General features: G+C 51.4%; 1 long non-coding RNA gene across 8 annotated transcripts; it reads left to right on the forward strand.

The window, feature by feature from the left end:
* Positions 1–30,529: 30,529 nt before the first annotated feature.
* LOC112447852 (uncharacterized) lies at positions 30,530–41,991 on the forward strand. Of its 8 annotated transcripts, none has more exons than XR_009495715.1 (7): positions 30,530–32,644; positions 32,866–32,962; positions 33,329–33,657; positions 33,798–38,751; positions 38,952–39,665; positions 40,122–40,209; positions 40,663–41,991. It is a non-coding gene; the product is annotated as an uncharacterized lncRNA (long non-coding RNA). The 8 variants fall into 8 exon arrangements; XR_009495717.1 differs by having other exon boundaries at positions 33,798–38,327; XR_009495718.1 differs by having other exon boundaries at positions 33,798–35,323; positions 35,913–39,665.
* The last annotated feature ends 28,772 nt before the right edge of the window (positions 41,992–70,763 follow it).

Here is a 70,763-nt window from a genome sequence, read left to right on the forward strand (position 1 = left end):
AATATACCGAGACCACGTGTGAGTAGGCAGTTTCACCCCCTGCTGTACCGTCTTGGAAGGAGTGACGGACAAACCCCGGGGTGCACACGAGGAAAACGTGGAGGCGGCCGGCCCGGGAGGCCGTGGAGGCCCGCGCAGCTCTGAGAGCGGAGGCAGCAGGCCCCTCGGAGAGCTGCCGGCAGGAGCGCGCCGGGGCGGCGGGAGCCGGTCCCGCGCGGCGCAAGGCCCTGTGCCGAGGCGCTGGGCCCCCGGAGTTTCTGCCTTCTCCTCCACACCGTGTGCGGCTGACTTGGAAGTTCGCTAGGTACTTCACTCTATCATAATTTTATTTACATGTTTTATTTATTTGGCTGCCCCCGGCCTTCGCTGTCCTGTGGGATCTTCTGTTGCAGCGCACGGACTCTCTTGCCGTGGTGTGTGGGCTAGTTGCCCCGAGGCACGCGGGATCTTAGTCCCCCAGTCAGCGATCGAACCCTTGTCCCCCGCGTTTCAGAGTGGATTCTTAACCACTGGGCCACTAGGGATGTCCCATTTTATTATTATTTTTTAATGGAAGTACAGTTGAGGTACAATGTGTTAGTTTCAGGGACACAGCACATTTCATTTTATATATATATATTTCAGATTCTTTTCCCTTATAGGCGATTACAAAATATTGACTATAGCTCCTTGTGCTATAGAGTAGGTCCTTATTTTATATATATTAGCCTGGAGAATCCCAGGGATGGGGGAGCCTGGTTGGCTTCCATCTATGGGATCACACAGAGTTGGGCACGACTGAAGTGACTTAGCAGCAGCAGCACGTATCTTTTAATCCCAAACTCATATAATTTATCCCATCCCCTCCTCTTTCCCCTTTGGTAAACTGTAAATTTGTTTTCCACGCTCAGTACTTTATTTCCAACGTGTTATATTAAATTGTAGTGGAATAAATATGTCGATTGATTCTAATCTTCTGTATTTGGAACGTGTGACTGTCGCCCTCAATTTGCAGATTCATTGGAAAGTGAAGGTCAGTGTTTCAGGAGAGTGTCTCATTCCATGTATGCAGGGCTGACAGGTGGCCTGGCGAGAGTGAGGGTTACAGGGCTGTGCTGGCGGCCCCAGCGCGGGGGAGTAAGAAGTGTTGTTAGTTGCTGGGTCCTATCTGATTCTTTGTAACCCCTCGGACTGTAGCCCGCCAGGCTCCTCTGTCCATGGGATTCTCCAGGCAAGACTACTGGTGTGGGGTGGCCATTCCCTTCTCCAGGGGATTTTCCTGACCCAGGGCTCGAACCTGGGTCTCCTGCATTGCAGGCGGATTCTTACCACCTGAGCCCCCAGGGAAGCTGGGGAGAGAGAAACTCAGTTCTAACCCTGGCTACACCTCTTTGTCGTTTTATGAAATTGAAAGTTACTTAATCTCCCTGAGTTTCTTTCTCTGTAAACTGTGCCGTTTTATAGATGATAATAACAACTCACACTCTGTAGATTTATTGGGGAAAAACGAATGAGTTAAGACTTGCAAAGCGTTTAGAATGATGGTTGCTATGCTCCCTGTAACAACAGAAAACGGGGCACTGAGGCTGGGACGTGCGCACCCCGGGTCCCACTTGTGACGTCTGCCCTGGTCAGACCACGGCCGGGTGCAGGACTCACCGTGGGGCTCTGCTTTATCTTAAAGAGCGCCGCGGCATTTTGCCCCCATCTGTGACTCGCTTTCCTTTCAGTATGAACTGAGAGACGAAAAGCAAAGTATAACGAAGGTGAACTGCTGTCACTCGTTAAACACCCAGCACAGGAGCAGTCAGCGGTTGGACCCCGGGGGTGTCCCCAGCCTGAATGGGGGTATTGGTCTCAGCTTCTGTGTTTTTCTCGAGAGCTGCCCTAAGGAGGAGCCACAAACTTCGTGCCTTCAATGACAGAAGCGTGCTCCCCCCGGTTCTGGAGCCGGAAGTCCAGACCCGGTGTCTCAGGCTCCCGGTCCAGGCCTTTCCCCCAGCTCCTGGGCGCCCCTCGGCCTGGGCAGCCTCACTCCTGACGTCACAGGGCGTCTCCCCGTGTATGTCTGTCTCTGTGTCCACATCCCTCCCTTTTAGGATATGGAGTTTATTTAAAATCACGCTAACCTGTGACATGGGCATTTGGAATGAAAGACTGGGAAACGAGCTGAGTGCGTCCAAGGCAGCATTGAACCGGCGTCACTTTAGGCTCGAGGCAGCCAAGCCCCCGAGGGGAGGTCCTGGCTGGGCCAGACGGCGTCAGCGGCAAGTCTGTGTGAGAATTCGGATTCCCTTCTTCCCACCCCGGGGCTCCTCCTCACGACAGATGTGAGGCCGACTTGGTCTAGAACCCTCAACCCCTCGCCTCCAGCCTCTAGGAGACAGCGAGATGTGGGAGGAAGGAAGGGGAGCCGCCGTGCCTGGGTCCATGACACCCGAATCCAGCATTCTCTTTCCCTTTCCACCCCATGCCCTGGTGCCAACCCCGTGCCTGCCCAGAGATTCCCGCAGGAACTTCCAAGCTGGTCTCCACGTTCCCCCTGTAGTAAGGACAGCAGTCGTGCTGGATTGGGGTCACCCTACTGCTACGAAACCTCATTTTAATAGTTCCATCTCAAAGGCCGTTTCCACATGAGGTCACTTTCTGATAAGCTGGGGGTCAAGACTGTCTTGTACGAGTTTTGGGGTCCGGTGGAGGGCATGCAGTCTCTGAATGAAGGTGGCAGGAGCTGCAGTCTGCCCCACCCCATTCCCACCGCCTGCGAGTTCCCTCCTTAGGGGCACTAGTCCGTCCTCTCCAGCCTGGGGTGCAGTCGGATCGCTGGGGCGCTGGGGCTGTGCTGTTTCTGACCTGCTTGCTTTCAGCTGGCTCGAAAAGGGGACTGTGCATAATAACTCTGACCCCTGAAGTTCCAGGTCCCGTGTTCTGGCCTCTGGCCATTGTTTAAGGGGGCGGGACTGTCATCACTCCACCCTCCCCTTGTTGCCATGGAAACCTGAGGAGGAAGACAGGTTTGCCAGGGCATCGGGGTTCAGTGATGGAACCCTGAGTTGCCCAGTCCTGCCCCCAGCACCTGCCACCTCTCATTCTGGGAGACAACATGTTTCTACCTTTCAGTTGTTTTGGGTTCCTTGAACTTGATAGCCTGAAATATATTAATGAATACAGTGTAGATATAGTATTCATTCAGCACTCAGGTTTTTAGGTTTTAATTTTTTCTCAGGCAACTTCACAGCTGGTATTGCACACACCTCTGTGTATCTATGTGTCTAAATACAGGTGTACACGCACTCATTGTGTCTGTGTACAGGCGTCGTGTCCTGCTGGGGTTTCACTGGACGAAATGGCGGATCACAGGGCGGCCGCCATGCTAAGTGTGATGGATGCTTCAGGACGATGTCCCAAGAGCAAAGTCTAATCAGCAAGTCTGACTGTGTTCATTGCCTGCATCCTTACCAGGACTGGAATTATTCAGGTTTTAAAAGAACTCGGTTCATCTGCTGATAAGCGTGTATGTCTCCTTTCTTTTCTCCCAGGAAAGTGAGGTCATGGGATCACATGGGGTCGTCCCGTTTCTTCTTTCCTGAACCACCTACTGAGGTCCTGCCCAGTTCTCTCTTGGTTAGATTCCACTCTTAACCCTTGTTTTCCCACTTTCCCCACTGTCATAGCTACCTCTTAGAATACCTGTTTACGTAAAAGAGAAAGATTCCCATTCAAGTAGAAATTACCCTCGAGTAAAAGTTTGGAATTTTCTTGTCGTGTAAATTGAATTCATCTACCTCTAACCCACTTCGGATTTGAGCCAAGTTGCTATTTAATGCGGAGAAGGCAATGGCACCCCACTCCAGTACTTTTGCCTAGAAAATCCCATGGATGGAGGAGCCTGGTAGGCCACAGTCCATGGGGTCGCGAGAGTCGGACACGACTGAGCGACTTCCCTTTCACTTTTCACTTTCATGCACTGGAGTAGGAAATGGCAACCCACTCCAGTGTTCTTGCCTGGAGAATCCCAGGGACGGGGGAGCCTGGTGGGCTGCCATCTATGGGGTCGCACAGAGTCGGACACGACTGAAGCGACTTAGCAGCAGCAGCAGCTATTTAATGAAATCAAAATTAAAATATTGATGGGCTCATTTGACTTTATTTCTTTAGTAACTATGTAGATATTGGAAAGACATGAGAGATACTGGAAAATTGAAGGATATTTTTAAGGTAATTTGTTTGAAGCAATCTGTTTAGTTCAGTCGCTCAGCTGTGTCCGACTCTTTGCAACCCCATGGACTGCAACACACCAGGCTTCCCTGTCCATCACCAACTCCTAGAGCTTGCTCAAACTCATATCTATTGAGCCAGTGATGCCATCCAACCATCTCATTCTCTGTCGTCCCCTCCTCCTCCTGCCCTCAATCTTTCCCAGCATCAGAGTCTTTTCCAATTAGTCAGCTCTTCACATCAGGTGGCCAAAGTATTGGAGTTTCAGCTTCAACATCAGTCCTTCCAGTGAACACTCAGGACTGATCTCCTTTAGGATGGACTGGTTGGATCTCCTTGCAGTCCAAGGGACTCTCAAGAGTATTCTCCAATACTGCACGTCAAAAGCATCAATTCTTCGGTGCTCAGCTTTCTTTATGGTCCAAGTTTCACATCCATACATGACTAGTGGAGAAACCATAGCTTTGACTAGATGGACCTTTGTCGGCAAAGTAATGTCTCTGGTTTTTAATATGCTGTCAAGGTTTGTCATAGCTTTTCTTCCAAGGAGCAAGCATCTTTTAATTTCATGGCTGCAGTGATTTTGGAGCCCCAGAAAATGAAGTCTGACACTGTTTCCCCATCTATTTGGCATGAAGTGATGGGACGAGATGCCATGATCTTCATTTTTTGAATGTTGAGCTTTGAGCCAGCTTTTTCATTCTCCTTTTCCACTTTCATCAAGAGGCTCTTCAGTTCCTCTTCTCTTTCTGCCATAAGGGTGGTGTCATCTGTATATCTGAGGTTATTGATATTTCTTCCAGCAATCTTGATTTCAGCTTGTGCTTCATCCAGCCCAGCGTTTCTCATGATGTGCTCTGTGTGTAAGTTAAATAGGCAGGGTGACAACATACAGCCTTGGTGTACTCCTTTCCCGATTTGGAGCCAGTCTGTTGTTCTGTGTCCGGTTCTAACTGTTGCTTCTTGATCTGCATACAGGTTTCTCAGGAGACAGGTAAGGTGGTCTGGTATTCCCATCTCTTTAAGAATGTTCCACAGTTTATTGTTTGAAGCAATAGTATTTTTAATTATAGACACAACTGCAGGTTTTCTTTGCTATGAACCATTTTATGGAATGAAAACTTCATTTTGGTTTTCTGGTATGACGTAGAGGTCGTGCCTTTAATTAGATTTCTGATACTCCTTCCTGAGCCTTGGTGCTTTTAAAGGAAATACCTGCTCAAAGACATTTGAGCAACAATTGTGAAATGGTTCAATTTAATCCACTGTGGCCAGTTGAAAGGAACCGTCGACTCTGTGGCTGGCGCTTGTTTGTCTAACAAACCTGCTGGCCTTCTGGCCGGCGGGCCTGATCACTCGGAGGGGAGAGCCATCTGCTGTGCTGGGTCCTTGGCTGGCTTCTCGTATTTTGGAGGAAAATACAGCGGAGTGCTCTTCGTGGCAGGTGATGATTTCCCCACATTTCCTTCTCAATGTGCAGAAAGAAAAGGACTGTTCAGTTGAATCCCTGGGGAACTGAGCTCCTTTGCCACTCTTTTCTTCAAGAGCACACCTTGTCCTCTGACAGCGAATTGCTCATTAATCCCCACAGAATGGCCAATTTTCCAGTGCAGCCGCTCAAGTGCACTGGAGCCATAAAAATCTCCTGAAGACCCTGGCTGCCACTAATTGCTTGCTGTGGCTTTTATGAGGCCCCGTCTCCCCACTGGGGACACTGGGTCCCTGCCGATCCCTAATCCCTGGCTGCTTTCTTGCCACGCCGGGAATAATGCCTTCAAAGCCCCATGTGGCTGAGGGCGGATTTTCTGGGCACAAAATGCCCATGACCTGGTCACTCAGGGTGAGGCTGAAGGGTTGGGTTGGCATAGGTGGGGGAGGTGGTGAAAATGCAGGCAGTTTGGGGAACAGTGTGTGTATTAGCTGTGCTGACCCTTTGACTATCAGAGAGGCAAGTGGAGCCTGAGAAAGGGAGGTGGAGGCACAAACTTACGAAGGGGAGTGGAATTCACTGGAGAACCAGGAAAGGGCTCGGCTGATCCAAGGGACAAGGTCCCCTGGGGTGGACTAGGACGTCCGGGGACCCTCCTCCCTCCTGTTGGCTGTGACTTGAAGGTGGTTTTCTCGGGAAAGTGGGTACCTCTGGAGGGAAAAGGATGAAGCGCCCTATTTCTGGAATCTGGATTAAGGCCCAGTGGGCACTATGGCAACCTTGACAATCACGAGGCAGGAAATTCTCTTAGCACCTGCTTTTTAAAAAATAAATAAAATCAATTTATTCCAATGTGTGCTATGCTGTGCTAAGCTGCTTTAGTTGTGTCTGACTCTCTGTGACCGTATGGACCATAGCCCACCGGGTTCCTCTGTCCACGGGATTCTCCAGGAAAGAATACTGGAGTGGGTTGCCATGCCCTCCTCCAGGGGCTCTTCCCAACCCAGGGATGGAAGCCGCCCCTCTTACACGTCCTGCACTGGCAGGCAGCTTCTTCACCACTAGCGCCACCTGGGAAGCCCATCCAAACGTATATCCATATTTGAAAGTATATTTATTTTCTGCTATCACAAATTTAGCAGCTTGCAAGAACACACTTTCTAAACATTTTGTGTTATAGCTGATTTGCCATGCTGGGCTGGTTTCAGGCGTGCGGCACAGCGATCCCGTCACACATACACACGCATCCATTCGTTTTCAGGTTCTTCCCTACGTGGGTTACTACAGAGCTGCGAGCAGAGTTCTCTGCTGAACAGGAGGTCTGTGCTGGTTGTCTGTTTTATGCGCAGCAGTGCGTGTATGTCAATCCCAAGCTCCTAGTTTACCCCTCGCCCGGCACCTGCGTTTTGGAACGGCGGGTGTCCTCAACCCTCTCTGTGCCGTAGCTGGGGGACCTCAGGGTCCAGCCCGGGAAGCGACTCTGCTCCAGGCCCTGGACTCGTGACCCCCTGTTCTGGACGCGTTCCTCTTCTGCAGATAAGAAAGTTATAGCCACCTGGCAGGACTGTTGTGAATCTAAACAACGTACCACGGAGGAAAGCGTTTTATAAACTGAAAGGGCGTAAAGGAGCGGAAGGAACTCACGTGGCCGACCCGACCGTGACCCTAGAGTGCGAGGATCCCCACCTGCCCTGCCTCTTCTTGGATGGACTGCTTAGTGACGACAGCGCGCGCATGCGCACACGCTCGCACACGCGCGCGCGCACGCACACGCACGCGCACACGGTCTGAAAAAGCAAAGCGCAGCAGGAGAGCAAGGATGCCGGCCTCCAACCTCCTTCAGCTCTGTTCCCTGCAGCAGACGACTCCCAGCGAGCGGGGCCTTCCTGCTTTTCCTGAACCAAGTGCTTGTGTAGCTGTAGTTGGTTCATCAGTTTTACACCTTGTTTGTTCACCTCTTTCTCTTCACTGTCAAGACTTCGCTCGGGTTTACCTCCGCTTCCCAGCTTTCTCACTTCCAACATTATTATGACACTTCAGTTCAGTTCAGTCGCTCAGTCGTGTCCGACTCTTTGCGACCCCATGAATCGCAGCATGCCAGGCCTCCCTGTCCATCACCATCTCCCGGAGTTCACTCAGACTCACATCCATCGAGTCAGTGATGCCATCCAGCCATCTCATCCTCTGTCGTCCCCTTCTCCTCCTGCCCCCAATCCCTCCCAGCATCAGTCTTTTCCAATGAGTCAACTCTTCGCATGAGGTGGCCAAAGTACTGGAGTTTCAGCTTTAGCATCAGTCCTTCCAAAGAACACCCAGGACTGATCTCCTTTAGGATGGACTGGTTGGATCTCCTTGCAGTCCAAGGGACTCTCAAGAGTCTTCTCCAACACCACAGTTCAAAAGCATCAATTCTTCAGCGCTCAGCTTTTCTTCACAGTCCAACTCTCACATCCATACAGGACCACTGGAAAAACCATAGCCTTGACTAGACGGACCTTTGTTGGCAAAGTAACATCTCTGCTTTTGAATATACTGTCTAGGTTGGTCATAACTTTCCTTCCAAGGAATAAGCGTCTTTTAATTTCATGGCTGCAGTCACCATCTGCAGTGATTTTGGAGCCCAAAAAATAAAGTCTGACACTGTTTCCACTGTTTCACCATCTATTTCCCATAAAGTGATGGGACCGGATGCCATGATCTTCATTTTCTGAATGTTGAGCTTTAAGCCAACTTTTTCACTCTCCTCTTTCACTTTCATCAAGAGGCTTTTTAGTTCCTCTTCACTTTCTGCCATAAGGGTGGTGTCATCTGCATATCTGAGGTTCTTGATATTTCTCCCGGCAATCTTGATTCCAGCTTGTGCTTCTTCCAGCCCAGCGTTTCTCATGATGTACTCTGCATAGAAGTTAAATAAGCAGGGTGACAATACACAGCCTTGACATACTCCTTTTCCTATTTGGAACCAGTCTGTTGTTCTATGTCCAGTTCTAACTGTTGCTTCCTGACCTGCATACAGATTTCTCAAGAGGCAGGTCAGGTGGTCTGGTATTCCCATCTCTTTTAGAATTTTCCACAGTTTATTGTGATCCACATTTTTAGTTAAATCAGTAATCAGTGTTTATATCATTAAACCATGTAAATATTGCTCTTTGTAGAACCAAGACTGGCACTACGATTATACTGTTTTTTTTTTTTTCTCCAAATCTTGATTTAATGCGTCATTTTTCTACTTGTAATCTTTCAAATGAATATCTTTACTTTTCCAGATGGTTTATCCTATAATTTACTGTATTATTTGACTGTATAAGCGTTGTCTCTGCAGAGCCACATAGAGTACCACGATTGTATTCTGTCTTAGATTTTCCCCTTGATTTAACAGTTGCATCACGTCGCCCTTGCTTAGTTTCCCAAGTAAACACCCGTCTTCTCTCCAGACGAGCCAGTGTCGGCTTCCCCGGCCTTGGCCGTCCCCTTATCTTATCCCGGAGCTGCTGTCTGTGGCGCCACTTCCTGCTGCCCCAGGACTTCTGTCCCTGCCCTTCGGGACTGGCTCTGTCTCCCTGAGCGCTTCCTCGGTTTACTCCCTTGTCTTGGAGCATATCCTCGAGCAGCCCCCGGAGAAATGGTCCTTTGAAGGTCAACCTTCTCCCTTCTTCTCATCTCCAGATACTCTGACTAGTGTGCACCTTGGGCTGGTAGCTTGGGTAGGTAGAGAATTTCTTTAGGATTTTTAATTGAGAGCTTGCCTTTAACAAGTATGGAATCTTTTTGAGTTTTTAACCCAGAATTGTTAACCTCATTCTGATTCTTACTCTTTTGGATGTGATAAAAATGAGATGAGAAATAGGGTCTCCTGTTTTCTCTGAAATTCCTAAGGTTTTTATTCTTTAATTCTGATGTTCTGATAATTATCAACGAAGTAAGTTCACTATAGACTTTCCAGTCCTTGTGCTGGACACTCAGCTGGAGCATTCTATCTCAGGATTTATACTTTTTCAATATGTGAAATTTTCTTGAATTAATTTTTCCAGGATAGCTTCCGCTTGGTGTCTCAGCACCTTTTTGAGATACCTCTTGGTTCTGTATTAGATCTCTTCAACACACTGCTTACATCTCTAGTACATGCTCACACAATTCCATCATTTTGTCTTACTTCCTGAGAGACTTCCATTTTATCTTTCAATCATTTACTAAAGCTTCAAATTTTGCTATCGTTTTTTGATTTCTAAAATTTATTGCTATTCTCAAGTGTTCATTGCCTTGTTTCCTTATGAAATGTTGAATTATAACACTGCCTACACTAAGATCTTTTTGAGGTTTTCTTCTGTCTTTTGTGTTAGAGACTTTTCTTAACATCTGGTGGGCTGTGCGTTTGTCTGTCTCTCTCTGCTATGTCCCCCTGCAGGCGGGGCTGGGCCCTGGCCGGGGTCTCTGCAGACACTTCCTTGCGTGTCTTCTCCCCCGCTGCCCTTCCTCACGCTGCCTGCCTGTCAAACGTCAGCTGAAATTGCTTGTCTGCTAACATTCCCCTTCCCATTTCCCTCTGAGGATTTATACCTCTTTATTCCTTTAGCTTTTTGGAGGTGAGGTCACAGGAGGGGGAAGATAAAATTTATATTCTCAGCCCTTTGCATTTAACAGAAGCCCAAGAGCCATCTTCCTGCAGAGAGGCTGTTGAAGACGCGCTTCCTGGGAGAGAGCGTTGAGGAGAGGACACCCCCCGGCGTGGGGCTGGGGGCCTTAAGCTTGTACCCCCAACATAAAAGTCAATTTCATCCTTAATCAGATACAAATGCATTACCACTGGCCTGCAGATCCAGGCAAGGGGAAGCCAGCTCACTCCCACGGAAATAAAATCTGTATTAGAAGCTGAATGATTTCTCTGGGGTCGAGGTGAGCCCCATGACGGACGAAGGCTGATGGTCCAGGCAGTTCTCCTCTGGGTGGCTGGTGACGGGGTATGAAGGGCACTTGGGAGTCATGCCGGGCTTGGATGTCAAACGCTGGGTTTCTGGAGGACGAAGCGGAGCGAGTGCAGCTGCAGAGCGAGCTGGGCCATAGTGGTGGGCTGCTGGTCAGACTGGATGCGTGGGTGGCCACCAGGCAGCAGGCGGGGCTCAGGCGCTTTGTCTTTTAAAGTTAAATAAATTGGTTTTATTTTCATTACCAGTCCTAGGACCACAATACAGGCAGAGATAAAAGATAGACAAGACCAGTAAACCCTCCCCTTATGCGGCTTGTCCTCACCCTGTGAGCATCTCCCTGCAGTCGCCTGGATGGCCTGCAGCCCCTGTGAGCCCCATGGGCGGCCGGCACTCTGAGGGGGGGGTGCCCTGTCCTGCTCTGCCCTGCCCCCCACCCCCAGGACCGCCTGGGCAGGGGAGATGCCCGTGGAGCCACTTTCTTATTCTCCCACATAAGGTAGGTGGGGAGAATAAGGTCCATCTCCTTTGGTTTCTGTGAAAGGGGTGCCTTTGGAGTCAGGTGGGAGGGACGTTGCGACCCATCTGGTTTAGGGGAGGAGGCTGCAGTGGGGGTCAAGATCATCCCAGTGACCTCTGAGCACACTAGCCTGGGTGTGGGTGGTGGGCCGGCTCAGACTGCTGTCACCCTTACGGGACTTCTTGTTCAGCCGCCCGGTCTTGGCTCTTGGAGATATTCTGACGGGCAGGATATTCCAGTCTGGCTGTACGTTTAGTCTGCCCTGATGCCCAGGCACCCTCTGATGTCAGTGGCTGTTGTCCCAGCGGTGAGCTCTGGAAGGCTGTCCTTCAGGGCCGGGCCTTGGGGCTAATAGCCTTCGGGACAGGTCAATGCGGCCCCACCTTGCCTCCGGGGAGCACGCGCACCTTTGGGATGAGAGCAGCCTGCCCGCTCAGGGTGGTGCTGCAGTTCAGCCTCTGTGTTGAGTGCTTGGTCCGCAGAGCTCAGCCAGGGGCTCTGCGTGGAGACAGAGCTGAGGATGGGGCAGTTGAGAAGGAACGAGACAGATGAGACGGTTTCTCAGCACAACCAGGACGCTAGGACACGGGCATTTGGATGCCCACCTTCGTCCTGCCTGACGATCCAGCCCTGGAGGGACGGACAGACCCCTCCCCCACCACCGCCCGAGTTGGCTGTTTCCTCCTCCTGTCTGCTCTCCACTCTCCACTAGTCCAAAGTAGGAGAAGGGACGACAGAGGATGAGATGGTTGGATGACTCGATGGACGTGAGTTTGAGTAGGCTCTGGGAGTTGGTGATGGACAGGGAGGCCTGGCGTGCTGCAGTTCATGGGGTCACAGAGTCGGACATGACTGAGCGACTGAACTGAGTCCATAGTCAGGTGTGGCCAATGCCGGACACATACGCTTGGTGACACCTGTCTCTTTTTCTTCCTGAACTGTTGTTCCAAATACTAATGAAGTTCAGCGCGCTTCTTAGGAAAGGGCCTGGTTAGGAGGCCAAGTAAGGAGCTTGGCAGACTCCCTCCCTGCAAAGCAATGATCATGTGCTGAAAATGATCCAAACCAACTTAAGTCTCTGGGAGTTGCCCCAAGGGCCTGGAACCCATGGAGAAGCACTCATTCCAGGGAAGCTGGTGAATCTTGCTGAGAACCGTGAGGGTCCGGGGCATCTGAGCCTGGTCTCAGGTCCCCACACCCCCAGCCCAGCACCTCCCAGGCGGGCGGGGAGGGCCCACCGCTCCAGCTCCAGGTCTGTCTGGGAGGAGCAAACTGCGTCCTTACCCCCTCCCCACCAGCCCTGTGTCGAGCCTGGCTTAAGCATGGTGTCCTTTTTCTTTGGATTGTAAAGATGATGACTGTCCCCAAGCACGGTTCCATAGGATACAAATGAGTTGACCCCATTTCGGATGAACGCTGAGCTCCTCTCAGGGTGTCACAGAGGAGGTGGGGAGTCACCGGCAGGGGTTTTTGGTGAAAAGAACCAGAAAGGCCGGTGTATCTGTCGAGGCGCCTGACAGCCTGTATTTACCCACTGGATGCGTGCGCACACCCTCCTAAGCACCCATTTAGCTGACAGTCTGGGAAATGTCAGCGTTCTAATTAACTCCAGCCGGCGAGGCCGCGCTGCGATTCGCGATCCCTTTGATTGATGCCGCTGCAATTAGGGCCTGGCGCCCTCCCTGCAGAGTGACGGGAGCAGGAGGTGGCGGGCTGGGCCTCCGGAGAGGGCTCGGGGCTTTGTCGGACGCTCGCAAAGAAGCTGTGTGCCTGAGGTCTTTTCCCATCCTCCCCCAACCCGGACCAGGGGGTGTGTCCTTTTGTTGGAATGAGAAGGAATTGCACAGACTCCTGTTTCTGGAGATGCTGCTTTATTCAGGGGTTCTGAGGATTTGAAGGCTATTAACGCTGAATCCAATCGATTTTTCCCTCATCCTTATGAAATGCATTGACAGGATGTCCTTATTTATATTTACCTTACAGATAAACCGATAAATGCTATGTCTAAAATCTCCTGATTAAAAGGATAGGAGGGACTTCCCTGGTGATCCAGGGGTTAAGACTTGGCCTTCCATTGTGTGTGGGTTTGATAAACAGCAACAAAAACATAAAAACAGAAGCAATATTGTAGCAAATTCAGTGAAGACTAAATATAGTCCCCATCAAAAAGAAGTCTTTAACAAGGACAGGGTTAAGGCTACAACCCAGATATCTAGAGATGCCATGTAGATGCGATACACTAGATGAGAGTCTTCCTGCGAGAACTGAATTCAGCAGATCAGAGCTCTGTGGTGACCTGGTCTGAACCACAGCAATGCTGGGGAGCTGCCCAGACAAATACGTCATGGGTCATGGAGACGCGCAGGTAGAGACAGCATTGTCCCCAAGGCCTGAGGACATCTGGGTGAGAGCTTTGGTAGGTGTTGGAAGGGGGCCCGTTCTGACTGGCAGGCAGAGATTCCAAGAGGAGGGACCACTGGGTCAGCCTCTGGTGCATGGAAAGAATTTCTGTAAGGGAAGAGCCAAGGGGCAGAGCTTCCAGCAAAGTCACGGCTGAAAGAGCCTGCAGGCTGTGTTTGGGTGACAGCCGCGGGGTCCCGGTGCTGAAGGTGGGCCTGAGAAAGGGCGTGGTGGGGAGCAGGCTGCAGAGGTGGGAGGTCACGTTGCACCGAGCCTGGGATGCCGCGGCTTCGGAACTTGATTTAGTTACGGCGGGTGGTGGTGGGGGCCGTTGTAGGGCTTCGGTAGGACTGGTTTGTGTGACATGAACCAGTCTACAGACAAGCTCATCCCCGCCATACAGCAGGAAGGCTGGAGGCCGGAGAGCCAGCCGACAGAGAATGCGGCTTCCTCTCGAGCAGTTAGGAGGGGCCGTACTGGGTCAGTATCCATGTTTCTCCAGGTCAAGGTGAGTGTGGCTCCAGGGACTGACCGGCTGGGCTGAGATAAAGATGAGAGATGACGCTCGGACAATCCCGTCTCAGTATGGAGACTGGCGCCTCCTCTAAGCTCCGAAACTCAACTAAGGATAAAGACATAGCCCCGGTCCTTAGAAAGCAGAGTTCCAGTTCATACGAGGAAAAGACCCCGCTGATGGGGAAGACGATGGGAGTGAGTCTAGCTCTGAAGGCAGGTGAGAAGCTTGGCACCTCCCGCAGAGCTTGGAGATTCCTCGTCATGGTCCTCTCGGGGTCTGGACTGGGTCTTCTTGTAACTTGCTACAGTGCAGATCTGAGAGGGATGCTTTTGACATGATGATTAGCCTTGAGTCAACCCGACCGGGCCACAGGGTGCGGAGACTGTGAGTCAAGCAGCATCTGGGTGTGCCTGCGGGGGGTTTATGGAAGAGACCGACTCAGAGCAGGGGACAGAACAGAGCCAATGGCCCTTGCCAAGGTGGGGCCTGGTCCAGGCCACCGAGAGCCGGGAAAGAACGAACGGAGGAGGAGGAAGACTTTGTCCTCCCTGCCGGGCTACGCCAACTGCACAGAGGTCCTTTCCTTCCTCTGGGTTCAGGCTTAGAACAGAGCTTACGCCTCTGGCTTTCCTGGTTCTCAGGCCTTTGGTCTGCACTGAGCGTGTTCCACCGTGCCTCCTGGGTCAGCGGCAGAACCCAGACTCCTCACTCTCCGTGATCACTCAGACAGTTCCTTACAGTCTCTTGATATATTTACATTTCCTATTGGTTCTGTTTTTCTGGAGAACCCAGATTAATTCAGAAGTGTTAATTTCCTGTTTAAAATTTTTTAGTGACTTTACTATTTTTATATAAATAATAGTACACATTATAAAAACAATCAAGTAACAGAAATTAGAACAGAAATGAGAGCCAAAAACACTGCTTAATACCCTAAAATATTATTCTAGGGCTAAGAAAAATATTTTGAAACATTCAATAGGAGCATGGAATTATCATATTTTTAACTCTGTGTTTTAATTTTAGATATTATCAACTTGTGGCTGTGAGAGAGGAGAGAGCTAGCACTTTTACAAGTCTTGCCAAATTCCCTCCTCTCCCCTCTGATTGTTGTATTTATGATGTTATTGTTTTAACATTGTTAAGGTTTCTAACATTTGCAGAATTTCCACGGTGGTTTAATATTATATTAATAGATGTAATAAGATCAACAATGTAAATAAATAGCCTTTTATGGGCTTTCTAAAAACTGTGAAAAAGGAATTTCATCTTCATTTTCAGGGCAATTGTTTTTTGTTTGTATTTGCTTTTAATTTGAAAGAATTTACTCCTTATGATTGTATTGCAGGGGCAAGATATGCTTACGAGCTAATAAGCTTCATCTCACATTTGATTTATGAACATGTTGTTCTGTTGCTAAGCTGTGTCTGACACTTTTCAACTCCGAGGACTGCAGCATGCCAGGCTCCCCTGTCCTTCACTGTCTCCAGGATTTTGCTCAAATTCATGTCAACTGAGTCTGTGATGCCATCCAACCATCTCATTCTCTGTGCCCCTTCTCTTTTTGCCTTCAGTCTTTCCCAGCATCAGGGTCTTTTCCAATGAGCTGTCTCTTCTGCTTGCTGCTAAGTCACTTCAGTCGTGTCTGACTCTGTGCGATCCCATAGACGGCAGCCCACCAGGCTCCCCCATCCCTGGGATTCTCCAGGCAAGAACACTGGAGTGGGTTGCCATTTCCTTCTCCAATGCATGAAAGTGGAAAGTGAAAAGTGAAAGTGAAGTCGCTCAGTCGTGCCCGACTCCTAGCGACCCCATGGACTGCAGCCCACCAGGCTCCTCCGCCCATGGGATTTTCCAGGCAAGAGTACTGGAGTGGGGTGCCATTGCGTTCTCTGTCTCTTCTGCTTATTATAATATGTATTTATAGGTACATATACATATATATATTTCCTTTGAAGTTCTTTCCTATTTGTTACACATGATTTCCTCAGATAATTTTGTAAGATCGTTAATTTTTCCATTTTGCTCATTTCCTGGACTGCAGGTTGCCCTGGAATGCAGTTAGAACTGGACATGGAACAATAGACTGGTTCCAAATAGGGAAAGGAGTATGTCAAGGCTGTATATTATCACCCTGCTTATTTAACTTCTGTGCAGAGTACATCATGAGAAACCCTGGGCTGGTTGAAGCACAAGCTGGAGTGAAGATTGCCAGGGGAAATATCAATAACCTCAGATGTGCAGATGACACCACCCTGATGGCAGAAAGTGAAGAACTAAAGAGCCTCTTGATGAAAGTGAAAGAGGAGAGTGAGAAAGTTGGCTTAAAACTCAATATTCAGAAAACTGGTTCATGGCAAATAGATGGGGAAACAGTGGAAACAGTGACAAACTTTATTTTTGGGGGCTCCAAAAGTCACGGCAGATTGTGACTGCAGCCATGAAATTAAAAGATGCTTGCTCCTTGGAAGAAAAGTTATGACCAACCTAGAGAGCATATTAAAAAGCAGAGACATTATTTTGCCAAAAAGGTCTGTCTAGTCAAAGCTATGGTTTCTCCAGTGGTCATGTATGGATGTGAGACTTGCACTATAAAGAAAGCTGAGCACCGAAGAACTGATGCTTTTGAACTGCGGTGTTGGATAAGACTCTTGAGAGTCCCTTGGACTGCAAGGAGATCCAACCAGTCCATCCTAAAGGGGATCAGTCCTGGGTGTTCTTTGAAAGGACTGATGCTAAAGCTGAAACTCCAGTACTCTGGCCACCTCACGCGAAGAGTTGACTCATTGGAAAAGACTCTGACGCTGGGAGGGATTGGAGGCAGGAGGAGAAGGAGACGACAGAGGATGAGGTGGTTGGATGGCCTCACCGACTCAATGGACATGAGTCTGAGTAAACTCTGGGAGTTGGTGATGGACAGGGAAGCCTGGCATGCTGCAGTCCAAGGGGTTGCAAAGAGTTGGACACAACTGAACGACTGAACTGAACTGAGGTTGCCCATACTAAGTATTAATACATCCACTGAAATTTTGAAGACTTTCTAGCTACTGGGGGAGAAACGACATAAGCAAATGCTGACTTTGGGGATAACTGACTAGTGATGAAAGCGCCATTTTTACTGGAATCATCAAAGGTCACAAACAGAATCTTACTTATATCTTAACAAAAGCACTAAAGTCTATGATAAGATATTTGTTAAGGAGCTGTCCGTGGGCTGCAGACCCGGGACCGCTGAAGGAGTGCATCCTGACTGCAGGGCAGGGCAGGACCCGGGGCCCAGCTCGAGAACCTAGACAGAGAACCCAGCCTCCCCGGCTCCGTCCTCGGCAGGCGGCGCATCACCTCCACACTGCGGAGGGCGGAGCTCCGCTCAGTCTTCAGAATCAAACACTAGTGTTTTCCACACGCATCCTCACAGGACACCTCAAAATCATGTTAAACCAGACATGTGGGCTCTCTGCGGCCTAGTCAGGTTGGCAAAAAAAAAAATATAAATTAACCATCTCATGTGGATTGGGCCTCTGGTTACATCACTACTGGGTTATTTTTAACCCTGATTGGTTAACCACCACTCACATTATAGCATTTTACTGAAATTTCCTATTAAGAAATAGATGTAAATAATCTATAAAAGTCCACTAAAATCACTCTATTAAAAAACATTTTTTTGGGCCATGCTGTGTGGCATGTGGGATTTTAGTTCCCTGACCCAGACCCTCTGAATTGGAAGCACAGAGTCTTAACCACTGGACCACCAGGGAAGTCCCAGAAAATTCCATTATTTTTGAACATTTCCAGCACATAGTTTCTCAGAACAATAATTTTCTGCTGTAAATAACATCTACATGAGAAACACATAAGTTAGCAAGATGACAAGAAATGCAGAAGCTGGCGTGGGGTGGCGGGGGCCAGGCAGGTGCAGTTCCCTGGAGGAGGTGCTGGCGGTCCATGCGGGCGGCTCGGCTCCAGCCTATCGGCCCCGGAAGGAAAGGACACTGCCAGGGGCTCTAATTTCTCAAGACACAAGGAGCATCTTCTTTCTGTAGGATATTTTAAAAAATGTTGGGTCCCTTAAAAATGCCGTGTGGTTTTGCAGTGATAAGAGAATAGACTCTGAGTGATTTCAGTACCTCTGAGTGGGTGAGTGGGGGAGTGATAGTCACGCATTCGTCTGACTCCTTGCGACCCCATGGACTGTAGCCCACCAGGCTCATTTGTCCTTGGAATTCTCCAGGCAGGAACACTGGAGTGGGTTGCCATGCCCTTCTCCTTCTCAATACCTTTAGACCATGACATTTTTTGCACCTGGTCTTATGTCCTTGGATATTTTCCAGCATCTCCTAGTTTATAGTCTATGCGAACTTAAATAGAATTTGTATCCTACTGTTGTGTGAAAATTGTATAAGTCTTATTTATGTTGAAACGATTCACAGTGCTTTTCAGATTTACTATATCCTTCTACTTCTCTGTATGTTCATTCTATTAATTTTTGAGAGTTTGACATTGAAATTTCAACTAAAAATCTTGATTTATCTATTAAAAGTAATTGTAATATGTAGTGGAATTATATGTAACTTCATTTTATATTTTCTAAGTCTCCTGTAAATGTGCTCTCACATTCTTGTAATTTAAAGAATAAAAAAGAGAAAAAACAAACAGAATGTGTGTGGTTTTAGAAGCCGTGTCCGTGCCTGGGACGCAGCTGGAGGGCTCTGTCTGGACACTCTGTTCTAGGGAGGAAGAACGGGTAGAATCCAGGTCCCTAATTCTGAAGTGTGGGTCTTCACTATTTCATGCTTATTTTTGTGCCTTAGGCAAGTGATTCCACCTCTGTGATTTTTGGTTTTCTCCAGTATAAGATGAAGTTGCTTACTGCATTAGACGGAAGATCTTCACTGCTTCACCTGGCTCTGAGGCATCTACAAGTCAGCATATCCCGATGTGAACCCATCACTTCTCTCAAACCCACATGCCTTTCTCCTTCCTCCTTGAAAGTCGTGGCCACTCAGACGCCAGGCTGTCCTCCACACCAGCATCATCCCGAGTGCAGAATATTATCTTCCTTTGCTTCCAAAATCCAACCCCGAGTCTTGTTAATTCCAGATTCTCACCATCTCTCGGGCCTGCTCTTTTCTCTCTAAATCCACTGACTTTCCTTCAATTAAGAGCTTCGTTGTTGATTTCACGGGTTATTGATACTGCCTTTCAATTGGAATCCTTGCCCCTGACTTCCAGCTCATCCATCATCCTGTTGGCAGAGTGGTCTTTCCAATTTATACCTTGGGCCAAACCATCTCTAAATTCTGATCACAGAATTCTTCTCGAGCCAAACTTGTATTCTCAGCACTGAACATAGCTCTTCATGATGTTCAAGGACATATGATGGATGAGTGAATAAATGAATAAAATAATTCTTTGCTAAATCTCGTATTTTATATACAAAAATTGTACTTCACCTCTGGACATTGATTCAGTTGCTGGCTTAAGACACTGATGGCATTTAGGGTTGGATCAGAAAATATTTTGAATTTAATATTAAGTCTTTTTTTAAGCTAAGCATTCAGGCCTAATTTGTGTGGCTAAATGTTCAACTCTTGAAAAATAAAAGCTTTATCACTGGGCTTCCCTGGTGGCTCAGATGGTAAAGAATCTGCCTGCACAATTAAAAGAATGTGTGTGTGTGTGTGTGTGTGTGTGTGTTCATGACGTAATGCTTATTTTGAACACGTGCTTGTCTCATGAAAACCTAGGTTGCATCCTCCGTACAAAATCTGAATTTCTTAATAGATGGATACAAATCATAGTGGTTTTTCTTCTTTATAACTTTGGAAATAAGAAAATTGTTCCTGAACTATTTTTGTGGTGAAATGCCTTGTCACAGGAACAGTGTGTTCTTCATTTCTCTTTTTGGGGAAAAGAGATGCACCAGGTTTCTTGAAAGAGGCATGCAGGCTGTGTATTCCCCAAAGTCCAGATGCTCTCACATTGCGGAGGGACCTGCAGAGACTGCCCTGCCACAGAAAGTCTGTCCTATTCTTCTTGGGCCAAATTGTATGTAAAATGGGGACTGAAGCGTTTCATTGCTAATTCCAGCCTTCACTCACTGCGGAGCGCACTGGCTCGTAATGGCCAGCTTAGTGCTTCAAAATGTCACCGAGAGAGTGCAGTGAAGCCCTGGGAATTAACCACTCACACTAATTATAGGTTCCACTGATGGATTCATTTACCTTTGACCTGGGGAGGAAAGCCATAAATTCACATCCACGACTGCAGAGGGAAGTCGAGGGCTACGCAGCGTGAGTCCTTTATTTGTGTGTTTAGCAGCGCTTTCCGGTTCTGCAAACACAGTCTTGTCAGGATTATTCTCAGGTTATTTGTCTAGAATCCACAGGAAGGTGACTTTGTGTATTTGGGGGATTTACATGCCATTCTACAAAATAATCTCTCTTTAAAAATGGATAAAGTAGATTGCATTAAACCAGAAAGGAAATATTAGTTTTGATTCTCTTCGTAAGCCAAGTTGATTAAGGAAAGCGTTGTAGGAAAGGGCCGGACTCCGTTCTGAAAGCAGAGCTCTGGGAGTCGTGGTTCTCTGTGTCCCGGGCGTGGACACACCACAGAGCTGGGCGGACCCCCGTTCAGTGGAGGGACCCACTGAGGAGGGGGGTCTAGGGTGGAGGGGGCCACGTGTGAGTCCCAGGATTTAGGTCCTGCTCCGCTCAGCCAGAGAGTAGTCCGGTGACCCTGGGTGAGTGAGTTAACCTTTGGGCGTCTTCGTTTCTCAGCTGTGAATCGGGGATAATGATCCGCAAGTTTCTCAGGAGATAATGGAAGGATGTGGAGTGGATGTGAAACCTGAAGGTGTTGCCCAGATGTCAGGAACGACTACTGCTTTTCTGACTGCTGGGCTTTTAAAGCTAAATGCACATCCTGTGACCACATCTGCGCGTTCTCCCCTCCTGAGCCTGGTCTGCCTGGTCTGGTCACCAGGAGCACCTCGTGACTCTGGGCAAGCCTCGCGGGGTCTGGGGACATGGACACCGTTTATACTGATGTCGGAAGTGAGGGCGAGCCCACGGGTGATTCTCTACCAGCAGCCGCTGTGCTGTGTTTTTCCTTCTTTCAAGTTGTATCTTTGGAAGTTTTATGCTACAGTCTGTCTCTGGTGGCTCAGATGGTAAAGCGTCTGCCCACAGTATGGGAGACCCGGGTTCGATCCCCAGGTGGGGAAGATCCCCTGGAGAAGGAAATGGCAACCCACTCCAGTACTCTTGCCTAGAAAATTCCATGGATGGAGGAGCCTGGTGGGCTACAGTCCACGGGGTCGCAAAGAGTTGGACACGACTTCACTTTCACTTTCTGTTGGCTTGGACTCACAGGCTTCCATCGTGTTCGAGGCAGCAGGAAGCAGAGATGTCAACTGCTCGTTCCGTTACAGCCAGGGAACCTGAGGCCAGGTGACCGAGCGGAGGTGCAGGTGAGGCAGCAGCAGGCGATGGGTGGACTCCCAACCCGAGGCTTCTTCAGGCGTCTGCCTCACAAAGCTGCCTGGTTCCGAGGAATGAAAACCAATTTTGCATGACTTAAAGGGGAAATTGGCTGAAATGACAAAGGGACCTGCAGAACCACCAGGAGAGCTGTGAGCAGGCTCTGAGGGCCTCTGCAGACCTCACGGCTGAACAATCAGACTGGGGCGCTGTGTGCTGCCCTGAAAACACCCCAAGCATCCTTCTCTCCAGGCGTGTAGGCTCAGGAAGGAACATTCCGTTTGTGAGCCAAAGTCACTGGTTGAAACCTGGCCGCAAGGGGTGGGGCGCTGGGCCTCCCCCTCAGCCCTGCAGGTGGGCACCTCTATGTGGACTAACACCCAATCCTATTTTTACACAATTATTATGCAATTCTATAATGGTGCATGTTCTACACAACTATACAATCCATGTACATTAATCGGGCATTAGTAATATTTTCAACTCAGGGAAAAACTGCAACGTTAACCACAACCAGCACATCGCACACAAAATAAAAGCAAAAATACTGTGCACGGCTGTGGCCTTGTGAGTCACGACAAATCCACACCCTCCAAGTCTTTGAGTTCCTTTAATATCATTATTATTTTCAAATGTATTTATTTTTAGTTGAGGATAACTGCTTTACAGTTGAGTTTCTTATTTTTACGTATTCTCCTTACTCTAAGACATCTCTGGGACTGCAGCTTTCTGATGGGGACCATCCCTAAGCTCGTGTTTTGTGTAACTGCTGACCAAGGGGTTAGAACCACTGGACCCCTCGAGCACGTTCCCTGGACCCAGAGTCTCTGCCAGTCACGCCCAGAACCGTGTGTTCAGTGAGACACGCCGTGTGTGCTCCCCACCTTCCTGAGCATCGTCAGCCTGCAAGGGCACAGCCAGTGCTGAGCTTTTACTGATGTAAGTCGATGAGTTTTATTTACACTTAGGCTTTCATTTAATTTAATTTATTTAAAGATTTTTTTGGATGTGGACCATTTTTAAGTCTTAATTGAATTTGTTGCAATATTGCTTCTGTTTTATGCTTCGGTTTTTTGGCCTTTTTTTTCCTGACCAGGGTGGAACCCATACCCCCCTGCATTGGAAGGCAAGGTCTTAACCCCTGGACTGCCAGGGCGTTCCACCGTAAAGCCTCTCCTGGCTGTGGGCCTGCGTTGGCTATCCGGGGAGCAGTGGGAATACAGCCTTGTTACAGGTCTGAGGTCAGGGACACATATGTGCATGAGTCACGTGTGTGCAGGGCATGTCGGGGGGGCGGGTCTCTGAAGGCCCCCAAATCCTGCTGCCGAGATGTTCTGTAGCCACTTGGTTTTGTTAGTCTGTGCTACGTGCTCAGGGATACTCGAAACTGTCACAGAGTCAGAATGTTGCTTGTGTTGAGGGCAGAGCATGAAATGCTATTTCCCTGGTAAAGACAGAGTGACAGGCTGCCACTGAAATCAGCTTTCCCAGGGGGACTTGTCGAAGACGGAACCCATTGTCAAGGAGGTTGGAGAAGAATCTGAAGAATTGTCCCCTTGCAGTACCCTGGTGAGGGTCCCCCGTCTCAGTGCCCTGGTGAGGGTCCCCCCTTCAGTGCCCTGGTGATGGTTCCCCTTGCAGTGCCCTGGTGAGGGGCCCCGCCCTGAACTGCCGTGCGTGCGTCGGTCCCTCTCGATGGACTCTGAGCTTCTTGGAGCAGCAGGCCACGAGCTCTGGAAGCTTCTGTCGCCCACCCTGCAGGGCACAGTGAATGGCTGCTGTGTCAGTGACCGCCTGGAAAACTAGCTCAGAAGGTTCGTGCTCTCGCAGCACTTTCTAAGTCAAGGTGTCAGTCTATGCAATCAACAAAATGTCTCCCCAGAACAGGAGGGCGTATTTTTAAGAAAGCACCCGTAACAAATCACATTCCCGCTTCCGGCACTCGGGTCCAGTTTTGTGTTGAAAGGCCGGAGGCGGTCACGGGCTCCATCTCGTCACCTTGTGCCCGAAGGTGGGCCACCTCCTGCCACCTCTCCGGTCTGGAGGCAAAACAGAACAGTGAAGTGAGCTATTCAGAAACAAGGTCCTTGCTTCGGACTCTCTGCCGGGGCCTGGCAGCAGTGTGTGCGCATGCGTGTGCGTGTGCGCGCGTGCACGCGTGCGTGTGTGTGTGCTCCGTTGTTCAGTTGTCTCCCACTCTTTGCAACTCCATGAACTTCCGCCCACCAGGCTCCTCCGTCCATGGGATTCTCCAGGCAAGAATCCTGGAGTGGGTTGCCATGCCCTCCTCCAGGGCATCTTCCCCACCCAGGGACTGCACCGCGTCTCCTGCATTGGCAGGCGGGTTCTTCACTGCCGGGCCGTCTGGGAAGCCCTTGGCTGGGGCATGAGGTCCCGGTAGTGACCAGGAGGGACGCCGTCTGTCCGGGGCAATCCCCTGGGGCAGATGGAGCCCTCAGGGACCGACAGCGCCCTCAGCCGAGAAGCGCGAAAGCGGCCCTCCGCCAGCAGGACTGATTCCTGCCCCAAAGCAGCTCGGGAAAGTCGCCTTCTTTCCTGGGGATGAAGGGGCCTCACGGAGGGGGCCGGGGAGGGCGGGGAGCCTCCCTGCGGGGTCAGCCTGTGTCCACACGCCCAGCCCCTGCCCACAGGAGGCGGCGCGCACGGTGCAGAGGCGGGCGGCGGCCGTGAGGTCCCGTCTGGCTACTGGTGAACATCTTTCATGGTTCAGCTTTGGGCTACTCCTCCAGGGGCTGAAGCAGTGATGACGTTCCCCTAAGCTCGATGAAGGAGCAGACGCGGCTGTTCCCTCCTTCACCGTCCAGGCGTCGGAAATGCACGGGCAGGCGTGGGGTCCACAGAGCCCACCATGGTTCCGCCCCTGGCAGGGGTCCCTCAAGGCCCTGGGGAGCAGCCTGGAGCCCTGGGGCGCTGTGCTGATGGCCTGAAGTGCCGGCTGGACCGAGTCACTCTGCTGCTGAGTCTTTCTTGCCCTCAGGTCTAGCCATCCCTGCTGAGCCGTCTGCTGTGAGAGGACAGGGCCCTAAGTTCCCAGAAGTGCCCTCCAGATGGGCTGGGTCTGGGCTGGGAGAGCTCACCTGGCTCCCTCAGAGCATTGGAGGCTTTTTGTCTTTATCTTCCTCTGTGAGGTTTCAACAGAAGCTGTTAAAGGTTGATGTCTACAGATCCTTGTTCCTCAAGACTTTTTAAATATTAGGTATCGAGATTTTTTGCATTTTTACTTTTAAAGTCATTGAAACACTTAAAAAACAAAACTTTTGTTATGAAAAAATTTGACCATGCACAAAAGTAGAAAGATTAACAAATCAATAATCCTCATTCCCGAACTCAGCCTCCACCACTGTCCACCTTGTGCTGACCATAAAACGTCATCATTGCTTTAGGCCCTGGTCAGCAGAAGGGGGAGGTTTTGAAGGAGGCATCTGTTCTTCCCCAGTGAAAACTAGGTTTCCCTCTACTAAAATATTAGCATGTTAAAGATTAAAAAAATAAAATATCCTCCTTATCTCTTGCACCAGTGCTATGTTGGATTAACTATTGTACCTTTAGGTTAGGTCTCAAAACCGAGACTACTGTAGAGTCTCCAACTTGTTCCTGCTTCAAGTTTATGTTTGATATTCTTTGCCATTTGCATGTCCACATGGAGTACATTTGTCAATTTTCATACACACAGAAAATTCCAGTGAGACAGTTGATGGGGATAACGTTGAATATGTAGATGATTTGGGGAGCAGCAGTCACTTTATTCTTTTCTCTGTATTCTGCTTTGCAGCAGTGATTTCCACCATTCTGTCCTCCAGGTCACTTATCCATTCTTCTGCCTCAGTTATTCTGCTATTGATTCCTTCTACTGAATTGTTCATCTGTGTTTGTTCTTTAGTTCTTCTAGGTCTTTGGTAAACATTTCTTGTATCTTCTCCATTCCATTTCTGAGACCCTGGATCATCTTCACTATCATTGAGAATGAGTCACTTTAAAATCCTGTCTTCAATACAAAAACCTAATATACATTTTTAATTTATGTAGGTATTATTTTTTGAGGCAAACTTCATTTATTGTAAAATTTGCCATCCTAACCACTTTAAAGTATATAGTTTGATGTTTCTCGCGTATTTACAACACTGTGTAGTCAGTATCACTATCTAATTCCAGAACATGTCATCCCCTGAAAAGAAGCCTCATACCCGCCAAGCAAAAGCTCTGCCCCTGCCCCCGCAAGGACACACCCTTCTGTCGATCAGGAGTGTCCTGTTGTGGGCGTCTTGCATCAGTGGAGTCACACGGGCCGTGGCCTTAGCGTCCGTCTGCTTTCACTTGGAATGTTTTCAAAGGTCACCCATTTTGGAGCATTTATCAGTCCTTCGTCTCTTTCTGTGTCTGAGTAAGATTCTGTTGTCTGTTTTCACCACGATTTGTTTATCCACTTATCAATTGACGGACAATTGGGCTGTTCCCAGTGTTTCGGCTGTTGGACTGTGCTGATAGGATCGTTTGTGTACGTGTTTTTGTATGGACCCATTTTCATTTCTCTTGGGTAAATACCGAGGGGTGGAATTAGTGGTTACCTTTTTGGGAAAATGCAAAGCTGCCTTCTGCGTGGCTGCTCCATTACACACTCACGCGAGCAGTGTATTGTATCCTCGAGTCCTAGCTAACCGCTGTTACCTGGGTTTCGGTCGTAGCCATCCCAGTGAGTGTGAAGGGATCTGTTGTGCTTTCAATGTGCACTGACTAAGGATATTGAGCATCTTTTCACGCGCTTTCTGCATACTCTAAAGAGAAGTGCTTTTTCAAATCCTTTGCCCATTTTTCATTTAGGTTGACTCATCTGAGATGAGTCCTGTATACACTCTGAACACGAGAACCTTGGCAAGCGCATGACCTGCAAATATGTTCTCACATTCTGTGGCTTGTCTTTTCACTTTCTGATGGTGTCCTTTGATGTCCCAAAGTTTTTAATTTTGGTCAAGTCCAAACTATCAACTTTTTCTTTTGTTGTTTGTGGTATCACGTTTAAGAAATTGCTGCTTAACCCGAGGTCATGAAGACGACTTCACCTGTGTGACGTCTGAATTTTCACTCCTCATGGGGTGGTGCGTGTCTGATCTTTTTTCACTACGAGTATTAGTCTTACTAGGGATTCTTCAGTCTTACTTGCATTTTTAAACAATTAACTTTTGACTTTTTGGTTCTTTCTAATACTTTTTTCTATTCATTATTGATTTTCTTTTTCTACTACTTTTGATATGGTTTATAGTTTTTTAAAAAACAGCTTCATGCAGTGGATAGCTAACCCTTTATTTTCGACAATACTTCTTTTCTAACATGTGCATTTATACCTAAACGGTTTCTCCAGGCATTCTGTCAGCTGTGGTTTGTTATATTGTATCTTCATCACTAATTAGTTAGAAATATATTTTAATTTCCTTTGAACTTTTCTTATGATTTATTGAGAAATATATTACTTAATTTGTAAAAATTTGAAAATTTCTTAGTTATGCTTTTGTCATTAATTTCTTGCTTGACCGTCTTGGGTTCGAGACTGTATTAAATCACTTAAAATGCATTTAGACTCATAATACAAACAATTTTTGCAACTATCTCACCCAAATTTGAAAAGTTAGGTCCATTTTTTAAATTGTATTTTCCCATTTTTTATATTACTATTGATTTTTTGCTTGTTAATCTTAACTTTTATAAAGAGAACGGTTTTAAGATTTATCTATATGATTTTCTTCTTAATCAAATGTCAGTTTTGCTTGAAATTGTGTTATTGGGTGCACATAAATTTAGGATGTAATCTTCCTATTAAATTTTCTTTTTTCTTTAACTTTTGAAATATCTCTATCTAAAAATACACACGGCCTTAAAATCGACTTCATCTGATACGGGTTGTGCTCTGTCAGACAGTTCTCGGTTAGTGTTTTCAATGTGTATATTTTTCAATTCTTTTACTTCAAATTTTCTGTATTTTTATATTTAGAACAGGTTTCTTATAAGCAGCATATACTTGGATTTTAAAATACAGGTTAGAAAACTTTTGTATTTTATTTATATTGTTTATATTTTCATGTAGCAAAATTAATTACATTCTTGTGTTTAAATGTATCATCTTGCTGTTTTTCCTATTTGCACATCTGTGCTTTGATTTTACCCTTCCTAGCTTTGTTTTTAATTGACGGTATGTATTTTTAGTTTTACAGTTACTGTGTATTAATTCATTAGTTATGCAATGTTTTATTATTCTTTTAGTGATTACAGTAAAGATTGTAAGATGCATCCTTGATTCATTAGTGCATTAGTGAAAACATTGCTTTTATTTCATCATGAAGTAACGAGGACGTTGCAGTAGTTTGACTGCTTTGTGGTGCAATTGTTTTCATATGCTTCAGTTTTTCATGTAATTTAAATCTTACAAAATTTAAATCTTCGTATTACTGATATTCCATATTCAGTTAGGCTTAACAATGTATTTACCTTTCTAGCATTTCTCATGCTTTCCTGCATTTATGTGCTTCTTTCTGGGGTCATTTTCCTTCTGTTGAAAACTCTTTTTAGTTTATTTATTTATTTATTTTGTATTGTTCTATTCACACTGAATTTTCAATTGTTGTTTGTATAAAAATGCATTCATTTTACTTAATATTTAAAGGCTATTTTTGGCATGTATTCAGTTCCAGTTTGGAGATTTTTTCCCCCAGCATTTTAAAACTGTCATTTCATTGTCTTCTATCTTCTCTTGTTTATGTTGTAGAGACACCTGTCAGTCTGAACGCTGCTCCTTTGAAGGACAGGCTTCTTTTTTGATTGCTGTGCTGTGTCGTGTCTGACTCTTTGCAACTCCATGCACTGCAGCCCACCGGGCTCCTCTGTCCATGGGGATTCTCCAGGGAAGAATACTGGAGTGGGCTGCCATTTCCTCCTCCAGGGGATCTTCCCGACCCAAGGATCGAATTCAGGTCTTCTGTATTGCAGATGGGTGGATTCTTTACCATCTGAGCCACAAGGGAAGCCCAAGAATACTGGAGTGGGTAGCCTATCCCTTCTCCAGGGGATCTTACCAACTCAGGCATTCCTGTTTTCCTTTGTCTTAGCGGTTTTACTTTGCTGTGAATAGTCGCTGTAGTGGGCGGGTGGTTCTCATCCTGCTACAATCCCCTCTGCTCCGTGCATGTGGCGAGAAAACACTTCTGGGATTGTGGTACATGAAGGGGCTCTGCAGGTGTAATCAGGGCCCCAGATCAGCTCATCCCGAGTTACTCAGCAGGGAGACTGTCCTGCTTGGGTCTGACCTAATCAGGTGATCTCTTTAAAAGTTGAGTTTCCCCAGCTGACTTTGCAGGGAGAGCACACGGCCCGCTGAGGACTGTTTACAGACACACGTGCCTGTAGCTGAGAGGGGTCTCCAACCAACTGCTACAGAGAAAATGAGGCCTCCATCATATAACTGCGGGGGACTGAATTCCTACATGTCTGGATCACGACCCCATGTTCCAGGTGAGACCACAGCCTTGGCGGGCCCATTGTGAGAGCTGAACGGAGAACCCAGCAGAGCCGGCCCTGGTGCTGCGTCCTGCGGAGCTCTGGGGTGATAAGTGGCTTGGATTCTATGCGTCTGCTGTTGTGCAGTTGCTAAGTTGTGTCCGACTCTTTGTGACCCCACAGACTGCAGCACACCAGGCTTCCCTGTCCTCCACTATCTCCCAGAGTTTGCTCAAATTCATGTCCGTTGAGTCGATGATGCCGTCCAACCATCTCATTCTCTGTAGCCCCCTTTTCCTCCTGCCTTCGGTCTTCCCCAGCATTAGGGTCTTTGCTTCTAAGTTTGTGCTAATTTGTTACACAGCAGTGGAAAGCTATTATTTTTATTTTGTTCATTGGTTTTTAATTTAATATAGTTGACTCACAACATTATGTTAGTTTCAAGGGTCCTACAGAGTGAGATATGTTCACACACATCAGGAAATGACCACCACAGTCTAGTAGGCATCTAGTTGTCTGTCCCTGCAGAGTCATCACAGCAGTATTTGGCCGTACGCCTTACGCTGTGTATCACCTGCCCGCGGCTGATTTATCATGTGACTGGAGATGAGATCCTCTTTGTTGTTCTTACTGTTGTCCAGTTGCTGGGTCGTGTCCATCTCTTTGTGACCCTGTGGACTGCAGGTATGTTGAGGTATGTTTCCTTTATGCCCACTTTGTTGAGAGGTGTTTTGTTTTTTTTTAATCAAAAATATTGAATTGTGTCAAAAAAGCCTTTTCTGCATCTATTGAGATGATCATATGGCTTTCATTCTTTAATTTGTTGATGTGGTGTGTCACACTGGTTTATTTGCACATACCGAAATTTCTTGCATCCCTGGGATAAATCCCGTTTGATCATGGTATATGATCCTTTTAATATATTGTTGAATTTGGTTTGCTGATATGTTGTTGAGGATTTTTGCGTCTATGTTGTCAGTGATATTGGCCCCAATTTTCTTTTCTGTGATATTTTTGTCTGGTTTTGGTATCAGGGCGATGCTGACTTTGTAGAAAGGGTTCAAAAGGGTTCCTTTCTTTTCCATTTTTTTGGAAAAGTTTGAGAAGAATAGATGTTAACTCTTCCTTAAATGTCTTACAGAACTGGCCTGTTTGCATGTTTTTTAATCTTTCAGAGAGCTCTTCCATCCTTTTGAACCCATAGACCTGTGTCTTTCATCTAGTCTGGAAAATTTTTCACCAGTACTTCTTAAAATATTGCCTCCACTCTGTTTTTCCTCTGTCTGTCTGGGTGTCCAAGACCCACGCATAGTTATCTTCATGATGTCTCATGGATTTTATTTCAGGAGCAGATTTTTTGTGTCTTGACTGAAAGCTTGGAACATCCATCAGGTCCTGCCTCCACCTGTGTGGGGTCTATACTCTAAGTTTTGTCTTCTCAGCTCAGTGTGTTTTCTGAAATCGCTACATAACTTTTTAGCATCTTAGCAGATGCTTTCTGCTTTGCTTATTGGCTAGTTAATTCATGCTCAGTTTAAGGGTCAGTGAACTACTTCAAGGGGAAATTGTACTCACTTCCCCACGTTTCCCTTATTTCTGTGATCTTTGGTCTTCCAGTTCGGGCTGGCAGTCCTGAACTCCAGGTTTTATTTCTCCAACTCAGGAAACCTTCCATCAGTTCCAGGATATTGTTTTCTCTTTAGCCTCTATGTCTCCAAGTGCACATTCGGAAATGACTGTGGAGGAGACCTCTGAACTGAAAGTTCGGATCACCTTACTTTGCTTTTCTTCTCTCTGGAGCCTTGGCCCTTTACATTCTGGTTGCCTTTATTGATCTCTGGCTCTTCCAGTGCTTTTAAAGATAATTGCACAGCTTTTGAAGTTGTGCTCCGTGGGAGGAGTCTCCTAACACAGCTGCTAGATCTCAGCTGGTAGTGAGACTAGTCAGACAACCCAGACAGTGTAAATAGACAATCTCTAAGAGAATTTCCATGGTCAAATACTTCTTGAGAATTTATGAGAATAAACTAAAGAGACCAGGTACAACCGAAAGAAACAGGCTCATGGTTAATAGGAAGCACGTGCACGACAGGGTTGAAACATGTTTGTAGTTCAGTAAGTTTGCAAGTAGGTCGGAGATGCAAATACTTCAAAATAAATATAAGAAGATGCTGTTTAAGGTCAGTATCAGGAAAAACAGTGAAGAAAGAGTAGCTTCAGTTCAGAGATTGAGCCCTAAACCACTTAACCTTGGGTAATTCGTATAATATGACCTCGTGCATAACCTCCCTGCGTTTTTGGTGGCTTTGAGCCACACCCACGCCTTTGGGAAGTTAATCAGCTTCACCTCGATGACTCCTGTCCGTTTGCCCTTGGGACCAAGCCCAGCTTTGGCGAGGAGAAGCTCACAGAAGAGGTGTGAAGGCACATGGGCTTTGGAGGCAGGGTCTCATGAAATGAGGTTGGACTGGCACTTTATCCACCCACATTGTTTTTTTCTTAACTCTTTATTTTATAGTGAAAGTGAAAGTCGCTCGGTTGTGTCCGACTCTTTGCAACCCCATCGACTACACAGTCCATGGAATTCTCCAGGCCAGAACAGCGGAGTGGGCAGCCTTTCCCTTTTCCAGGGGATCTTTCCAACCCAGGTATCGAAGCCAGGTCTTCTGCGTTGCAGGTGGATTCTTTACCAGCTGAGCCACAAGGGAAGGGATTTCATATTGAAGTATAACCAATCAACAACACTGTGATGGTTTCAGGTGGACAGCAGAGGGACTCAGCCGTACACATGCATGTATCCCTTCTCCCCCAGACTCCCTTCCCATCTAGGCTCTGCATAACATTGAGCAGAGTTCTCTGTGCTCTACAGTAGGTCCCGTTGGTTATCCATTTTAAATACAGCAGTATCCACCCGCATTCTGCATTGACCATTTGCTCACGTTCTGCCTTGGTTCACCGATTTGTGAAATGAAGGTTGTTCCAACGGTGGAGGCAGAGCCTCCGTCTGCAGCCCGGCCTGCGGTGAGCAATTGGCAAGGCGTGAGCGACTTCAGTTTCACTTTTCACTTTCATGCATTGGAGGAGGAAATGGCCACCCACCCCAGTGTTCTTGCCTGGAGAATCCCAGGGACGGGGGAGCCTGGTGGGCTGCCATCTATGGGGTCACAGAGTTGGACACGACTGAAGTGACTTGGCAGCAGCAGTGCTTTGTTTCCGCTTCCTTTAGGCGTTGTTCTCCCACATCTGGTGTTCTTACAGATGGACATCTCTCTGGTCTTCATTTCATACATCGATTTGTCTTCAGTAACTTTTTCTCAGGCTCGAGGTGTGAGCTTCCGGGGAAAACTGGCTTAGACAGAGAAGGGCAGTGGGAATTTCGATTCTGATGACGTTCCCTGGCCGTGTCTCTTCCAAGCACAGCCTGAGCACCCACCAGCGGCCGCCAGGGTCAGCCTGGGCTGGGGGGAGTGGGAGGCGGCCGTTTCCAGCTCAGCAGGGGTGTTGGCAGAGTGACCACCTGCCTGTGGGGACCCTGTGATGACACAATGGGCCCAGTGCAGGCAGGTTTCAGCAGGACACAGGGCAGGGCTGCAGAGGCCGAGTCGTGGTGGGTGATCACAACTCATAGATGCAGGGCAGAGTCCGAGGCTCAGCCAGGCAGATGGCTGGGTGAGGGACCAAGGAAACGGGAAATTCCTCACTGGTGTCTTGATGCGGCACGAACACCTGTGGAGTAGGCGGTGGGGTCCCCAGGGCATGGGGGTCCCCAGTGTGTGGGGGTCCCCAGTGTGCGGGGGTCCCCAGTGTGCGGGGGAACCTAGGCTGGGGGGAGCAGCAGACTGGCAGTGAAGGGGGAGACGTGCCGATTAAGACAGTTTCCTCTGGGTCAGCTTTCCCCGAGCAGGAGGCGAGAAGGACTTCAGAACTTCCCTGAACGTGAAGCCAGTGTGTTTGGAAAGCCTCCAAACCGTCAGGTTTCTGCGATGTGTAAGCGCTCACTCTTCTTCTAGAATGGAGACTTGTGCTTCCTTTTTTAAAGTACGAGGTCATGGCACTGGCTGTTACCGAAAAGCAGCGTGACCCCAGCCTCTATGCTGCTGCCGGATTTAATCACAGAGCATTAGAGGAGAGTGAGGAACCCGCTGTGCCGGGGCTCACCCAGGAATGGGTGGAGGACACCCTGGGCCTGGGTCAGAGGTCCAGCCCCTTTCTTGGGAGCACTGAAGATGGGTACTGGGGGGCTCGGGAGACGGGTGGGTGGGGAGCTCGGGAGAAGGGTGGGTGGGGGGCTCAGGAGGTGCCATGCATGAGACTCTGAGCTGCCAGACGCTGTGTGCATTTTTACCCGGAAAGTTGGTGGAGTCTGGAGTGCGTCCACGTGGACTTCACATGGGCAGAGAGGCCAGCAGCCGCGGGGAGGACGGTGGACGGAAGGGCGGACATCTGGCCGCTATGACCACACGGAGCTGCGTCTGTTGCTGTCTCTGCTCCGTCTGTGCACCAGGTCCAGTGCATCCCTGGTGTGTCCCGCCCGAGGGACAGGCATGGGAGGGTGGGGGACATGGCCTTGCTTCTCGGGAAAGGAGGTGGGCCAACCATTTCCTGCCTTAGCACCCCTCCGTGACAGAGCTGTAATCTCTCTTCTCTCGGAGCCAAAAGCAGCAGGATCAGAGATTCCAGAAGTGAGAAATCTCCCCTCCTCCAGTCAACGGGGGTGAGGGAGGTGGGGGGAGGCTGACGCCGGAGGGCAGGGCCAGCGCAGGGCTCCTGTGCCCTCGTGCTGGGCTCCAGGCTGAGCGCCACCCTCTCTGTTCCATCGCAGACCTGACCACGCCCTGGCCCCGGGGATGGAGACCAGGTGTCATGAGCAGGTACAAAGGGGTGGTTGGTAGGCATCTTCAGTAAGTGGATGGATCAAAGCAACCCATCTCTTCTCCTGGAAAAGCAGGAGCCTCGTGTGGGGAAATCCTGTTGGCCTGGGAACCAGGCGGCCTTACTACCAGCCATGCAGCTTGAGATGGCCTCCTTGGCCATCCGGGGCCTCCGTTTCCTGCTCTGTGCAATAAGGGGACGCTAGATAGCTGGTAGGATTGGGGTGCAGGTTAAAGCGAACTGTGAAAACACACGCTGTGTTTCCGAGGGCCCTGGACCCTGGGGTGTCCCCAGCTCTGACCTGGTGACTATCGCTGAGCACCTTGGGGGTGCTTGTTGGGCGGAACCGTGCTGGGAGGGGCATTCATGCTCTGGTGGCCTGCACTGCCTTTGGAGGAGGAGGCGGTTAGAGCCTGAGCAGAGCTGTGCGCCGTGCCCTGGAGGTCTCGGAGGTGTGGGCGTCCCCCTGGGGGATGGAGTGGCGTGACCTGGCACACAAGCCCGCTGGAAGGTCACGGCACCTGGTGGCCGAGGGGCTTTGGAAGATGTGAGTCCTCCAAGATGCTCGTGGCTGGAAGAGCTGACGTGGCTGGCTGTGACCCAGGGCCCCGACCGCAGCGCCCTCCGCAGGGTCAGCTGCAGCCAGATCCCACGGCTGGCAGGGCGCCGCAGGGAGCGGGCGACGCTCAGGAATCCCATTTTGCAGGGGGACGTGTCCTATTTGCTTTAGAGACGAAAGCTGTCTTTGACGCTCGGATAGTGGATGAAAGTGATTTGGGCCTGGATTTCACACTCTCTCCTGTCTAGGTGGGAAGACTGTTTCAGAAATTACCCGTGGTGAGCGGCTCAGACACTCCAGATGCGGGGAACGGAGACGGCTGGGGCCACAGCAAACAGAGCCCGCCGCACGTCTGGAGAGCTCCTCTGTGGGCAGGAGCTTCCCACTCACTGTCCACTGGATTGTTTTTCCAACAGCACCACTCGTTGGCTGGTGTCCGTTTTACAGATGAGGACACTGAGGAAGTTTCTCACGACTTCACATCACCCTGACGGGACGTGGGGCTGACGGCGAAGGGTCTCTGAGCCGTGTTAGAACAGCGATGTCATCCCGTGCGCTCTTTGTCATCAGTTGGGCAGACACGCTCGTAAGATGGTTTGCAGGCACGTGGGGCCTGGGGTGTCCGTGGGCTGGGTGCAACCTGGCCATCCCCACTTCTCATTCATGGGTCGCACCAGCCCCTGTCTCCAATCAGCTTAGCAAGAATAGATCTTCTGCCTCAAAGAGAGAAGGAAGCCGCCGTGAAAGACAGAGGTCAATTGCACATTGCTTTCTTCGTTTGCCTGCTGATGATAAAAGAAGGTGTAGCCCCCTGATTTAAAGAGATACTAATTTGGGCTTCACAAAAGAATAGCTGATGAGAGCAAGCTTCTCAAACACACAGCTCTGGCCTTCCGGCCAGAATAATTTATCTCAAAGTAAGTGATTAATGACTGCATTATCTTTCTCCTAATATCTCTTGAATCCACCCGTTTTTCTCCACCGCACAGCCATCGCCCCATCTGGGGCCCCCCCTCCTCCTCCCTGGATGACCGAGATTGGTGTCTGATCCGCGCTCCCCGGAAGTGGGAGTGAGCGTTAAAAAGCGCAGGTTTTACCGCACCCCAGTGCTGCTGGATCTGCAGTAGCCGCCTCGCCTGGGGGGGACGTCACCCCCGGCCTAGCACTCAGGCACCTTGTGCGCGAGCTCAGCCCACCTCCCCAGCCCCGTGGAGCTGCTGACAGCTGTTTCCAAGGCCCTGTGGCCCCCAGCCTCCCCGCCACATGGGCTCCCTCCGGGTCCAGAAGAACTCAGCCCACGCATGTCTCCTTGACCTCCTGCCCCCCAAGCTGTGCACGCGGGGTATCATCCCCCCTTCTGCCGCCCCGGCCCCCACTGCTCACGCTGCGCTGTTAGTACCCGTTTTACCTGACGGTCTGGACGGGAGTTGCAGCTTCTCTGCTTTGAAAATTCACGTATCTACGTATTTACTTTTGGAGGTGCCGGGCTTTTGTCGCTGCCTGCAGGCTTTCTCCAGTTGTGGCGAGTGGGGCTGCTCTCTCCTGCGGTCACAGGCGTGTCGCTGTGGGGCGTCTCTTGGTGTGGAGAACGGGCTTCAGCAGTTGCGGCACCCAGGCTCAGCTGCCCCAAGATGCACAGGATCTTCCCCGACCAGCGATGGAACCCGTGTCCCCTGCACTGGCGGGTGGATGCTCAGCCACGGGGCCGCCAGGGGAGCCCTGCTGCATCTTAACTCCCCTGCTCAGTACACTGTGGCGCAAAGTAGCTTCGTTGTCAGCTTGTGGATCAAGCAGCCTGTTAAGCTGTTTGGTGGGCCTGTTTCATGCCATCTCTTGCCGTCCTGCATCAGACGCTCACGGGGCAGCTATGGCGTGTCAGGCAGCAGGTTGCTGGCGTTGCAGTGCCAGGTTACAACCACAGTGTGGATGAGACCGTGGGGGCTCCTGGTAGACAAGAGGGGAGCACCCCCACCCCAGCTTCATTCTTAAGATCTCTAACTCAGGTGCCTCTAAGGTGTGCAGAGTGGGGTGCCCAGAACTGGCCAAGTAGTGAACCGTTAACCTCGCAGCCTTGTAAGGGTCTTAGGACTGTCTGGTCCGTACTTTTAATTATTTTTTTAGCAGCAGTGTCCCACTTGGAACTTAGAGCTAAAATACTGAGCTAATCAGTTCGGTGTTGCCCTGGGGTCTTGCCGCCTCCCATCTCCAGGTACCCTGGCAGATGCTGTGGAAAATGCAAATCCAACCTGGCTCAGACAGTAGAGAATCTGCCTGCAATGCAGGACACCCAGGTTCGATCCCTGGGTTGGGGAGATCTGCTGGAGAAGAGCGTTGGGAACCCACTCCAGTGTTCTTGCCTGGAGATCCCATGGACAGAGGAGCCTGGCGGGCTGCAGTCCATGGGGTTGCAGAGTCTGACACGACTGAGCAACCATCACCTCACTCCACCTCTCAGATGCAGGGAGGAAGCCCAGCCTCTGGGAGGGAGACGACTCATCTGAGCCCACGCAGCGGGTGGGGCCGGGGCAGCCCCAGGATGTGAGGGTTTCCACTTTTACCTCCATGTCCATCTGTTTGGTTTTGCATCTCACAGATCCTGACCTGTTTATCTGTCTGTCCCCTGGTGGGGATGGGAAAGACCCTGGAGGCTGCATGAATCCTTCTTGGCTGTGGCTTCCCGGGTTCCACACCCAGACTGGCCCACGCTTGTCCTACAGCAGTTTGTTCAAAATTCAGCTGGATTCTTCTTAACGACTTTTGTGGCGTCTGCCTTAAAAAATAAAAGAGGTGTCCTTGAAGGCTGTCTCCTCAGGATCTGGGCTGGCCCTGCTCTGACCTCAGGTTCAATCCCTGGGTCAGGAAGATCCCCTGGAGAAAGGAATGGCCACCCACTCCAGTATTCCTGCCTGGAGAATCCCACGGACTGAGGAGCCTGGCAGGCTGCAGTCCAGGGGGTCGCAAGAGTCGGGTGGGGTCTGCATGCATGCACGATGCAGTCTCTTCTGCAGGTTCCTCCTGCCTACACGGCCCGTTTCCTGCAGATTGCTTTGCTCCTGCCTGATGGTTCTGGTCGCTGGCTTCCTCGTTAGAAGCATTGCTCAGCCGTCTGGTACTCCTTGACCGTCTGCTCGTGATGGAGGCTGGCAGGCTGACGGTTGCTGGGCAGCTGGGCGCGTGGGCAGAGCTGGTTGAGCGTGGGCCTCCCTGGAGAGTGGGGGTGTTGGCAGACCCCTGGCTGTCAGTTTCTGGTCTTCCCAGTTTTGTGATTGGGTTCTCCAGCCGAGGTTCTCCCACCGCCCGCGTGGACAAAAGAGGTCTGGTGCGTCTTGGCCACTGAGTGTCCCTGTTCCAGAGTGCTCGGTGCAAACACACGGGGACGCATGACTGCCTTTCCGGAATCCTCACCCTCCCTTTCCTTATTACTCCCTCCCAGTGCTGCAGGTCTCAGTGCTTGTCTCAGATGCCTCTGCAGACGTAGAAGGGTAACGACACTCCGCCCTGGGCCGGGCCCTTCTCTCCCCATCGCCTCCAGGAGCAGACGCGAGACTCTGGTGCTCAGGGTGCGGCTCTGCGCTGCTCCGTGGGGACCGTGGGTGGTGGCAGGCCTGCCCGACTCCATCTGATTGAGGAGCCACAGTGAAGGGGCCACCTCGCCTGCCCTGAGCGGGGAGGACCCTGCTTCGCCTTGCATGGGCCCAGGCTCTCCTGTGCAGGCGGGGGCTTCCATCCGGGGGGCCCCCACACAGCTGACTGCTCGTGGTCTAGGGGCCGGGCCCCAGTGCTGGGGAGATGCAGGCCTCGGCCTCGTGGAGTGTCCCCACATCCACCGTCTGCATTGGGGTCACATCCTGCCTGGCCCTTGCCCCTATGTCTCCGGAATCCTCTCGGTCTTGTGGGGATCTCAATGCCCACAGTGGACGGGTGAGTACTTGGAGGCCCGAGGGTTGACGGGCTGTGCTGGACAGCTGGGCTGCTGTGTGACCTGGCCTCTCCTGAGTCAACCCCTGGGAGTCAGGGCTCCAAGGGCTTGGTTGGGACGAAGCTGAGTGACCAGAACGCAGCCCCCCTAGCCCGCAGGTGTGAACTTGGGGCAGCTGAGCACTGTTAGCAAACGTTGCCCTTCCACCCTGCTTTCGACGTGGACAGGGGCCTGCCGGGTGCCTGCCGCTCCCCTGGAAGCCCCTGACCCTGCAGCACCTGCGGGCCGCGGGTGCCCGGTCTCCTGCTAGCTCGTCTGTACTGCAGGCGAACTTGCTCTCGCGCTCCGGTGGATGTAAACGCTGGCCCAGCGACGTGGATGACTGGATGGGGGTTGTGAATGTGCTGAGGGGCTTGACTGCAGCATGTACGGGCTGTGGGCGCCTCTGATGGGACCTCCCAGGCCGTCCTCTTGGGGTGGGGTGTGGGGAGCTGGGACCATGGGCTCCGGGAGCCTCTGGGCCTCCAGACCCGCGCTGCACTCATGGTCTGTGCAGACGCGTCCCGGCTCTGCCCTGCCTCGTCCATACCGCCTGCTTTTTAGTGAAGCCACGCATTTCTCTCCAGGCCGCACAAACTACAGTTTTGACTGCCACGATTAGACTGTTCACCGGAGCCTCTTAGCAGCATCTGGACGGAGCTCTTAGCATTCCGCAGGGCCATCCACGCTAATGTGTCAGAGGATGTGGGTGCCGCTCGTGTGCAGAGAGCTTGAAAAATGGCCAGACAGAGGCAAGCTCGCGGGGCGTGCTGTCAGCGGCGCCAGCAGGATAATAAATCAACCTGTCTCCTGCCAGGGGTCAGTCGGGTTGATGTGCAGCGCGTCTGGGCCAATCTAATCAGGCCGCCTATCCGTCTGTCTGGAGCCGCCAGCGCCCCCCTCCAGGACCGGGTGGTGCTGGGCTCCCCCAGGACCTGGGCCCCTGACCTGGGGGCTGGGGGGGCTGAGAACAGTGGTCTGGAGTCCAGAGTGGGGCCCTCCTGCCGGGCCCATGTGCGCAGCCATCGAGGGGAGGGGGTGCTGTTAGCTGAGGGTGGGGCGGTCATGTCAAAGGGCTCGCTGGCGTGGCGCTCCTGGGGCGGGGAGCCTGGGGCTGGCCTCAGTTTGCAGGTTTCTGTGCAAAATGAAATTGCGGCCATCATTCCAAAAGCTGGACAGAGTGCACTGAAGTTAGTAAGATGCAGATCTTCTCTTTTCTTCCATGGTTTCTCCCCTGACTTGCCATGTTGCCTTTATGGATACTTAATGCAGTAACGAGCTCACTCCTCGTTAGTATAGTGGTAAGTATCCCTACCTGTCACGCAGGAGATGGGGGTTTGATTCCCCAATGGGGATGAGTGCAAAACCTGTTGGACTTCCCTGGTGGCTCAGATGGTAAAGCATCTGCCTACCATGTGGGAGAGCCAGGTTCAATCCCTGGGTTGGGAAGATCTCTTGGAGAAGGAAATGGCAACCCACTCCAGTATTCTTGTCTGGAAAATCCCATGGACGGAGGAGCCTGGTGGGCTGCCGTCCATGGGGTCACAAAGAGTCAGACACGACTGAGAGACTTCACTTTCTTTTCTTTCTTTTAATGTAGTTTTAAGTAAAGAAAAAACCAAAATTTTGAATTATTGGCATGCCTTTTACCTTTCATCTCTGTGCTGTGCTATGCCAGTCTTCAGTGAAAATAAAGGGACGTGAACTCAGGTGTAGAATCACGCCATCCCTTGATTCATGTTTATGGCTTGCCCCAGGTGGGTGCTGCCAGCCAGCCAGATGAGACCCGAGCAGAGGGACTCAGGACGGTTGAAAGAGGACGACGATCCCCTGGGAATGGAGCTGGTGAGGGCACTGCCCCAGGCTCGGGGGTGTTTTCAGGCCCCAACAGGTGCCCGGGGTCCACCCTGACTCCTAGACCTGGGTGGGCCAGTACCTGGGGATGTTTGGCCAGGTGTTTCCTCTTCCGTGCCTACCTCTCCAAACCGCTGCAGACAGGGCACCCCAAGAATCATTAGACTTGGGGTGAGGAATGCTCTGGATGTTGCTGTGCGGGGACAGGCTGGGCACCCTCAGTAGGGGTGGGGGTGGCGCTGTACACCCGGGGGTGAGGCTGTGCCCCGCACGGTGCAGGCCCTGCAAGAGGTGGGGCAGCAGTGGTCGCCAGCGTGCTGGGATCAGGGGCAGTGAGGCCCAGGATGCCCGGCCGGGGAGCCAGGAGCTGTTTAGGGAGGCTGGGGGACAGTGCCAGGCGGGTCTGAGCCTCCTGGTCTCCTCGTCTCTCTATTTCACTCAAAGACACAAGTTCGGAAGCAAGGGCAAGCACGTAAGGCTGTGACTGCAGAGCAGCCTTCGGAGCAGGCGATGGGGTGAGGCCAACTCTGCTCAGCAGCCTCTGACCCCTAGGGAGCTGCCATTCAGAGCAACCGTGGCTTCACGTGTGTGTCAGGAGGATGGAGGGTCGCTCTGTGTAGTCAGGTCTGAAGATTCACCCATGAGTCCAGGGAAACCACATCGCCAATTCAAATCCACACGCATGAATTTGAGAAGAGCTCTCCCCAAGCTCAGGGAGCCTGTGCTGGGAGGTCAGCCCAGGTGGCACGTGGGCTTCTTGCCCTGAGGCGGTGAGCCCAACACCCCCACCCGGAGGCAGGGAAGACGCCTGGCCCGAGGCAGCCCTGGGCCAGTGCCGATTCATCCATACGTCGTGCAGTGGCGTGGAGGGTCCTTCCTAATGCCGAATGCAGCTCTTGGTCCTCCCTTCACTCCCAGACGGATTGAGGGGCGGTCTGCGGGATCCCGAGGGGGTCGCAAGAGGACAGAAAAGGGGGAGGCCCAGGTGAAGAGTCCAGCAGAGACAAGGAGAAGAGAGAAGCACTTCTGGAAGGGATGGAGGTCAGAACCCCAAGTGCAGCCCGCTTCCTGTTGGAGGGGTCGTTCAGGCCCTGGGACTCAGTTCTCCAAGCAGCCGGCCACCGACATGGACACTGGCCAGCTGGAAGCCTCTTGGGTGCGGATGCAGAGTCCAGGTGGAAAGAGAGAGTCTGGGGGGCAGTCTTCCTGCCGCCCTCCTGTGTGTCCAGCGGGACCGGTGGTGAGGGAAGGAGCTGACGGGACCCCCATCCTGGACACTCGCCGATGCCCCCAGCAGGCTTCAGAGTCTGTGCGCCCAGGACTGGGCCTCAGCGCGCGGTCAGTGGGACAGAACCATGTTCCCGGCCTGTTTGCCTCTTCAGGCACGAGGAACGGGAACTCGCTGCTGAAGGCGAGGCTGCTGGGAGGCCAGGGAGGGTGGGTCTCAGGCTCAGGTGCCACTTGGGGTGGCGAGCTGCAGATTGCAAGGCAGTGCCCTCCTTCAGGTAGAATTGCGGTCTGGCTGGAGGCCCCAGAGGAGCTTGGAGTCTCCTCCAGGTGTCATCCGCCCCTGCCGCCCTGGAGGGACGCAGCCAGGGGGAGGTCCCCTGGAGAGGGACTCAGCAGAGGCCGAGGACTGGTGCTTCCGGGCCCCGAGGGCTGGGTACATGCGGATCGGACCACACGTCCAATGCTGGAAATTTTGCTTTCTGTGAGTCAGATGGTGGTTTAATGTCAGGCTCTATTATACACGATTTTTGTGTTGTTTTAGTCGATGGTTTCCTTTCTTGAATGTTCTTGTTTCCAGTGGGCCAGTGTTCAGAAATGAGCTTTTAGGTTAAAGAAAATGTTTCAAAGGGTAATATTTCATATGCTCATCATAGTAGGGTGACGTCATCATTTTTGCAGAAGAAGGCAGGTCTGATGAAGCGCAGGGCTTAGGGCCAGAGTCAAGGCCAGCTCCGCGGTGGTGGGGGTGTGGCGGCCTTGGGGCCAGGGATCAGGTGCCGCTTCCGCGTGGGTGTGCGGGTGCTGGCCTGCCGGGATGCTCCCCCACCGGGATGCTGCTCCACCCGACGCTGCGCAGGTGTTTTCAGCGTCCTGACCACGTGACTGCTAGAGCTGCCGTAGGGATGAGTCAGAGACACGCAGACACATGGACACGCACCCCTGAGATCACCCCCGTGTGAGTGTGTGGAACGCCGGTGCTTTGATTAGGCTGCTTCTGATGTGAGTTTGTGTGAAGCCCTCCATGACTGGGTTTGGGAAGGTGACCTGGAGCATGTGGACGCAGGGAAGACGGTGATCCTGTTGGGGTGATGTGGGGAGGGACTTCTCTATGGCAAATGGAGCCCCCAGGGCACCAGCCCCGGCTTTGCCAGGACAGACATGAGAACCAGACCACACACCTTCCTCCGCGTCCCCTGCAGCAGCCACCTGCCTCTCGTTGGCACGTTGATGCCGTCCGACAACATCCACTGATTTTCAGGGGATTGTGGTCAACTGGGGGGCTCCTGGATCACTAGTGTGCACTCGGCGCGTCGCTCCGCGAGGGCCTGGCTGTGCAGTGCACCCTGGGAGCGGGGATGCTCCTCCTGGGCTGTCGACTGGCAGCCAAGGCTGAGAGCAATCGGGGCCCCTGTCCCTGGAGCCGGGAGCGGATTCCCTGCATTCCTGGCCTGATCACGCGTTGCTCATTTCTCTTTCGGTTTGTGCGATGTGAGCCGGTGGGGGGGGGGTTCGTACCCATGGAAAGGCTGGCAGCGACAGTCTCGCCAGGATCCTGCCTCACACGTGCGCAGGTCACTGTCACGGCGCTTCCGCACTTGCCCTGCGCTCCGAGAGCAGCTCTTCTCAGCCCCGACTTAAAGGTCTCCATAGAAACCTCGTGGCAACTCGGAGGCCACCATCTCATCACATCGGGGTTTCCTTCCAAGACAGCGGTCAGCTCTGCTTGCTCTCTTCTCGCGTGGCCCCTCCAGGTCCCTTGAAATGGAATCATAGGCGGGAGCTTGACTTCCCGGGATCCGGGACCTGCGTGAGATGCTCACTTATCAGTGCTCAGGCGGCAGGGCCTCCCCAACCAGGATACGGGGCTCCCCCAGTGCTGGGCCACGCCCTCCTGACACTTGTGGGGACAGAAACGTAGTGAGGGGAGCCCTAAGGGCTTCCCTGGCGGCTCAGCCATAAAGACTCTGCCTGCAATGCAGGAGAGGCAGGAGACAAAGGTTCGATCCCTGGGTCAGGAAGACCCCCCTGGAGAAGGAAATGGCACCCCACTCCAGTATTCTTGCCTGAAAAATCCCATGGACAGCAGTCTGGCAGGCTACAGTCCATGGGGTCACAAGAGTCAGACACAACTTAGCAACTGAGGACTTGTTATCCCAGGAGAGCTTCACACGTCAGGGAGATGCAGCTTCATGTTCATTTAAAACAAAAATTGTCCAAACTGTATTATGTGACTTCATGGGTACAAAGATGGATAGATTAACACTATATTTGAAAATATTTTCTCCAGTCTAAAGTGAATTTTTGTTTTCTGATTTGAAAAGTGCTGTGGCCCTGTGTCTTTCATTTTATTTAGTACTGGAGTATAGTTATTAACAATGTTGGGTTAGTCTCAGGAGTACAGCGGAGCAATTCAGGGACACATGTAGCTGTATCTTTTCTGCCCCATGTCCTGTGTCGCCTCTGTCTAGGAATGAGGCTCTGGCCAGCCAGGCCCCTGGGAAGACGTGGCCACTGAGAAAATGGGCAACGAGCAAATGACTTTTAATAACGTGTCCATTTCCCGTAATGTCAGAAGAGGAGTTCTGACACACTAAGAAATAAATCGCTCTGTCTGCCAATAGGATTGATGGTGTCTTTGCCAAGAAAATTTCCCCATGTTTAAAATAGAAATGGTTGGAGATGAGTTATATGGTGCCATCTGGGTATTTAACAACACGGAATGACTTCTCTTCTTTCCTGACCCAAAAAAATGCATCACAGTGGGAGAAACAGACTGCCCAATTATCTACTGGGTTCCCAAACTGGGTCATGTTGGAGGAAAAAAGTGTGCGGCTGAGGCCCACCTGGCATTCTAAGTAGTGCATTTCCTTGGATGGAGCCCAGAGTGAGCCAGATTCCTCTTGCACAGTGTTAGCAAGATTCACGTGGCAGTTTGTACAGTGGGAATTTAGACCCCAGAATCCTGACCTCTAGCCCCCTCGTTGCTGCTCAGTGACCTTGGGCAAACCTTCACCCTCAAGCCTCAGCTTCTTAGGAACCTGTAAGGTTATGACAATCCTGGTTCCTGTGCTGCAGTGCTGTGATGCTCACCTGAGATAAGGCATAAGCAATCCATTTGTGAGGAATAGAGTATGTTGTTGTTCAGTCACTCAGTCACGTCTGACGCCTTGTGACCCCATGGACTTCAGCATGCCAGGTTTATCTGGCCTTCAATATCTCCTGGAACTTGCTCAAACTCATGTCCATTGCGTCAGTGGTGCCATCCAACCATCTCATCCTCTGTCATCCCCTTCTCCTTCAATCTTCCCCAGCATCAGGGTCTTCTCCAATGAGTCAGTTCTTCACATCAGGTGGCCAAAGTATTGGAGCTTCAGCTTCAGCATCAGTCCTTCCAATGAATATTCAGGACTGATCTCCTTTAGGATGGACTGATTGGATCTCCTTGCAGTCCAAGGGACTCTCAAGAGTCTTCTCCAACACCACAGTGCAAAAGTATCCATTCTTCGGCGCTCAGCCTTCTTTATGGTCCAACTCTCACATCCACACATGACTACTAGAAAAACCATAGCTTTGACTGGATGGACCTTTGTTGGCAAAGTAACGTCTCTGTATTTTAATATCTCTCTAGGTTGGTCATAGCTTTTCTTCCAAGGAGCAAGCATCCTTTAATTTTGTCACTGCAGTCACCATCTGCAGTGATTTTAGAGCCCAAGAAAATAAAGTCTGTCACTGTTTCCATTGTTTCCCCATCTATTTGCCATGAAGTGATGGGACTGGATGCCATGATCTTAGTTTTTTGAATGCTTGAGTTTTAAGTGGGCATGTATAGAATATGTTCAGACCTTATTATGGGATTTCCATTTAGTAGCAACCTGATAGGTAGCTTCTCTGGACCTTGGCTACACCAGGCAGGTTCACTAGAGATACAGGGATGGAAGGCTGAGGACTGGGTTTGGGTCCCCCCACCCAATTTCATGATGTAACTTTTGTTGTGTAGAATGGAATTCTCCAGGCCAGAATACTAGAGTGGGTAGCTGTTCCCTTCTTCAGGGGATCTTCCCAACCCAGGGATCGAACCCAGGTCTCCTGCATTGCAGGCGGATTCTTTACCAACTGAGCTATCAGGGAAGCCCCCTGGTGGCTCAGTTGGTAAAGAATCCGCCTGCAATGCCAGAGACCCCAGTTTGATTCCTGGGTCGGGAAGATCTGCTGGAGAATGGATAGGTTACCCACTCCAGTATTCTTGGCCTTCCCTGGTGGTTCAGCTGGTAAAGAATCCGCCTGCAATGCAGGAGACCTGGGCTCGATCCCTGGGTTGGGAAGATCCCCTGGAGAAGGGAAAGGCTGCCTACTCCAGTATTCGGGCCTGGAGACTTCCATGGACTGTAGAGTCCATGGGGTCACAAAGAGTCGGACACGACTGAGCGACTTTCACGTTCACCCAGTTTCATACACTGAAGCCTAAACCCATGTGACGGTGTTGGGAAGTGTGGCCTTTCGTGTGGTTGGGTCATGAGGGTGGAGCCCTCATGGGTGGGATTAGGGCCCTTATAACAGAGGCTAGAGTGCTGTGCCCCCATAACCCCAGAGTGGGGCTGTCAGTAAACTCCATTTGGTGGCAGGCTGGTGTTCCTGCTGACCAGCTTCCCTGGCTCCTCTTGGAAACACACGACTTCCAAACAATGATTAGAATTTCACCAGACATCCCTTCAAAAGTTGTGCAAATGAAAGAGTGGAGTGAAATACTTAAGGAGCTAAAAAAAAAAAGCCCTCATCAACCTAGAGTTATGGTCCAATTAATTATTCAAGAATAAAAGAATTTCTCAAATAAACAAAAATTGAGGGAATTTGTCTCCAATAGATCAGCCTTATAAGAAAAACATTTTTTAAAAGTACTTTGGAGAAAAGGAAAATAGGTCATAAACCTGCATCTACAAAAATTACAAATGCAATCCCCCAAACTATTAGCAAATTGGACTCAACAGTGTTTAAAAGGAATTACATACCATGATCAACTTGGATTTATTCCAGGTATGCAGGGCTAGTTGAACATTCAGAAGTCAGCTAATGTAATTCATCACATGGATAAATTAAGGTAGAAAAATCACATGATCATATCAATAGATGTGAAAAAGCATTTTGACAAAAATGCTTTTGATAAAAAGCAGAAAAATCGTTTGACAAAATTCAACACCTGCTTGTGATAAAAACTGCCAGCAAACTAGGACCAGAGGTCAGCATAACACAGTGTCTCAAACTGGAGGACTGGATGACAGAACGTCTCGTAATTCCGGAGGCTGCACGTCTGGGAGCAGAGAGTTGGCAGGCCTTGTTTCTCCCCGAAACTCTCCTTGGCTGATAGGTGTCCACCCTTCCCTGCATCCTCCATGGTCTTTTCTCTGCATGTGTCTACATCGACATAACCTCTTCTTTCAAGGACACCAGCCATGTCAGACTAGGGCCCATCCTAATGACCTCATTTTAACTTAATTCCCTCTTTAAAGAGTCTGTCTTCAGACACGGTCACATCCTAAGATAGTAGGGGTTAGGACCTCAACGTATATTTTAGGGAGACGCAGTTGGTCAGTAGCAGAGGGAACCTCCTCAGCTTGATCAAGAGCATCTACAAAAACCTGACCACTAGCGTCATACTTCATAGCGAGAAGCTAGACGCTGTCTCCCTAAAACTGCGAACAAGGCAGGAGCGCCTCCTTCACCACTCCTATTAGATGCTGCACTCGAATTCCCAGCGACGCTGTAAGACAAGAAAGAATGAAAGTGTTCAGATTAGGAGGGAAGAAATCAAATTGTCTGTTATTTTTAGATCACATGACTGTCTCTATAGAAAATCTCAAAGAATCAGCAACAAAAAGCCCTGGAATTAGTAAGCGATTACAACAAGGTTGTGGGATGCAAAGTTAATACACATATGTTTATTGGTTTCAAATATATTCTCAGTGAATAATTAAAATTCAAAATAAAAGACATCATTTGCATTCATACCAAAAAAGAAAGAAATTCTTATGTATAAATATGTACAATGTCTAGACGAGAAAAACTATAAAACGCTGATGAAATAAATCAAAGAGCTTTTAATACATAAATGGAGAGAAAATCCATGGTGTTGTGTAGGAAGATGCAACATTATTGTGATGCCATTTCTTGATTTACAAGTTCAGTGGAGAAGTCTTGTCTCTGTGGCAGATAAGGCGTGCGGCCATGGGTGGAGGGGGTGGGGGACCCAGGGACGTCAGATGGGGGCAAGAGTGGATAAAAGACGTGCGGGCTCCAGATGAGGCGGGGAGGGACCACCCCTGAATCCATGGGATGTGGAATCACTAGATTTGGAGATTAATCAGGGGCTGGATTTTTCCAGTTGCTAAACAAATCTGTCTTAATTCACGTTGTTCACTTCATGTGAGGCAGGGGCTGGAGATAAGCAGTGAGCAGAGCAGAGCTTGTTTCTTTTCATTTGCTGAGTGCCTGCTATGCACTTTCATGCCTTGTAATCCGCGTTGTTCACAGGAAGTTATATGCCAGACGCAAATCTTAATATTTTTACAGAATGACTTTCAAGTGTTCACAGTGGCTTCCGTTGGAGTCTGCTCTTTTCCTTGGCGCTCCTGGAAGGTATTTTTGCTTGCTTTCTTCAAATCAGCCCCGATGCTGTTGGGGCAGGGTGACCTCTATCCAGTGAATCCACTTTGCTGGTCTTTAAAAATGATGAATTGATGATGACCTTTGAGTTAATATTTCTTGATTCTAACGTGCATATTTTCACCTGTGTTTCTGAAATTTGAATGTGGCTGATAATTGATAATTGTTTTTATTATGAGAGCCTCTTTGTTTCCTGAAAAGCTGTTCATGAGTAGATGGTGCATTTTATGACTGATGGCATCTTAGTACCCAGGAAATGTAATTCTCTGCCAGTGGTGTTATAGAATGGAGTGGTTCCGTCCTGACCAGCACCAGGAATTCCATCCCTCAGAGGGTTTGGCCCAGGAAAGCTGCAACAGGAAGCCTCACCAAATGCTGTACAACTTCCCTGTCTCACCCCTGTGTTTGGTGGTTTGAGATTACTTTCTGGTTTCTATTAAAAAGGTGTTTTCTCCTCCCATTCAGTCACAGAGCTGGAGGCATGTGGCCAAGGTCCCGATTCATGGCTCCTGTTGAGAGTAGGTTAGCTGCACCAGCTGCACTCCCTCACCCTTCAACACACCCCAACCTACCTTCCTAGTTGGGGGTTTCTACACGAGAAATTTTAGGCCCCAAGCCTACTACTGGACTATCCTCGGGGAAGGCGTCTATTTTACCCACAACTTAAAAGCCAACGCTTAAAATATGACGACATTTCACCTGGCAAGAAACACTCTCCTTGCAGATAATGGAAAGATAATTGATTAAGCTTGTTATTTATGAAAGAAATAAAAAGGACAATGCTTTCAAAGGGGGAAGGGGGAAGTTTTTAGACATCTTTTCCCCCCTGAAATGGATGCTCTTTTCTTCCTTAATGGACAGGTTGGCGATTATTAAAAAGCCCAGCAGATTTGGAGCCATAAGTCAGTATTGCCCTGGTCTGGCTGTCCCCACCGACCGCCTGTTGTGACAGGGACGGGGGTTGGCCGGCAGTCGCTGCCCTGGGCGGTGGTGCGGCGGTGCGGCGGTGGGGGCTGGGGGCTGGAGGAGGGGGGTGGGCAGACGCTGCCCTGGGCAGTGGTGGGGCTGGGGGTGCTGCGGGGGTCGGGTAGACGCTGTCCCGGGCTGCAGGGTGGTGGGGGGCGGCGGTGGCTGGGTGTGTGCGGGGGCGGGGGGGGGGTGCTGGGTCAGGGTGGGGGCTGGGGGGCGGGAGGAGCGGGGTGGGCAGACGCTGCCCTGGGCAGTGGTGGGGGCTGGGCGTGCTGCAGGGGTCGGGTAGACGCTGCCCTGGGCTGCAGGGAGGTGAGGGGGAGGCTGGGTCAGGGTGGGGGCTGAGGGGGCGAGAGGCAGGGGGCAGGCAAATGCTGCCCTGGGCTGTAGCCACTCCTTCTGGTTCAGGGGATGCTCAGGCCGTGCTGCAGGCGCTGAGCGCGGGGACTGGGGCTTGTGAAAAATAGATGCTCAGGGAGCCCATCTGGAAACAGAAGGCTGCCAAGAGGAAGAAGGGAGGCTGTGCTTCTCTCCTCCTTGCTCTCTTCCGCCCCATCATGGCCGGTTCTGTGGGTTTCTTATCTTTTTAGAGCACTTGAAAGCAGGATTTCTTGCGCTTTAAGGACAGAAAATCATGCCGTGTCAAATCCAGCGCCGTCAGAGGACACTGAGCGCAGGAACACGGGCGATGCGTCTGTGAGGCCCCCCGCCCGCCCGTCCGCCCGCCCAGGAGGAGGGGCGGCCTCAGCGCCTGGCAGCCGATGCAAGTGACACGCTCGGGCGTGCGCATCGCTCTCGCGCTTCCAGCAGCAGCCTGGAGCCTGTCCACCTTGCCCCAGAGCCCCGCGGTTCCTGCCGCCCTCCTCCGGGGCATCCCAGACCCTCCGCCACAGGCCCCCACGGAAACCGAGGCCCCTCTGTCACACCCCGGGTCCACCTCCTCTCGGGTCCTCGGTGCCCACCGCTGTCTGATCATGAACTGTTGTTTGTTGAGAGAAAAGAGGCTTTGCAAACAGGCGAGTGGGCGCCTCGTTCACTGGGGCGTTGCCCCGCCGGCCGTCGCTGTTACCACCTCTCCTTACAGTCCCGAGACCCCGGCTCCCTCGCGTCTGCGTCCGGGCTTCCCGAGCCCGTCTGGCGGGCTCAGTAAAGGGCGCGGCTTCTTGCTGTTTCCGGACCGTCTGCTCTCCTTCCCTCCTCCTGGCTTTGCTCCCGTGTTTGGTGTTCTCCCGCAGGGGCCACCTGAGCTGTAAGAGTCTGATTCTCCTTATAATATGCTCTTTATAATAATGCATCAGTGGGTGATGAGCGGGATATTTCTTGACTTCGCTTTTCCTGAGTCTCCGTTGGCATCTGTTCCAAGACACCGATTCAGGACTCCCACCATACCAGCAGAGCGAAAGCCATGCGGGCAGCCGGGGTGGCCCACCTCCCTCAGCTCATGGAAAGTGCTAGAAATAGCCATAGACACGTCCAGAAGATTGCCTTAATTTACAAGTGAGAGAATGGGATCCTTGGAGGAGAAGCTATTTGTCCAGCGTTCCCACAGCCCAGGGCCCTGGACGCCCAGTCCTGGGTCTGCCCTTAGAAAGGAGGGTAGTTTGCGCGTGGTGGTCGCTGATACTGCCCAGTAAGAGACAGTGCCCTTAAGCTTTCAGTATTTTCATTATCCCTGTAACCACGGAGTATGAAGAAAGACTGACGCAAGAACCAGGTTCCAGAACATCGAGGGAGAGTTCTGCCATCCAGTTACCCATCAGTGTGCTCTTGACTGAGTAATCTAATCCTCGTGGGACAGTATTTTAGAGTATGCCTGCTTTCTACGAAAAAGAAGAAAGCATTGCCTTTTATTTAAGTCGTGTAGGTCGTTAAGGTGAAGAAGCAAAGCCTCGTCTGTAAATGTCAATGAGCATGCTCCAAAGGTGCAGAAGGAAGACGTGGGAGACGATGCATCTCTGCTCAGCACCCCACGGGCAGATAAAGCACCAGCCCCACGCGCAGCTGTGCGTCGGGGTCTCGCATGGGGGTGCCCCCAGCCCTTCCCTGCTTTGCTGTGATCTGCAGCTGTGGGCGGCAAGGGAAAGTGCAAAGAAAAAAAAGATTAATATTTCTAGGCCAGACTTGGAGCAAGAACACAAGTAAATCTCTGGAGGAGAGGCTCCGGCGGCAGAATGTGAGGAGGCAGGCAGTGGGGGCTGACTTGGGGTCCCCGGGGTCCCCGGAGGCCTGAACAGGGCACCCTGAGCAGAATCTGCTGTGAGCAGAGCAGAGCTTCTGACCACAAAGATGAGCGAATGGGTGTCTCTGTGTTTTTCGCTTTTGTTTCCTCTTCTGGTTTCTCCTTTGTGATAACGGAACCGTCACAATAAAAATACCAGCTCGGTTGATCTCAGGGATAGAGAAGACGGATGTTTATGAGACAAAGGAGGCTTGTTCCCGGCGAGGTGGGGACAAAGTTTTCTCGGGTGTCACCTGCCGAGAGGCCCATGTGGCTGCTCTTCGCCCTGGTCCCCGAGCTCCAGCCCCCAGTCCATGGGGAGGGAGGCCCCTCGTGCCCAGGGCTCGTGTCTGCTGAGTGTGACTTGGGCGGAGGCACTCCAGGTGAGCAATAGTGTGGACGCCATCCAGTTGCCTCACTGCGTCATCAGATAAAATCCATGAGCGTCTATCGAGTAGCTTTCATGTGTGAATCACCACGGCAGGACCTATGAACTAAGACACACACACGTTCCCTGACCTCAAGAAGCTAAACTTTAGTAGGGGAGGTAAAATTAAACACGGGTAAAGATTACATGAAATTGGAACATGGCTGCATGTGACTTATCACATTAGTTACACAGACCCTCTCCATGACACACAGTCTTATCAATAATTGTTTATTGCCTTGTGTCCTCCCTATCGGCTTTCCCTGGTGGCTTAGTGGTAAAGAATCCGCCTGTTAACGCAGGAGACGTGGGCTCAGTCCCTGCAGGGGGAAGATGCCCTGGAGTAGAACATGGCAACCCACTCCAGTACTCTTGCCTGGAGAATCCCATGGACAGACGGAGCCTGGTGGGCTGTAACCCATGGGGTCTCAAAGAGCTGGACATGACTGAGCGACTGAACAACAACCTTCCTTTCACCACAACGTAAGCTCAGAGAGCAGAAGAGTGTCTGCTGTTAAGCTCACCTTCCAGGGTCAGAGAGCGGGAAGGGTTTAGGACACATTCTTTGAGAGAGGAAATAAATCAATGAACGGATGCAGCTATTGGTTCGGGGCAGGATGGTGCGGAAGCACCACCAGCGGAAGGATTTGCGAGCTGAGTCTTGAAGGCAGAGACCTGCCCCCCACCCCTCCATGGTGTTAGCTTGTGGGGCCTCAGCCAGGGGGACCCGCTGACGGACGGGACCCTGCAGCCTCCCTGGAGCCCAGGTCAGCGGGTGCTGTCGCTTCCCCTGCAGACGCCTCAGGCCAGGCTTCCAGGGTCAGTCTCAAAAGGGGAGTTACAGATGTAATGGGGGTTTTACACGGAGAGGTGCCCGGTTAAACCCCAGCTGTCACTGGAGGCTGTGTTTGCAGGGCTTCAGGGGGGAGGGTTACAGGTCGGCTTGGTGCCAGGCGGAAAGCAGGGTCTTTGTCTTGAGCCGCTGGCTGGATGATGCCCCTCTCTGGACGCTCAGAGTGAGGAGGGCTGATCCCTGTGCCCGTGTTAGGATGGTGCCTGGCGTGCTGCCCACAGGAGCCGGGTCAGCGCTCGTGGTGGCCAGGACACAGGCCTGCACACCCGGGAGTGGCCTGAAGTCTGTCCTGTGACGTCATAGGGACCACAGCCCCGCCCCTTTGGGGTCAGAGCGCCAGCTGCCTGGTAGACGGTTGTGCCCAGGGACTTGGCTCAAGCCAGGTGGGCCGAGTGTCAGCCCCTCCCTTCCTGCCGGGAGATGTAATTCTCAGAGGCTCACTTTCGTCCGTGTGTGACTGTCGGATAGTTACAAGGGTCAGAACCAGAGGAAGCGTGTTCCCTGGTGGTGCTCCAGGAGGGACGGCCTGGCCGCGGCATGTGGCTGGAACTCCCGGACGGACTCCCATGGCTCACCAGCGTTTATTCTGCACTTAGATGTTCCGTACGCCTGCCCGGGGCCGAGGCCACAAAATCAGCGGAGACGGCGTTTCCAACCTCAAAGTGCTTTCTCACGTTGAGTTTAAAAATGTATAGACACGCACCTTCCAGACCTCCAGTGTCCGATTTTGCATCATCTACCACAATACAAGACAGGGGTGTGTTTTCCCAAGGTAGTTTTCCCTTCCATCTAGTCCTTTAGGAGACTGCGATGAAAGCTTAGCAGAGAATCATTTTGCTCGAGTCCTCTGACTTCTGCGTTGATGGCTCGCTGTGGGGAGTGTCCTCTGCAGCAGCCGCCCTCGGAGGCTCTTCCCCTTCTCTGACCTGTGACATTCGAGCTGTGGCCTTTCTGCCTCCTCCGGGGAGTGGGCAGTGCTCGTAGGCAGGTGCCCAGGACCCTGGTGATCAGCTGGGACTCCAAGCTGTGTCCTTAACCTTGCCCAGGCTCCTGGACTTTACATTTTTGCCCCTGAAATCTCTTCTGAGGCTCCTGATGCTGCTTCAATCCATTCTGAGTCTTGCCGTGAGGACGGATCCTCCTAAATGGTCTTGTTCATTTCACACTCCTGCCAGGACCTTCAGGAGAGAATGGTGGGCCTGCCGTTCGAACAAACAGGCCCCCACCCTTTCCGGACGTGCTGCCCACTCACTCGCTCTTTCTTGGGGCCTCAGACACACAGAACCCACCCCAGCTTGCCTGTCTCAGCCTTGTCCGTGGCTTGGGGCTCTACTCACCCCTGCTTTCTGGACTTCTGTCCGGTGGGTGCCCTTCGAACCCCTCCTGTTCTCTAAAGCCTGATTTTCCTGATGGATGGTGTCTTGGTGTGTGTGTGTGTGTGTGTGTGAGTTATTTAGTCGTGTCCGACTCTTTGTGACCCCATGGACTGTAGCACTCCAGGCTCCTCTGTCCGTGGGATTCTCCGGGGAAGCATCCTGGAGTGGGTTGCCATTGCCTTCTTCAGGGGCGTCTTGGAGCACGTGGTAAATGTGAGCCCTGGAGGTTTGCCCGGGGAACCCCAGTAAGAGCTGCTTTCATGCTGTATCAGGAGTGGCCTTCCCGCCAGCATCTCTCAGAGGCTCTGGAGTCTCCTGTGAGGGTGCTGGGAGGATCCGGAAGGAAGGCCTGGGTCTCAGCTCGGCAGCCGCCAGAGGTGCTGACCGTGACCTTTGCGGAGGCGATGGGCCTGGACTTTCTCTTGGGGGCGGATGGGGCAATCAGGAGGCTGCGCATTCAGTTCCTGGAGTGGCCCTGGAGGTCATGGCTGGGGGTGCCTTGGATCTTCTCAGGCATGTTCCCAAGGCCATGGTCTCTGTTTCACGTGAGTCGAGGCTGCGGGTTTGAACCTGTGATTTCTCTACGTGCCCCGGTGATCGGATGAACCTGTCCTATAGACTTCTTTATGTTTGGCAAAACTACAAACTCAGGTGAGACCCACACACACGGTCACTTGGAGGGAGCTCGTCGGTGGGAAAGCACCTCTAAGCAGCCCAGGGGGTAGTAAGGGGGTTAGAGGAAGCCGCCAGGTGGCTGAGGGCTGAGTGGGGTGGGACCCGCAGGGTTTGCATGGATGAGCCCGGGGAGTGAGGCAGGTTCTAGACCAGGGGGTGCAGGCTGCAGCTGCCGGGAGGGGAGCTGAGGCTGGGACCATGTATCCACCCATGGACCTTCACGCGTGAGCAGGGAGTCACGCAAAACACACCTTGGGATACAGTTCTTGGAACAAATCCGTTATGAGAGTGAAGTTCCACCGTGTTATCCTGTATCTCGTATTTTTCTCACTCAGAACAGGGGTTCACACCTGCCCAGGACGCGCAGCGTTGAGGTCACGGTGTCCCCGAGGGAAGGCCTGCCTCGAAGCAGTGTGGTCTGTATGTGACGTTAGATCAGCCAGTGTAGTCTACATACATTAGATCAGACACTGTCTCATACCAGCTTGGAGCAAGGAAAACTGCTGGAGGCTTTCAAGAAAATTCACAGGGTAAAAGCCTAAAATTAGAAACTTTCCATTTATTATAACCTGCTGTGTTAATAGATAAAGACATCATTATAAAATTTAGGATAAAGCCATCATTCAGAAGTAAGATTATATTGTGAGTGTGTGTGTGTGCGCGTGCACTTAGTCATGTCCAACTCTTTGCAACCGCAGGGACTGAGGCTTCCCAGGCTCCTCTGTCCATGGGAGTCTCCAGGCAAGAATACTAGAGTGGGTTGCCATTTCCTCCTCCAGCGGACCATCCTGACCTAGGAATTGAACCCACATCTCCTGCACTGGCAGGCAGGTTCTTAACCACTGCGCCACTTAAAGTCCATTTATTAAGCATCGACTTTGTTCCAGGAAACTGATAAGTGTTTTACTTCATTATGACTGATTCTTTCCACAGCTCTGAGAGGTAATTTGTTCTCTTTCCAAAAGAGAGATCTGAGGCTTTGAGAGGCTGATTACCTTGCCCTGAAGTCAGAGGTGGAGCACGGACTCAAGCCCAGACTTTTCTGACTCCGCACCTGCGTTCTTTCCACTTTGCGGTGGCCCGGCCCAGCCCTGGTGCCAGGGGGCACAGGTTAAGAAAGCGCTCTGACGTCCAGGGGTGACAGCGCCTTCCCACACACGGGAGAAGCATCGAGTTTAGCTCAGAATTCATCTGTCTGGAGGCAGCTGGTGCTTCCCCACAAAGCCCCTCTTTCTAATCTCTTCGCCTCCAGACAAGCCTCCCACCCCACTGATGAGAACAGCCTTCACAGCTGCTAGAGTTGTCCTTCATCTGTGAACTCCAAGGTGGCTCCTCCTTCTCCTCCACTGGCCTCCAGTTGGGCATCCCCACGGCCCCTGGGAAGAGTGGGTACCAGCCCAGCGCCAGCTTCTGCAGTCTGGCCTCTGGTACCCAGACTCCATCTTCAGCCACGTGCCCTGGAGTCTTTCTTTGGGGCCTTCCCCCACACAGTGGTCTCTACATGGGCCGACCTGCCCTCATTCTGAAAAAACCCAAACTCATCCGTCAAGACTTGGCTCAGGGGCCATCACCTCCACCTGGAAGCCTGCCCTGACCACCACCCCTGCCCCCCGCCCCCCACCTCTGGCCTTGCAGGGTTTCTAGTGTTTTTTGTCCTGAGGTGTTGCCTTGCTTCCTGCTGACTTGTCCCCCGGCCCCCTCCCAGCCCACTGATGCTGCTGGTGTTGGAACAGGACAGCTTCAGGCTTCTTAGTTCCACGTTAGCAGATTCTTGACAGAGAGCAGGTGGGTACTCAGTATACATTGGACAGATAAAGTAAGTGATCTCCTTGTGACTTTAGATAAGGGAAAGGCTTTTGTTGAGAAGATAAATTCACTGTAAAGGAATTCGCTGCGAGCACGCGTTGATTTCTCAGCAAATATTTAATGAACACATTTTATGTGTTTATCATAAAGCGGCCTAGGATGCCGAGCAGGCTGTGCTTTTTGTGAAAGCTTGGAGGAAAGCGTGTTTGCGGGGCTTTGTGAAAATTACTGTATCTGCAGTTTCTCAGTCAGAACCTGCCACGTCCTGAGCACCCGATACACATTCAGAATGAATGTGAATGAAAGAATGAAGGGCTCTGGGGCTTATGATGACTTCTCACATGTGTGGTCTTTTTATAATTCAGGCAAACCTCCCCAGACAAAATGCACATTGATGATTATAACCCTAACCTGGGAAAACTGAGACTGTCTGCGCCCAGGGGCGTCTGGACCAACCTGGCCTGCTTTCTGACCTCTGCACCCTCTGACCCCTGGTCGGGGAGCTCGGAGCGCATGGACACGGTTCCTTGTTCGCTCATCAGACTCTCCTGGGTCCCTCCAGCGAGCAAGCACCGATCTGACGGCTGAATCACAGAGAAGGGAGTGGGCCAGGGAGGCTGCCCCGGGGTGTGTGTGTCCCTCACCCCGTGGGTCTGCACGCGCTGGCTGTGCAGGCAGCCCTGGGCGCTGAGGGTGGAAGGTGCTCCTGGGGGCTGGGGTGCCTTGGGTGGGGTGTCCCTGTGCAGGGGGCAGAAGAAGCCAGTGGGGATCAGCTTGGGCTGCAGCCCTGCATGGCTGAGGCGTGGGCTGTGGACCCTGAGAGCTGATCACGCACGGCAGGGGGCCTCGGACGAGGTCTGTTTGGGGACACAGATGGAAACTGCCCCTAGAGGAGTCCCAGCCGGTGGGGAAGAAGGGTGTAACCTGAGAGATGTGCAGTGTTAGGGTGGGCAGGGGGTGGGCATCTGGCCCCAGTGCGGGGGACCGGGGGCAAGTTCCGGGAGGAGGGGTGAGCCCAGCTGCATCCGGGGGTGGCGGGAGGGAGGACTGGGCTTTTCATGTGAGGCCTGGGAGCACAGCTCGGGGGGAGGATGGAGCATGCTGGTGGGCTGGTGGGAGACCAGCCGGAGGCCGGGCAGGGGGCCCGGGGCAGCACACGGCCGCGGCTCTGGGCCCGGGAGGCAGTGGGCAGGACTGGAGTGCGGGCGGACCCCCGGTGAGCCCGTGAGGGCCTGGACTCGTATGTGCACGAGCACATGGGGAGGTCGTGCAGGGCTGGATCGTGGGCGGACCCCCGGTGAGTCCATGAAGGCTGGGTGAGTACGTGCACGAGCACACGGGGAGGCGGTCGGGGGCGCTCACAGCTCCCCGCGGGCCTGAGGCACCTGCCCCAGCACGTCTCCTCCTGGAAGGGGGCCGGCTCTGACCTCCGAGACCTTGGCTGTCGCTCCTCCGGGGCCAGGCTGCGCTCGGCGGCCACCCTCGAGGCAGGGCAGGGAGGTGAGGGCCCCACAGGAGGAGCGCGTCTGTGGCTTTGCCTGGCCCTGGGCACGCCTGGCTCACCCCGGGAGGCAGAACCGGCCTCATCACACCTGCCTCTCTCCCCCGGCTTCTGGTGCCCCAAGTTCTCCGAGCCGTGGTCCTGCTCCCCCTCCCCACCTTCTCCTGTTTTATTTTAGTGACCTGTCGAGACAACTCAGCAGAAGTTTGGTTCCTGCATCTCTGTACGTGTTGAATAAACATTGAGCCCAGGGGACGCCTTTGATCTCCCATCTCTGACTCGGCCAGATGCTTCGACAGCCTTGATCTTCTGGGAACCTCCCACCCCTAGGGGAGGCCTGCTCCTCCCTCCTCACCTGGAGGACTCCCATGCTGTTGCTGAGTCACATCCTACTTCAGAGCCTGGCTCAGGCCTCGTCTCGGCGTCAGGAGGGTGAGAACCCTCAGGAGGATTTGCAGGGTCTCTGTCCCCTGTGTGGGTCTCTGGCACTTGGGGTTTCCCACCACCCACCCCGAGTGCAAGGGTGTGATGGCCGCCTCTCCAGTTCCAGAGCCGACCTTGGTCTCCATGGAGACACATCCTGACCGAGTGCCCACCAAGGCTGCTCTGGGAAGTCTGACTTTCGTTTTCCCTTTCAAGGATTCTCTTTTCATAATCTCTTTCAAAGCCCCTGAGGGGGAGACGTCAGCCAAAAGCTGTGAGTACAATTCCTCTTTAGCTGAGGGGACTTCCTGGAGCCACTTGACAGGTTCCCCGACTGCTGGCCCCACACTGGAAAGTAAATCATCCTTTGCAATCCAGTCAGATTTCAAAACAAGGTTGGGGTCGATGCTTCAGTACTGGCTCCTCCGGGGTTACGACAGAGAAGGGGCATCTCCCCCGCAATGCTGCCAGGACAGAACCCAGGTGCTGCTGGGGGAGGCAGACGCGTGTCCCCGCCTCCACCGCCCCTCTGTGGTGTCGGGATCAAGTTAGGGGTGACGTACAGACACTCCTGCCGTCGAGTCATGTTCAGCAATGAGCAGGGGGATAATGAGGGGTCTTCACATTAGTAAAAGCCGCACTTCGGAGGCTCCCTGCTCTCCTTTTCAGGGCAGAATTCATTTCCTGTAGAGCTGGGGTCTTTCAGGGCCCTGAGCTGAGTCTGGTGGTGTAGATGCTGACCCATATACTGTCCAGAACTCTGAGTGGGCCTCGCGAGTCCCTTGCCTTCTCTGAGACCCCCTTTCTTTTCAGTTAAAGGAGCGACTTGTCCTAACGCATGCTCAGTCCAGGTCCTGTCTTCGCTGTCTCTGAGAGGGACCCGCTCAGCTGGGTACAGAAGAGTGATGCCAAGCAGGTCAATGACCAACAGTCACCGCCTTCCCTCACGTTGTTCTGTTTTGGTCTAGTAACTTTAACCAGAAGGATGGCCAATTACTCACACTCATGACAGAAAATTAGGAAACAGAGGTCCAAACCCAAGCCTGAACCATCTCTCGCTTCTCCTCTGTAGCAGTCGGGATTGTGAGGATGTGAAGGCATGGTGTTTATCTGTGGGCATGTGTGTGAGGATGTGAAGGCGTGGTATTTGTCTGTGGGCACGTGTGTGAGGATGTGAAGGCGTGGTGTTTATCTGTGGGCACGTGTGTGAGGATGTGAAGGCGTGGTATTTGTCTGTGGGCACGTGTGTGAGGATGTGAAGGCGTGGTGTTTGTCTGTGGGCACGTGTGTGAGGATGTGAAGGCGTGGTGTTTGTCTGTGGGCACGTGTGTGAGGATGTGAAGGCGTGGTGTTTGTCTGTGGGCACGTGTGTGAGGATGTGAAGGGCGTGGTGTTTGTCTGTGGGCACGTGTGTGAGGATGTGAAGGCGTGGTGTTTGTCTGTGGGCACGTGTGTGAGGATGTGAAGGCGTGGTATTTGTCTGTGGGCACGTGTGTGAGGATGTGAAGGCGTGGTGTTTGTCTGTGGGCACGTGTGTGAGGATGTGAAGGCGTGGTGTTTGTCTGTGGGCACGTGTGTGAGGATGTGAAGGCGTGGTGTTTGTCTGTGGGCACGTGTGTGAGGATGTGAAGGCGTGGTGTTTGTCTGTGGGCACGTGTGTGAGGATGTGAAGGCGTGGTGTTTGTCTGTGGGCACGTGTGTGAGGATGTGAAGGCGTGGTGTTTGTCTGTGGGCACGTGTGTGATGGGCACGTGGTTGAGGTGTGAAGGCGTGGTATTTTGTCATGTGGCACGTGTGAGATTGAAGGCGGGTGTTTGTCTGTGGGCACGTGGTGAGGATGTGAAGGCGTGGTGTTTGTCTTGGGCACGTTTGAAAGATGGAAGTGCGTGGTATTTGTCTGTGGGCACGTGTGTAGTGATGTGAAGGGGTGGTGTTGATCTGTGGGCAACGTGTGTGAGGAGTGAAGGCGTGTGTTTGGTTCTGTGTGGGCACGTCTGTGAGTGATGTGAAGGCGGGGTGGTTTTGCTGTGGGCACGTGTGTGAGGAGTTTGAAGGCGTGGTATTGTTCTTGGGTCACGTGTGAAGGATGTGAAGGCGTGGTGTTTGTCTGTGGGCCACGTGTGTGAGGATGTGAAGGCGTGGTGTTTAGTCTGTGGGCACGTGTGTGAGGATGTGAAGGCGTGGTGTTTATCTGTGGGCACGTGTGTTTGTGAGCACTTTTGCTTGTGATGAACCTGGCCTCCGCTGCACCTCCCGCTCACCTGCACAGACAGACCCGTCCACCCTGTGAGCAGCGCCGGGCACTCGTCACTGCAGGGGTCTCCCTGGACGGACCCTGTCACTTGGCTCCTGCTGCGTTCCCAGAGCGTCTCCACAACAAAGGACGCTGGGAGGAAAGTGCTTGGAAGTAAACCTTTTTATACTTCTGTGATAGTTTATCTTAAGATAATTCTTAAGAGTGGAATTGCTGGGTCTCGAAGGGAACTTACCATCACAAGGCTTTGGCTGCTTACTGACAAATTTCTGAAAGGTTTCGCTCACGTCCATTTCCACTGGGATGAGGTGAGACTGAACATTTCTTTACAGTCTCCCTCTTTGTGTTGTTTAGTCTCGGTCGTGTCCGACTCTTTTGTGACCCCAGGACTATGGCCTGACGGTCTCCTCTGGCCATGGGAGTCCCCAGGGGAGAGTACTGGAGTGGGCTGCCATTTCATCCTCCAGGGGATCTTCCCGACCCAGGGATCCAACCTGGGTCTCCTGCATGGGCAGGTAGATTCTTTACCACTGAGGCCACCCGGGAAGCCTACAATCTCCCTAATTGTTATTAAAATAATTTTGGCGCATTTCAGGATGAAAGCATTGTGCTATTGTAGTTTTGAATTGCATTTCTTTAATTTCAGTTTTGAATAACAATGCAGATGATGAAGGATATGAATTTCTCCTGACTAGAGTCCATAAATTTTCATCTGTAGCCTTCAGTTCAGTTCAGTTCAGCCACTCAGTCGTGTCCGACTCTTTGTGACCCCATGGACTGCAGCACGCCAGGCCTCCCTGTCCATCACCAACTCCCAGAGTTTACTCAAACTCATGTCCATTGAGTCGGTGATGCCATCCAACCGTCTCAGCCTCTGTCGTCCCCTTCTCCTCCCACCTTCAATCTTTCCCAGCATCAGGGTCTTTTCAAATGAGTCAGTTCTTCATGTCAGGTGCCCAAGTATTGGAATTTCAGGTTCAGCATCAGTCCTTCCAATGAATATTCAGGACTGATTTCTTTTAGGAGACTGGTTGGATCTCCTTGCAGTCCAAGGGACTCCCAAGAGTCTTCTCCAACACCACAGTTCAAAAGCATCAATTCTTTGGTGCTCAGATTTCTTTATAGTCCAACTCTCACATCCATAAATGACCACCGGAAAAACCATAGCCTTGACTAGACAGACCTTTGTGGGCAAAGTAATGTCTCTGCTTTTTACTATGCTGTCTAGGTTGGTCATGGCTTTCCTTCCAAGGAGCAAGCATCTTTTAATTTCATGGCTGCAGTCACCATCTGCAGTGATTTTGAAGACCACCCCCCAAAAAAATCTCACTGTTTCTATTGTAGTTTTATCACCACTAATTACTAAGTTGTTTGTAGTAATAGTTTCACTTTATTTATTTAACTTAAAAATTATTTTGAATTTTTTCCAAATTCACCTTTTTTAAATTAAAAAACTTCTTTCAGTTTTGTCGCACGGAGGTAGAGATCACAGCCCGTATCACAGTTCTTCACTGTGCGTTTCATGTATGATGAAATCGTTATGATCTTCTGTGTTCCTTTTAATGCAATTTTCTCATATCCTTTATTGCTTACTACTCCTAGTCTTATTTCCCTGCATTGTTTATATTTACTTGATGTCTTTTTGTTGGGTTCTCGATTTTGAACCGTGCCCTGTCATTTGGCTTAGGTGGATCTCTTCGGCATTGCAGTTGTGTGTGGTTGCTTTTTAATTCTAAATGTCTTCGTCATACTTGTGATTTCTGTTTTTTTTTTAATGTTTTAATGATTGTTTTAGAGTTTTATTTTTGCAATTAGATATACGCAATGCACTTTCATCCTGGAGAGATAACATGTTTTTTCAGAGCACATCAACATCACGAATGTCTTTTTTTTTAATTTTTATTTTTTACAGCAACAACATTTTGTACTGGGGTATAGCAGATTAACAATGTTGTGACAGTTTCAGGTGAGCAGGGAAGGGACCCGCATACACGTGTATCCATTCCCCTCCAAGCCCTCCTCCCATTCCTAAGAACAGACACTCAGCGTTTTCGTTCTGATTAATCCTTCAGTCACTGACGCTGTCATTCCAGACCCTGACTATGGACAGTGCTGTTGGGTAACACGTCATTAATTTCTGTCCGTATTGTTTCTAGTTCTTTTTGAGAATTGGTCCAGTCTTATGCTTTACTTATCACATCGTTTACTCTCTTTTTAAATACTCTGTTCAACCATTCTTGTAGTTTTAAATTCTACTCTGATTTGATTGTTCTCAAAAGTTTCTTTCATAACTCCTATAATTAATTTGCTTTTCGGGCCAGGTCTTTTTGTTAGCCTTGAATTTGAATATAACCTTTTGTAAGTAATAATCTTTGAAAGTTTTAAAATTATTCTCACGTATCGTGTTTAACAGGGACCTGATTATTTTCATTTGTAGGGAATCTGTGACCTCATTGCTAACATGGTCATTGCTAATGACATTGCTAATATCTTTAAGACTGTTTATATGAGATCGACGTTTCGCTAAGATGTTTAATAATTCTTCCATGATATTCAGTGACCCTTCCTGAGGTTAATATTTGAGTCTCTCGGTTCGCCTGGGATGTCTTCAGCCTTGCCCTGGTGCTTCCTGCTTACTCAGAATTCTAGACTGGGGCTCTGGGGCTCGTCTGCTCTTAGGTTCTGTCTCACAGTTCACATCTGCTCATCTCATCCTCCTTGCGGTTCTAGTTCACTGGCTTGGTTTTCTGAAGGTTTCTGTCGCCGCTTTTGCCTACATTTCAGTCTTTAGTTCAAGATGCTTGTTCTGTACATTCACACATTCTTTCCTGATTCCAGTTCACGTGTCCAGGTCCGAGGGGACCAAACCAGAGAGCTTGAGCTCTGAGACCGCAGTTTGGAGACAGTTGAGCGTCGTGTGCTTCCGGGCAGGAGGCTCACTCTCTGTAAAGGCAGCAGGTGCATCAGGCTGCAGCCTGGGAAGTGGGGCTTCCAGGTGAGTCAGGGCCGAAGACACAGCGGGTGGGCGTAACGCTCAGGTTTTGATGGAGGTATATCTGCAAGGGGTGCCCAGCCTCGTGGTGGGGGGTGGATCTTGGCAGGCCTCTCAGGACTGATCTGCAGGTGGGTCTGCAAGGATGGGGAGGGGTTGGCCGTACAGTGGATGGCGCTGCGGGCATCGGGGAGTGTGGGGGGGAGCACAGGCCACCGCGTCGTGTTCAGGAAAGAGAACGGTCTCCGGAGGCTCAGCATAGGGTTGGCAGGGGGACGGGAGGTCAAGCTGGCGGGGAGAGAGCTGCAGCCAGGGAGGGTGGGACACGCACTCCAGGAGTCGGGGCTCTGGCTCGTAGGTCACAGGAAGAGGCTGAAGAAAGTGAGAGATGAAGAGGACTGCCACGCTCGCATTTTCCAAAGACGCACGTGGTGCCGCATTGGGCAGGGTGAAAGTGGAGAGCGAGAGGCTGGGGTCCGCAGACGTCAAGGCGACGCTGTGTCCCGGCGAGAACTAGCTGGTGGGGCTGGGATTCCAAGAGGAGAGAAAGGCAGCAGCGACGTGCAAGGCGGGGCTGGCTCTTCTGTCTGCTGAGAGGCTGAGGTGTGCTTTTAGGGACCTGGGCGTCCCTACCCACACTGCTGGCTTCCAGCCCTTCTCGCGTGTACACAGAAGCGGGTAGAATGCCTGACCCTTGGTAGAAACGAATAATTTGCATTTCTAGATTCTACTGCGAAAAGAGAGCGTGATTGACAAACACGGAGCCTCCCGCACGCAGGGTTCGTCTTCCTGGTGTTCCATGGCAGTCTCCATCGGAATGTGTTCACCACGTACACTAAGGGTCATTTTTCAGCCAAAAGGCATTTCTTCATCGTTTCTGTCGGATGGGAATGCGGACCTTTGGAAGGTTTTTGTGCATAATGGTGATGAGTCTGGGGTGAGTCCTCTGGACGTGCACAGAGGGGGCGTCGGGGCGATGAAGCTACAATCGTCTGCAGAGGAGGCAGTCTGCTCAGCGCTCCCTTGTCTTCCCGGTCACTCCACGCTTCCTGTGGCGGAGGTCGAACCCTGGGGTGACCCTTGGCTGTCCCCTCACTCCCCACCTGGTCCATCAGCAAATCCTGCAGGCTCTGCCCTCACACTTGTCCGGAGCGCCCTTCTCCCCCTGTTCTGGCTCTTGGCAGCTCTCCCCTGGTTTAATGCCACTGCCTCCTTAGAGACCCCCTGCTGCCCTTGAACCTGTAGTGCCCAGACAGGCCTGCTGTGAGCTCAGCCAGGAGCGGGGACCTCCACTCAACCCCTTTCCGTGGCTCCCACTCCACTTAGGGAGAAGCCTGCTGCTCTCCCATGGTCCCCTGCGCTCAAAGTGGGACCCCCCCCCACCATGGAGCCCTCCCTTGCACAGCCCAACCCTGGCCCTCGCCGGGCGTGTTCACAGCTCAGGGGCTGTGCAGACTCATCTCTTGTTCCAGTGGCCCCTCTAGGCATCTTCGTGGGTCCCATGTTGTGGGGGAGCCTTCACTAGGCCCCATGTCCTGAGAGTGGTCCCCCCAGAACTCTGTGACACGCCCATGTCACCGCTGTCTCTTCGCCCACCAGTGTGTCTTAGCTATTATTGTTGTATCTGCTGCTTCTACTCTTAGAATATTCTGAGTTACTCAAGAGCAGAGACCTTGCTCATCTTCTGATGCTTTTGTATCTTTAGTGCTTGTAAGTGTGCCTGGGACACATGCAGGGTTGGGGCCTGTTTCAGGCAGTGCAGAGCTCCCTGAGGTTCAGGAAGGGCTTGTCAGGTGGAGGGCCGCTCCTTCTGTTTCCCTCCCCCAGAGCGGGAGGGCTTGAAGGCACCGCTGGGGGGGCCAGACCCTGAGCCTGTGGGCCACGCAACTGCGCAGGTCCCTTCTTTCTGATTCTGGATTTGTTCAGATGTGAAATGGGGATGAGACAGCAGTTCTGCCTGAACGAGTGTGGGTTGCAGCTGACGTTCCCGAGCAAGCAGGGCCGTCCTGGGCAGAGTAGAGGCACCGGGTAGAGCCGTGGTTCCACCTGTGTCCCCTCCACCCAGCCTCTTCCAGGAGCTGACGTCCTCACAAGCTAACTCTGGCAAGGCGGGGGTCTGTTGTGGAGTCGCCCTCCATTTCTTCCTGGGGCGTCTGCAGTTTTTCCTCCTGTGGCTGTTTGTGGCTGTGGCTGTGTTTGTGGCTGTGGCTGTGGGTGTGGCTGTGGCTGTGGCTGTGGCTGTGGCTGTTTGTGGCTGTGCCTGTGGCTGGTTTGTGGCCGTGGTTGTGAGCAGATGCCTTGCCTCCTGGATCACCCTGGTGTTTCCGCGAAGGGCAGGCTGCACCTGGCTTCGTCTGTGGGGGCTCTGAACTGTGGCAAATGCTCTGATTAAATCACATTTTTCTTATCCACAATCAGGAAACGGGAAGTGATTTGACACAGAACATCGCATCAATTATGATCAGCTTGGGGAGATTCTCTTTGATAAGCATTTTCTGTCAGCCTGTGCATCTAGCACTGCAGGCAATCAGCAGCAGAGGGACCTCTCCCCACAGGCCACCCCCACCCCAGGCCTCCTGCACAGTGCACTGCCCCCCAGGCCTCACCCCTCACCCCAGGCTCACCCCCTAGGTCCCACTGCTCAGCCCCAGGCCTCCCCATCCCCGGTCTCACCCCGCAGGCCCACTTCCCCCTCCTTTGTCTGTTGAATGCTGTCCTTTCTGAGCTCTGCCCTGGGCTCTCTGCAGGGTCATAAACCCCAGCTTTGGCTTCGGGAGGAGACTCGACAGAAGCTGGTGGTTTGGCTGCAGGCAGGCCGCATACTCCCAATTTTAAAACTGAGTTCTCTCTTTTGGATTGCATTTATTTTTTCGCTCTTTAAAATGTCTCCTGGTCAGATGGTTTGTGAGTGAAGACCAGACCCTTGGAGACAGATGGTGACAGATGTTCAAACAGGAGAGCCTGGGAGGGGGTCAGGACACTAAGCTGAAGCCGGGGTCAGGGGGGTCCCTGAGCGAATGCCTGAGACTGGCTTTGAACCCTGGCTTGTCTGTAACCCTGGTTCCCAGGGTTGTCGCAGGGGTGGCCGACGGTGCTGGGCGAGTGACCGAAGTGCCACTAGCCAATGCAGGGCCAAGGGCAGGCTCGGGGGGAGGGGTGAGTTTGCTGTGATGAGCTTCAATTCCTCGCTCCTCTACTCCTTCCAAACCACAGACCCCGGGATGGTGACATCTGGCTTTTTGTTTCCCATGGGGTCCATTTGATGAGCGAAGTTTGCATGGCAAGCTTTCATTTCTTCTTAGATTCTATGCAATGAAAAAACCCCACATGACCCAGCTGTCTGTCAGTTAATAGAGCGGGTTACTGAAATAAAACGAAAGGCAGGTATGTTTACAGCTTCCACACTGGATTCCAACGCTGTCTGCCTCCAGGCTTGGCAGTGACACGTCTCAGGTGCCCGAGTTGGAGCACGTCGTCTGCATCACAGGACACACAGCTCCCAACGGCATCTCCGGCATCTTCCAGCTGTTTATGCTGTGAATGGACTGTCATGACTTTTACTCTGTCTGAATTCTGACTTGCAGAACTGATTTCTATCATGACCGGCCTAAACTATGAAATCAGCATAAGTTTTCCTGAAAGTTCTGTTTGGGGTGCTTTCCCTTTCGCTTCTCTTACAGACGCCTTCTCACAAAGATGTCCCACGTCCCTGGGTTGCCAGGACAGGAGGACAAAGGGGACTTTCTAGAATCTGTGGTTGGGGCATATTGCAAAGGTAGGGGTGGGTAGATCTTTTTAAACAAAAAGAGGAACTGACATCAGCTGGTTTTTCTTTCCCTGTTCTCATGCAGGAAATGGAGCACCTCCTGGTGTTAGACGCAAAGTCGGCCAATATTTTGAGTCCTTGCGTGAAGAACACAAGGGAGTTGCTGGCCTCGGCGGCTCGTCCGGTCAACATGTAAGCTTTCAGGGCATAAACGTTGCCTCCGTGGTGAAGTTTGTTGGGGTTGGGGCGGTGCTGACAAGGGCGGTCACGTCTTCCTGCTCACCTGTGAGCTCTGTTCACCCTGACCCACAGCGACATACGGGCTGTAGCTGTTGGATCGAGTGGCTCCACGGCTCTTGGGGGTCAGATGGGGGCTCTCACAGCCCCCACCTCACGTCTGAGGCCAAGATGGTGACCACAGCAGGTGGCGTTTAAGTTCTCGTCTCTTCAACAACGACCAAAGGATTGTAATGATTTGTGCCCCGGTGGGCACCGCCCATGTTGCCTGTGGCTCTGTCAGAAAGTGATTGTGTGTGTGTGTGCCTGTGTGTGTGTGTGTGCATGTGTGCATGGGCGGGGGGTTGGTGCCCATGCAACTGGGGAGGCCAGGCTGGTACTGGAGGCCAGCATTTGCGGACTGACTAATGCACGGTGAGAATTCCTGTCTGGTTCCACAACTCAGAGCTGGGAGGAAGGACACAGAGGCATGAGGATTTCAGGACCTGGGACAGGGCAGCCTTGATATCAGGGGCCTCACTGGGTCCGCAGGGAGGAAGGGAGTGACAGGCAGAGGCTGCAGGAACTCTTAATGGGTGCCTCTGATGGACGCGGCGGGGAGCGGCTTGTCTCAGAGTCAGGCTGACCTGGACTTAAACAGAACTCCTCAGCTTACTAAGCTGCAGCCTCTAGCAGCTGCCCGCCCGCCCACCCAGGCCTCAGCTTCCGCCCGCTCTGGAGGGTGATGCTGGGGCTACATGGAGGGCAGCTGTGAGCATGAAGATGAAGTCACATGTGTGCAGCGTCCCACGGGGTTCCTGGAGAAAGCAGGCTTTTAAAGACTAGAAGCTATCTTATGCAGTGTTTGCTATTACTAAAAGTTTTACTTTTATAGTTACACGTTCCTAGAATGTCTGGGAAATGGGAGCTAGTCCCCCAGAAGGAGCATCCTAGCTACCTGGACGATTTATTGACAAGGTATCCGTGCAGGAGCTTCAACCTGGGGTTCTCATAAGCTTCCTGGGAGCCAGGGTTGAACTCTGCTCCAGTGCCGCCCTGACGTTCTAATCCCAATACTGAGAAAGGGAGTGAATTTGGAAATAGGGCTGTGGGGTCATGCTGTGGGAGGGTGGCCCGTAGCCTGATCCCTGGTGTCCTTAGAGCAAAAGGGAGGTTTGGACACGGACATGTAGAGAGGGTGTACTGCGTTGAACGTGGGGAGGAGGGCCTGTGACGGTGGAGGCAGAGCCTGATGTGCTGAACCAAAACCAGGGAGCCGATGTGGGGAGCTGATACGGGGAGCGGATATAGGGCTTGCCAGCGTCCAGCAGGAGCCCGAGATACACTGGGAGCAGATGGTCCGTCAGAGCTGTGATGGACGTCCAGCCCTGTGACGTCCGCGTTTCCAGCTCTGGACTCCAGGGTCGTGCTGTGGCCTCTGCTCTGGGGACACAGTTGTGTCTTACTGTGCTCTGCGGTCTGAGCTTTCCCTCCTGACCTTATAAAACATCAGCAGTTGGTGATCTGACACCCACTCCAATTCCTCCATTTACCTTGTAGTTTGCTTTGTGGAAAACTAGGGCTCCTACCACTGGACTCAGCTCAACCAGTGCTCAGTGGTCACACTCGGTGTGCTTAGCACTTCTAGAGGCAGCGGAAGAAATCAACGTGAAGATGACCTCGATCTTCCTGAAGCAAGGATTCAAGGTATGTGGACACATTTCAGGCATATAACCATGCACCTGCATGAACCCTGTTTGCTTTTTTAGTTTTTGTTCCTGAACAAAGTCTTATGAATTTTCCAAGTAAATTTTCTATTGCAGCAGCATTCCTAGGAAACCACTCACTGCGGCCAGCATGTCCTGCTGCAGCCCAGCTCCATTCCTGTCCTTCTGTGGGCTCCCGTAGGGCGGGGCTGAAGCATGGAAACTACGCCCGGCACTGGTCTGCTGGCTGGCTCATCTTCAGTAGGTTTTCTTCACGTTGATTTCCTCCGCTGCCTCTAGAAGTGCTAAGCACACCGAAAGCCATCACTTAGCGCTCGCTGAGCTGAGTCCAGTGGTAGGAGCCCTAGCTTCCCATGAAGCAAGCTACAAGGTAAATGGAGGCATTGCAGTGGGTGTCAAATCACCAACTGCTGATGTTTTATAAGGTCAGGAAGGAAAGCTCAGACCCAAGAGCATAGTAAGTCTGCTTATGCTTCCCCCACGGAGAGCAGAGACAGAGGTGAGTCTGAGAGCTGTAGGCTCCCTCGGCCCCGGCAGGGGTGGCTCTGCACTTCTGGAACCCAGGCACCATCCCAGGGGAAAGAGGGGCTTCCTGGCGCTGGTAACACCAGCTGGTTCCCTCAGCTCTTCCAAAATGCTGGTGAATAACCCCCCTTGTTAAACCTCTTGGGGTGAACTATACAGAGTGGCCTGAAGATTTCTAAACTAATGGCCTCTAAACTAATACAACTGTCTAATGAGATTCTCCTGTTGCCAAGGACGACTGGGCAACCTGGGGAGTCCTGTAGGGTTTGAAGACAAATCATACCAGACACTCTGGCTCTGGGACTCAGGAAAAGGATGGAGTATGTTGACTTGAGTTTTCTCTTCTGTAAAATGAGGCCATAGACAGATAAAGTGTGTGTGTGTGTGTGTGTGGGTCTGTAGGTGTCGTTGAAGAAGATTCACGCGTAGCATCACTATCGCACCCACAGGTAGAGAGAATCAACACTTCACCGTGTTTCTTCCTTTGAATCACACATTTTGTCTACACATCTGATCTCCAGCAGGCTTTTGAAGTCAGTCCTGGGGACTTTAAGCCACAGGATCAAGACTCCTTAAGCAAAAAGTTGGTTTTGTTTTCAAGAGGAACGTCTAGGCTCCTGGGTGAGTCATTTTCTTAGTGACTGTTCAGAAAATTGAGCAGGGTGGGTCTTGGTCCACCCGTCACCTGAGCGTCCACGTGAAACGCGGCTGTAACGCTTCGCGAGGTTGTTAGGATGAGCGGGAAGCGGGCGTTTGTAAATCTGGAATCACTTCACACTGCACAGGGCAGATGGTAGACGCCCAGCCAGTGTGTTTGAATTCTTATTTGCTGACGGTGGATAGATGTACACAAAGCAAGATGGGCAGAGTGGTTCTGAGGAGAAAGGGGAAAAGGAGCGAACGGGGGTCAGTGGCTCTCATGGCCGTGGA

This window comes from Bos taurus, chromosome 8 (assembly GCF_002263795.3).
Source record: "Bos taurus isolate L1 Dominette 01449 registration number 42190680 breed Hereford chromosome 8, ARS-UCD2.0, whole genome shotgun sequence".
Lineage (NCBI taxonomy): Eukaryota > Metazoa > Chordata > Mammalia > Artiodactyla > Bovidae > Bos > Bos taurus.